The 61,287-nt window shown below is 32.4% G+C and overlaps 3 protein-coding genes across 4 annotated transcripts; 2 read left to right on the forward strand and 1 right to left on the reverse strand.

Annotated features, from left to right (window-relative positions):
* The first annotated feature begins 18,051 nt into the window (after nucleotides 1-18,051).
* LOC112276771 (spermidine copper dependent amine oxidase 2) lies at nucleotides 18,052-26,598 on the forward strand. The gene is made up of 13 exons (XM_024508437.3): nucleotides 18,052-18,817; nucleotides 20,259-20,371; nucleotides 20,801-21,109; nucleotides 21,249-21,361; nucleotides 21,605-21,758; nucleotides 21,954-22,130; nucleotides 22,365-22,580; nucleotides 22,812-23,048; nucleotides 24,668-24,853; nucleotides 24,957-25,097; nucleotides 25,311-25,579; nucleotides 25,907-25,988; nucleotides 26,135-26,598. Exons 1-13 carry the CDS (start codon nucleotides 18,544-18,546, stop codon nucleotides 26,261-26,263), a joined length of 2,400 nt encoding a protein of 799 aa, XP_024364205.1. The 5' UTR covers nucleotides 18,052-18,543; the 3' UTR covers nucleotides 26,264-26,598.
* A 1,528-nt stretch (nucleotides 26,599-28,126) lies between these two features.
* LOC112276773 (putative methylesterase 12, chloroplastic) lies at nucleotides 28,127-33,807 on the forward strand. 2 transcript variants are annotated; one of them, XM_024508441.3, is made up of 7 exons: nucleotides 28,127-28,423; nucleotides 28,874-29,699; nucleotides 30,812-31,217; nucleotides 31,551-31,799; nucleotides 32,165-32,308; nucleotides 32,586-32,720; nucleotides 32,881-33,807. In XM_024508441.3, exons 3-7 carry the CDS (start codon nucleotides 30,894-30,896, stop codon nucleotides 33,160-33,162), a joined length of 1,134 nt encoding a protein of 377 aa, XP_024364209.1. In that variant the 5' UTR covers nucleotides 28,127-28,423; nucleotides 28,874-29,699; nucleotides 30,812-30,893; the 3' UTR covers nucleotides 33,163-33,807. The 2 variants fall into 2 exon arrangements, with proteins under 2 accessions (XP_024364209.1, XP_073387200.1); XM_073531099.2 differs by lacking the exons at nucleotides 28,127-28,423; nucleotides 28,874-29,699 and adding an exon at nucleotides 30,238-30,344.
* A 553-nt stretch (nucleotides 33,808-34,360) lies between these two features.
* Nucleotides 34,361-36,913, reverse strand: LOC112276772 (uncharacterized). Its single transcript, XM_024508439.3, has 2 exons — nucleotides 36,858-36,913; nucleotides 34,361-36,434 (listed from the first exon to the last, which is right to left on the reverse strand). Exon 2 carries the CDS (start codon nucleotides 36,305-36,307, stop codon nucleotides 34,784-34,786), a length of 1,524 nt encoding a protein of 507 aa, XP_024364207.1. The 5' UTR covers nucleotides 36,308-36,434; nucleotides 36,858-36,913; the 3' UTR covers nucleotides 34,361-34,783.
* Nucleotides 36,914-61,287: the final 24,374 nt, after the last annotated feature.

Here is a 61,287-nt window from a genome sequence, read left to right on the forward strand (position 1 = left end):
AATGATTGCCTTACCCTGAATTTTTGAAATATATGTTTTATATGCATTACCAATAGAGCATGTTTCTAAAAGTATACATCCATATTGACGAAAAATCAACAATGATGAACTTAGACAATTATACTCTAAAAAATGAGACTCAAATTTAGGTGTGCACACATTGGTGTTGATGTTGAAGTAACCATGGTGGGTATATTTAAATTGGCAGAACACTTTATCAACCAAATGAAAACTACGATGAATATTTATTCACTTGGAAGCATTATATTTTTTTATACTGAAACTTCTACCCAAAAAACCATCGTCACAAGAAATTAAATGGTCAGGATGATAGAATCAATAATATGAATGTTATTATAAATCTAAATTGACTTTTAATACCATACAAATATTATAAGTTGTTGTGGAGCCAAATGTCAAGGAGATAAACAGCTCATCCTGGTAGTTTACCCACTATGGGCATAGTAAATAAAATTCTTAAGGAGATCAATTTAAAAATACATATTTTTTCCCAACATTGTAGATCCGTGCAAAGAAGTTAACTTAGAGATGTAGAGGGTGTTAACATATACTAAGTGTATTGAAATTACTTATCTAAGAATATTAATGAGTAAATATGATTATTGGTCTAGTACACCAAAAATCAATTTTCAAATGTAGTTTGAAAGAAATAAATTATCTTTTTATATACCTCCTTTTAATTTTATGTATGTATGTATGTATGTGTGTGTACTTTTTTAAAATTGTTATAAAAGAGTTTTTTATTTTATTTTTGAATAAATATACTGTTTTTAAATAACATTTATATAAATCTATGTGTATCACTAATACTTTTGGTACTCTTTAAAATATACGTTAGTGCTCAATTTTAAAATGGAGATGACTATATTTTAAAATGGAAACGGAAATGAGTTTAAACCAATGAATATATATATATATATATATATATGTGTGTGTGTGTGTGTGTGTGTCAAACTATACACTTTAACAAAAAAAATAAAAATAAAAAATAAAAAAATAAAAAAATCAATGCATTTACAGCATGATAACATAGTTCATAAATAAGTTTTATTAATGCAAAATATTATTTTAACAACTATTTGTACCACAAGTAACATTATGTTAGAGCAATATAAGAAGTAATGCTTTTATATGCAATAAATATAATATGTGCATAATCAAAGGATAACAGCTTTTGCTTTCAATTAACAAATAGAATACACTGCATTGTATTGTCAAAAAAAAAAAAAAAAAAAAAAGGCTATGTTGAAATCTAACCACCAAACAAACACTAATTTATTACGTACTCAAATACACAACTTAATTTACTAATAAAATAAAATAAAATAAACTGAAATAACAAAACAGAAATAAAGAAAGAAATAGTGCTTGCATTATATTGAAGTGTTACCACCAATATCAAATTGTGATTTACTACAATTTCCAACACTAATTTTTTGGAAAATACATACTTACTTGTTTCTTTTTTTCATTTTCTTTGTGTATGTGTGTGTGAAGGGCATAAGACCCAAGAAAGAAAACACACTTAAATCCGTGGGAGCCTAAATCCGAGCCCCGAGACGGAAAGACTTTTCTGGACGGTGATAGGCGCCTCCTCCTCGTCCTCCTCCCTCCTTAATTTGTTGTACCCTATCGACTACTACTACTTTTTACTTTCCAGTGTCTTTATCTTTTGTCTTTACCTAACGATATTTTTGCTTCTTTTCTTTTGCTTGTTTTTTTCCAGTAGAGTGGTGAAAAGGGAGATCATTGAGATATCTGTTGGTCGGCACTAAAAGACAAAACAGAAAATCCCAACTCATGTACCATCCTTCCAATGGCCCCAAAGTATCTTTTTCCTGGTCCCACATGGCACTTGACGTGGCCGGGCTGCGTGGCACTGGACGAGATGCCAGCTCAGCTCAGCTTTACTTTACTCGACTCTACTCCTCCTCCTTATTATGATGATGATTATTATTATTATTATCCTTTTGCACTAATATATATATATATATATATATGTGTGTGTGTGTGTATATATATAGATATATAGAGAAGGACGCCCCTTTGTCACCTTATGGGTGTCAAAATAAAAGCGACACAAACACATGGTTTAATTTGTTTGCTTATTGTTGTTCATGGAATGGATACAATATTTTAAACCATGCAATGATGAGTTTCATATCTTTGAAGAATAATTAGAAATAATAATATGAAACTATTAAAGAAGTAGTAGTGCATTAAAAAAAATATCATTAGAGTAATCATTCCTATTTTTTACTACTAGTGTATTAACATGCATTAAAGTGTCGTCTTTTATAATTAAAACAAAATAATAATAAAAAAAAACATTTGATTTTTTTCCATTTTGATACATAAATAGTTAATGTGAAATTTGATTTGATTTGATTTTATTTTTGTGGAAATTCTTTTCAGTCTCTTTTTTTCTTTTTTTGGAAACCATTCTTTGCAAATATTAATTAATACTGCAGTTGAAGGAAATAAATATAAGACAACAATTTTGATCAATGTAAGGATATGTTTTTCTATATGCTTATTTTATTTCTTAGTTAACCGTATTTAATGTAAAACTCATGCTTCCTTAGATTGCATTGAAATACCTTAAATTTTTTAAAATGACAAATTTAATACACAATTCCCATAGACTTTATGATTTTTATAAAATTAAAACACACCATGCAATATTTTGGATTCTATCATGTAGCTTGTTCTCTTCCTTTTTTATTCTTACTATTATTGGCAACTCGTTTCAATTTATTTTTCATTTCTGATATACTTTTAAGTTGAATATTATAAATTCAATCACCTTATAAGTTCCCATATACACAACAATATCTAGGAACACAATCTGGAAAAATGTGATCATAGTAGGATTTCTCTTTGCTAATCATATTAAGATTCTGTGTACACTGATAATAATTATAACTTGACGCATATAACATCATTCTACAAGGTGAAAGAAAAATGAACGATACATGGTTACTACACAGAAACCACAGATATATAGCACATTTATATATGTGAAATTCTATGCAAAAAAAAAAAAAAAAAAAAAAAAACACATGGTGAATATAGTTTGATGAGTTACACTTTTTAATTTAATTTTTAATTTTTGGATCAATAAGTGAAAAAAATACAAATTCTTTACTGATTTCACACCTAAAAGGCCTTTCCAAGATCTCGCTGACGTGGCTGGTCTTACTGACGTGGCAGGTCCCATCCAATGCTCATCATGCATGATCCATGACTGATCACATGATGCGTCAGCAAGGTCAGCTCTGAGACATACTTGCATCGAATGAATGAATACCATCCAGTCGACGAATGACTGAAGGTACTGAATGTCGTCAATGACGATGCTCTCTCTTCGCAAACCATACCGTTTGTGGGTTAGATTTCGATTCTTACTTTCTTTACATTTGAATGAAGAAAAAAATCTGCAGATTGCAATGAATGCAGTATAATTGAGATTTTATCACAGGTGCCTACAATTCTTCACGCAACAAGCGATTCGTTGTTCCGAAATTTCTATTGAGCTGTGAGCAAATAAACTCTCCGACGCAGGAAGTGTGTGCTTGTGGTTTTGGATGTCCGGAAATCTATTTCCTCCCTTCGAGGAATCCTATTCATGCCTCGAATCCACGACGGGAATTGGTAAGTCAATGTGGTCGGGGAAGGGGAGATTGGACCCCACCAGAGAACCCCCTATCTTCACCACTAGGCACAGTTGATGATTTATGGAGGTAGCTGTCCACCGCGACGATCGCAGACAGTTCAGTTTAGGGACAGCTTCCGAGAGGCTAGAGTCCGCAGTAGGGGTCTGGGATTGGCGAGCAAACGAAATCATGATTCGGGTGAACATGGAGCTAAAAAAACGGGGAGTTTCACATAACTTTGGACACGACAGTATCAGAAGGGGGAGAGAGCGAGGTAGGAGGTTGGCACGAGGTTCGAAGCTCCCCTACCGCTAACACAAGCTCTCCATGCCATGCAAAGGCTCCCCATATGGAGGGATGCGATACTATTCCTGGCCAAGACTCGAAACCTCGAACAGTTAGGGGCTGAGATCCGAGGTGTGGCTGGCTGGACCTCGCCAATCGCTTCCTCCCCATCGCAGCGCAAAGCCACAGCACAGGTTCAGACCCTTGCGACAGCCTTCAGAAGCTGTCACTGGCCAATTGCTTGAATGCGCAACTCAGTCATCAAGAATTATTTCAAGTTGTGGCAGGCAACAGGGAGGTGTCAGACTGACGATGAGCAGCCACCAATGTGGAGGCGGCCGGCACCAATGACCCCCAGGGCCTTTTTGCAGCGGCGTCTGGTGCGAGTTAATGCGCTGAGAGAGAGAGCAGCCCTCGTACACTGATGACGATACGTGGGGCCACGCTGTGATGCTCCTCGCGCGCTGCCATTCCTCGTTGTCGCGGTCCCGCTCCGACTTTACCCGCACAATTCTTACGGATGTTCTCCTCGCCATTCCTCCTCGTCTGTCTTCAGTTCTTCATTGGGTTCCATATATCGACTTCCCCATCGTTCCCGACGCTGTCTGTTTGTCTGTCTGTCTATTGATCTCTCTCTCTTTCTCTCTCCAATATTTGTCTGTTTGGGTCTGTCTCGGTTGAATTCCTAATTCCTTTCTCGCTCGCTTCTGACCCCGCATTTCCTCGCGTCGCGGGCGCGGACGTCGCAGGCGGTGAAGGTATAGCTGCGACTTTGTCATTTTGTGACCTTTTGCCTTCCCCCCACCCTTTTTTCCAAGTCATACTTCAATAACATGGTATTGTATGCACATGTAATTGATGTTGTAATTTTATTTTGGAATGTGATGATTGTAGTAGCTCAACTTTTTTATATAAAAATCAAGCTTGTTTGTCATCACATTGAGCTCTTGGGGACGCGTTTGTTTATTGTGGTGTAAAAAGCTTGTTTTCTAATTTTGTGTGGCGATTGAGAATAAATGTAATTAAAAAGATGACTTGAATCAATGAGATAATAAAGCTCGAAACTTTTGGAATATTTTATAATCAAAATAACATACTACTATATTAAGTAATAACAGTGATATATGTATATATATATATATATATATATATGTGTGTGTGTGTGTGTATTTTCGTTTAAATCTCAATATAGTTTCCAAGTCATTAACATTTTATTTATTTGTATTAAACTAAATATACACGTATATATATATGTATATATATAAATAGGCATTAAACATAAACAATCTTGTGATTTTTTTGAGGAAGCAATCTATTATCTTGGACAATCCTTTATTATTTTAAAAATTTGTCATCTTCTATTTCTTTTCCTTTTTTAAAATTAAAGTAGCATTAAAAACCAATATTCTTTCTAAAATATGGTAAAAAGTTAAATTTTAATATTAAGTACAAAAATTACAAACCCAGCTGTAAAGGTTACAAACCAATTCTGATTATTTATACAGATTATAAACCGATTCTATTTGTGAAGTTAAGAAATAAAATATTGTAAGGTAGAACTACCCATTGTAAAATTCATGAAATAACAAAGACCAAACACAAAATTTTAATCATCACCTCTAATATATATATATATATATATATATATATATTTAAATCTAGAAGTGAATGGAAATCGAAATTATAATGAAAAACTTTGAGTTTTGTACTAACCTTTTTATTGTGTTCGAATTATTATTGGCAATAAATAAATAAGAAGATATATATATATGATGCATACTTATTAAAGAGTCTTTAAGTTCTATATATGTACAATAGAAAAGTTTAAATATTGTGTTTGCTTTTTTTATAGTGTAAATATATTTATTTGTCTCATAAATGTTTTTAGTTTGTAAATTCTTCAATCATAATTTGGTGTTTAAAATATAATTAGTAAAATTAAAAAAACCCCTATTTGCACAAAAATTCATAATTCATTTTAAGCTATAGAATTTTGAATTGTGGCTTTAGAAAAAAATCAACGAATTTAAAAATGTAAATATGTAGTTTTTGTTATTTCATTGCCTGTTTTATATATCATAATACCAGTATAATATAAGAAATTATACTAAAATACACATTAAACTTTTTCAGGATGACAATCTTTATTTATGATATCATAAAAGAGGTAAAATATTGTGAAAAAAATGTTTTATAATGCTTATATTAATAGTATTGTACTTAAAATTAAAATAACTTAGATTTCTTTTTTATTATTGTTAAATTCTTATACCACATAGTATAATTATAGTATAAACTAATTAATTGCATAAAATAGATGTAATTTTTTTTATTAAAATTACATCTAATTACAAATTATTAGCATAATTTCTGCAATGACATTTATATATATATATATATATATTTAAATAGGAGAATATTAAAAAGATCCAAATTTTACTATATTTATCAATCCATCCTAGCCATAACAAAAATAAATAATAAAATAATAATGACATCTAGATTCATTTTTCTACTATTGGATCTTAAATTGATGAAAACCAACCACATTCATCATAATTACCATATTCTTCATCATGAGTAGGTAAATTTAGTAAAAACCTAGGTCTATTTAATATTTTCTTTTATTTATATATATATATATATATATATACATCTTAGTATTACTTAGCACAAAAATAGGATAAAAACTATATATATATAGTTAATATCATTTTAATTGATTCTTAAAATTACTATCAAAATTAGAAAGTTAAATTTCTTGTAATATTTATTTTGAAAAAATTAATCTCATATTGTTCTAACATTGATTGAAAACATGATTTTTATAAGTTTCAAAATATTACATTGAATTACTTCTAAAAGATGATGTTTCAAATCTTTATTTATTATTGTATGTGTAACTTTTTATTATCTTAAAATCTTTATGTGATTGATATTTTAAGGTCTACATGCTACTTATTGTGATGACTCATAGTATTAAGTGTTTTAATTTTATTTTTATAGTTTGATTAAATCTGCAAATATTTTTTATTTTAAAATTCTACATATATTTATATAAATTCCAAACACACACACACACACACATATATATATATATATATATATATATATTAATTTTGATTTTGTTATATTTATTTGTATAAAAGTTTTATATTTAAATACAATTTTTTTTTTATTACTATTGTATTTATTGTTTATACTTGTATATTCAAATTAAAGAGATGAATCATTGTCATGAACCATAGTAAATTTAGAAAAAATTTAAGAAGTGTCTCTAATATAAAATTTGAATTATTTGTTATTTGTTTTACAAATTCGTTATCACATATATTACTGTTATATGGATTTATAAGCTACTAAAAGTTTTTGATAGAATTCCGTGCCTCTCTATATTCTACAATCGTCTTTTATTAAAATTTGTATTTTTTAATGAATTTTTGTAGCTGATAATAGTATGTATAAAAATTAAATGTAGTGTAAGGAGATACAAAATGAATTTTGAAAAATTTATGTTGTTGTTGTTGTTGTTTTTTTTTTTTTTTTTTTTTTTTTTTTTTTTTTTTTTTACAAATAAATGATTTAGTCAATGTTATAAAATTAATTTTTTGACTAATTTTTTTATAATATTCCTTTAATTTTTATGTATGTTAATTTATTTTTTTCTATGTATTGAATAATAAATATTTTCAATATCTATTATATTATTAATGACTTAGTTAATTTTAGCAAGTTATTTTTTGAACATTTTTAATTATATATATATATATGCACATGTATGCATGTATGTATGTATTTATGTATTTATACACGTATGCTTTTTTATTAAATAAAAAAAATATTTTATCTAAATTTATTTTTAAAAAATTACTCAAAATAGGATTGTATAGTATGTAATTAGACTTCTTTATGATATACAGAATGATTAGTAATCCTAATAAAAGCTTGTATATTCTCTTTCTTGATTGTTAATAAGTTTATTTTTTAAATCTGTTGCTAAATTTTCAATCCGTGGTTTATTAGAAAATAATTTTTTACTTAAATATCTTCCACTCGTTTACATTAACTAACATAGTTAACATCTATATTTTGTATAAGTTCGTAAAGTAAAATTTGAAAAGTATTACGTATATTTTGAATGTATTTTATTTATTTATTTATTTATTTCTCTTTGACATATACTATCTTCTTAAAGTGCAAATAAATTTTACTTTTATGCAGCTAAAAAACAAATTGTAAAGCTAACCACTACTTAAATTTTGGTTAGCTTAAACATCCTTTTGTCATTGTTATTACTATTATCGTTTTTATGTTCTTTTAAATAACTGCCAGATAATTATCTAAGACAATCTTTTATGAAGATATATGTTAGATGTATTTTTGTAATGCACAATTTCAAACATCACCTTTGTATATTTCATTAATTTTCATGTCTCTATTTACCTCATTCTCATTATTTTTCTTATTTAATATGAAAGATAATCAAAATATGGACCAAAAATTGTATTAATGGGCGTTACTAGCATGTATGTAGACAAGATTTTGAGTACATTAATGTTAGAATGAAATATTATAATTTTTTAATTTAATTTTATATATAAATATTGCACTCAAATTTGTTGGTGCCTTATCATTTGTGACATGCAATATTTTTGTAGTTACTTTTGAAGATGTGATTTTCATTGGTGTAGTGGTGGCAAAGAAAGGGTATATTTTCATGTAAATACTACTTGTCATCTATTACAATGTACAATATTCTTGTGTATACATGACTGCTCTATTAACTTGTAAATATCAAATTAATAAGAAGGAAATCTGTCAAGAGTATCCTCATTAATTTGTATTTTCAGACAAGGCAAGTTATATAGATAAAATTATAATAGATAAATAATGTGAATAATTCAACAAAAGAGTTCAAATTTGTACTTTATCACCAATCAAGTTCTAAAAGGTTACATTCATTTCAAGGGAAGACTCAAGTGTGTGAAAGAACATATGAATGGGAAGTTAAGAAATATGATTGGTTTTACATTTTGAACTTATCTCAAGATGAAGTTGTGTTCTAACATACTATGCCACATACAATAAAAATTCATTTACTTAGTATTCATTTCAATACTATATATAAACACACATATACACACACACACATATATATATATATATATATATTTGTCTGTAAATATACAAATAAGAAACACATGATAAAGGTGATTCTTCTACCTAAGGATAGATCTAAAGACACCATATGTAAGTTTTTAATGTATTGCAATTATTTGACTGATGAAAGTGAGATTCTCCATCGTTTACCAGATTTTGAACCAATCCCTATAACAAGCATATGATTATTATGACTCTAATTTTTGCACAATCCACTGCTTCAAAAGTTTCAGACAATAAAGCAATAAGTAGGAACTTACACTGACTGTGTTCATTTTTTATTTTATTGCAAATTGTTTAACACCTTTTTGACCGTGGTTCTTTAAGACACTCCAAAAGTGGTTGCATTCCTTGGTCTTTAAAACTCTTTAATAATTTTCACAAACATGAGATCGAATTAGTAACAAAGTAGATCCATCAATTAATGTTGACTTGTAGAATCGATGTTGCAAAACTCTCATTTCGAACTCAAGATTGTCGATTTTATGCACTAGAATTTGTTAACTATTTATACAAACATTTTCCCATAAAAATAAAGAAAAAATAGAAAGAGAGAAAATGAAAATGGAGACAAACATCGAGATTTCATTAGATAAATACCATGGCAGAGGTACAACTATTATTGGGCAATGTCACCACTTTGACCACACAAGAAAGGATCAGCATGGCTGCCAATTGACAATGTGAATTATTGCATTTTGAAACACATAATAAAAAAAATATTAAAGATATAAAATAAAACAATCTTATTCAGAGCAAGTGTAGTTACAAAACAAGGTGAATTCACTTTTTGTTCACCTTTTGACAAAAGCTACACAACAAAACCAAAAATAACATCTCATTCATTGGTTTCATTCTTTTGGCACAAGAGGTGAATAGTTAATTTTTTTGCCCCAATTTTAGCTCTCTCCCATGAGTCCCAAGTTTGATCGTTGGCCTTCATTAGTTTCTGATTGTGAATAACAACATGCTCTTGGGTTAACAAATATTAATATATATATATATATATATATATGAATTTAAATGAATGGATGGATGAGAAATAAAGACAATTTTTTCATGTAAAGAGCAGATCCTTTTAAGTGCATAATGAATGGATATATTGTCTCCCTTTGCAAAACAATGTTTGGATGGCTCTCTAGTGTAGAACAAATGAATATGAACAATACATTGTGTGAAATTATACCTCAAAGTATTTAGTACACTTTTTGGTATAAAATACATTTTATGAATATTGTATTAAAAACATGTTATATATACATACATACATATATATATATATATATATGTATATTTGTTTGTTTGTTTATTTGTCATATGTAATTGATCAAGCTATATGATTAATAATTAATTTTATTATAGATTTAAGATAGAATTAATGGATTATTAAAATAAGTTGCTATTAAATTCATCAAGAATTTTGGATTTTTAGTTTTTGATAATGTTTTGGAGCAGCTTTACTTACAATATAGATGTATAGAAAATTTTAGCTATATTTTTACTTCTAAGGAAAGTCTCAAGGATTCTTATAATAGCTGGTGGATCTAAGTATTTATATTTCGTAAATGTAAAACGTGAGATTCTAATTTTTTTTTTTTTTTTTGATTGATGTTGCTTAAAACAATTTGCTTTAAATCCTATAAAATAATTTTCTCTTAAGTAAAATAATTTATATATTTGTATTTATAATATTAAGCCTAGTTTCTTTTTTTTTTCTACAGAAAAATAATTTAGAAATTATACATTGATATATAATTCCAAGTTGTATACATTTTTTCATATATTTATTCATTCAATTTTTACTAGTTTTTTAAATTTATTATTATATTTTTATAGCTTCCAATATTTATTGTTAAGAATAGAGTTGGTTTTTAAAACATGAAATCTAGATAATATGAAATTGAAATTCATTTAAGAAAAAAATTTAGACTTAATGTATTTATTAATGCCAATGAAAGTGTATCTCTTGTAAGATTTTTTGTTTAAATCTAAAGAACTAATTATTTTTAATAGTTATCAATTTTTTTAAATATTTGTAGAAAATATGGGTTTTAAATTATGTTTAAACATGGATAAGAAATATCAGTTTCAATTTTTTTATTTTTAAAGCAAAAAACTTTGTCTTAAACTGCAACTCACAACTTAAATATTTCCAATTGCATGTTAGATTGTGTAATATGAAAAAATAAAAATGACAACTTTTTCCAAGCTTGTTTACATAATAATAAATTATTGGATACATCATGATATTATACATAATCCACACTATAGATTCGTGAATTTATTTGTTAAATTATTGTATTAATATATTATTACTAATTTTAGTGACAAAATTATAAAAATAAAAAATAAAATTTTAGATGCTTTAAATCCTATGGTAATTAAGATAACATAATTTTTGTAAAAGTTTCTTTATTTTTATAATTTTAATAGCTAAGAATCTACCATAGTTCATAAAAAATAATAATAATTCAAAAATGGTTTTAGATAATAAAATTATGTACAAATATTTTATCTTGATATCATTTGAATAATACATAAAATTTGTATATACAAATCCAACACTACAATAAGAATCATAAAACGTGCCAATAGTTGTTAACCACCTTAATATATAATTCTTTTAACTTTTAGAATTTGAATATATAAATGGCCTTAGAAGGTGGTAGAAATAGTAAATTATATGTTTTTTGTTTATCTAAAGATCAAACTTAGTACTATTGTCAATGGAATTATATATATATATATATATATATATATATACTCACAGATAGATAGATAATGTAATTTTAAAATGTTAGCTTAAATTCAAACTGTACTTAATTTTATCTTCTTATTAAGTACAATCTTGAGCATCCTGGTTTATGTTGTAAAGTTTTTTTTTTTTTTTTTTTTTTTTTTTTTTTTTTCTATTTAGATTTAGAATATTTTATAATATCATAAGTGATCATATCTTTTAGTTGACTAAAAAAAACAATACTTACAAAGATTAATTGCATTAAAAATAGATTATTCTTTCAAAAAAAAAACAATAAAAACAAAAAAAACAAAGAAAAATACAAGAGATATCTACAATACTTGTTTTATATATAAAATCAAAATATTAGAAATAATCATTCTGTTTTTAGATATTTTAAAAAAGTCCAAGTTTCAAATTTTTCCTGAAATTAATCTATTTTATTATTATAATCTAATAGTATTATTGTTATTGTGACTTACATTAGGTAGCCATGATTGTAAATATTATGTTCGAACATTTAATATACATATATATATATATATATATATATAGAAGGTCTTAATCTCTTAAAATATATGTGAAAATACTGTTTAAAATTATGATAATAAAAGAAAATCAAGCACATGGTAGTTACAGTATAAAACAATCAATAATTATCTTATCGTTGGTAGATAATAAATTTATTAGACTTAGTCATCCATTTTTATTATTATAATTTAAAAATCTCTATAATTGTTTTAAATGTGTTTGTATTCCAACAAATAGATATTATACTTAACAACATAAAATCAAATATTTTTACATTGGATTCAGTTATCTTTTATTATTTATTTCTAAACATTTTAACAGTTTTTCTTCGTGTTATTAAATAAGATATTTTATTTAATCAAAACATTACAGCAATAAAACAATGACAATCAAAATATGTATGGCTTGAAATTAAATTGAAATCAATTGGTCTTAAACCCTCAATTATCAATAAATGTTAACACAAAACCCTCAATTATCAATAAATGTTAACACAAAAAGAAAATATAATTTAGGCTCTTTAAACATCTCCGTAGAATAAATAAAACAGATAAAATCATGCATACATATATCATTTTGAAAAATTTATTTCAAAAAATAAAAAAATAAAAAATAAAAAAACCTGAAACTTCAAATATGAGTCCTTGATCAATATTTAAAATCATTAATTTTCAAGATTATTCCTTAGTGTTACTGTTTGTCTATAACATTTAATAGTATATTAGATTCTAGTTATAAAACTAAAACCATAAAAAATTTCACATTCTTGAATAGGATATACTTAAAATAAATTTATGATGTATATATATATATATATATATATATGACTATTTTGTACTTTGAGAAACGAAATTAGAGGTATACAGGCTCGACAATCGGGATAATTAAAGAATAAGAATGCTTTTTGAGGAAATTATACAGAGGGTGATAATTTTAATGTTTTGAGATAGAAAACGAAGTTCAAATAACTCCTAAAAAACGTTGAAAAATTGCATAATCATAATAGAAACACTATTTTTTTTAACAGGAAAAAATTTCATTGAAATAAAAATACATAATATTTTGTGTATATATTATTATAAAACTAATAAGTATTTTTTTATAAAAATTAAAAGATAAATTAGATGAATTGATTTTATAGTTGTATGCCTACTAGTTTTTATTAAGTTCTAATTTCTAACTGAATGATATCCAAAAATAACTTACACATATTGATATTAGGGAGCACTTTCTTTAAAACATATTTTTGTGAATATTTTTTACTTTTATGTATATTTTTTGAAATAATTTAAATTAATAAAAATATTTTTATATTTTTTAACATTCATTTCAATGTTTATTGAATTATTTTAATTATTTGAAATAAAAAATCAAGATATTAATGAAATTCATACATAAATATATTTTGTTTTAATTAAATCAATTTTTATTTTGTTTTTTTTTAATTTGATTATTTTTTCTTATGTTACTTCTAAATTATATAGTGTCACATCAATCTATTAAAATATATTTTCTATTTTAAACTTAAAACAGTTTTTTATGAACGTAGAATTTGGTTTTAAATGTCAAAGTAGAAGACGATAATTTTCTTTCTTTTAGATTCTCGTTTATACTTAAAAGTTTGTTTAACCTATTATTTTTTAAATATTCATATATCTAATTAGATGCACCAAATGTAAATAGTTAAAATAAGAATGATCTATATATTTAAAAGAATATCAATGTAAGAATTAAAATCATTTCAAATAAAAAAATTGCACTAAATTCCTAGATATATATATATATATATATATAATCAATTTTAGAAGATATATAAAATTCTGATAAAAATAAGCATTCTAACTAGGTTTTCAAGGATAAAAAAAATAATTTAAAAAATGTTCTTAAGAACTTTTAGATAATCATAAATGACTTTAAGATTTTATTGAAGGTAAATCAGATTTTGAAGGTTTCTAAGGATCTCCAAAAAAACAAAAGAAAGACCAAAAATCTAAAATAATCCTAATATTTTAGATGTTTTTTGTAAATATAATTAGTTCCATGTCCATGAAAAATTACTACTAACTTATGTATATTTACAATCTATTTAATTAATTTCATTTTCATAAAAATATTTTTTTAAAGTAAAAATTTATATTTCTAATATTAAAATTATTTTTTTAAAATAAAAATTTAATATATTTTGTTAATGCTAGAATAATGACACTACAAAGTGTAATTATGTCATAAATTTAATAGTGCTACTTTTGCACCTAAAAATTACTATACTTTTACATATAGAATTCTAAAATTTATAAAACAATATATAAAGGTATTTGAATATTTTAGAATTATCAAAAAATATGAATAAATCATATTTGTAGATAAATTCTAGTTTTGAGCATATTCATCATATGTTGAATCAGTGATGAATTCTAGATAATTAAAGCATACAAACAAGTTTTATAAATTTCTAATGTATATATATATATATATATATATATATATATATATATAAAGTGTCTTATAAAGATTTGTAACTTTTAAAAAATACATTGATTACATCTTTCAAAACGCTTAAGAGTATTAATTAATTAAATATTTTTTTTTCTAATTTTTAAAAATTATGAGTACAATTTTTATCAATATAATTTAAAAACTCAATATGTGAAACAAATTTAATAAAAATAATGCAAAAACGCCTATTGTCGTGTTTTTTTTTAGAATGGATATATATATATATATATATATATATATATATTGTTTGTGATTAAATATAAAATTGTACTTTAATACGTAGTAATTTTTTCTTTTAATAAAATATGTGAGCAAGTACCAAGAATTAATAATAAATAAATAATCGTGTAGAGTTATTCATAGAATTCATATAATTGATAGTTATATACATTGAGAATGAAACTTACTTTCTAGATAACGTTTAAACTCACAGTTATTGATTCTCTTAATTTGATTTTTTTAATGTTTTTGTTCATAAAATTCAGATACGTGCGAAAACATTAATTGATCGCCTTGAAGAAATAGAAATGTTCTAAAATTGAAGCAAAGCACTGGTTTGATCATAAATTTGATCATAAATTCCAATTATGATATTAGAACAACCTTGCCATTTTCTTTTTAATATTTCTAATATATATATATATATATATATATATATTAAACCTCTAATTTTTCACAATTATTACAGATCAGCATTAAACTTCGATCTTAAACTATTTTTTTATTGGAAAATCAAGGTACTGTGTACAATATCAACTAATATATGTAGCCTACTGTTTCGTTTACAGAGAGTTTTTAATATGATTTATCAAATTTTAATGTATTAATCATTTTATATCTTTAATTATCATTGAAAATATTAACCTTTTTCCTTTTTGAAAAAACATCAAAAGAAAAATAAAAAATATAATTATTTTATAACACAGTATATTTATAAGTTTTGAAAGTATGATTTGTTAAAATTCTAACCTTCTTTATAGAGAGTCTAATTTTAATTTTATATTTATATTTATATTCTATTGTTATATATTTTAGGATTTAATTTTTCTTTCAAACAATACTTGACTTCATTCATTTATTTTATTAATATTTTATAGTAATTATGTTGTCACTACTTATCCTTTATTTTTTTTTCACTTCAAACCCATTTCCTTTTTCATTTGGAATTTTTTGTTGAAGGAGAATTTATCTTTTTAGGATTTCATTGAAAATAAAGTTAATAACTATTTGCAATATGTATATCTCATCATTTTATCTACTTAATTATCACTACCACTTTTCAATATAGAGTTTTGTATTTCTTCTATATACTACTTCACTGTGTGCACTCCCATTGTTAAACTAGCAAAAGTAAACAAATTCATTTATATTACTGATTGACATTGCTTGCATCTCAACAATTGATTTACTTAACATTATTGGCTATTCCTTTCTTTAATCTACTTATGTGACTTTGAATCATAAAATTTGTGTTTAGATTCTTATCAGTTTCTTCAAAATATACTGTAAACATTGAACTAGCACTAAAAGCTAATTTCCATGCAAAAAATAAAATAATAATTAAACTAAATTATTAATGCCAAACTGGAAATTGAGGTTGCTATACTAATTTTTTTGATGCTGGTATTAATTAAAAGCTTGTAATACCTTCTGGCAAAATTTATTTCATGTAGTATATTTTATATTTTATATTTTATTGATTATTCCTAGATTAGAAAAGTTGCAAGGAATAATTATACTTATGTGGTGAGTTGAATTGATTTGAAATTATCAAAAAATAATCTTACAATTTATCAAGATTTCTTAAGTTTACTGTTTTCAAACACATTTGTAAAACAAATAAAAGTAATAAATCATGTCATGTGCTATCATTGAATAAACTATGCTATAATGTCAAACAAATAATTGCTTGTAACTTCTTAATTTTTTGAAATCTGTTATGGAAGTCCTGGTTATTAGGCAATTCTTACTTGTAACAACAATTTTTTAGAATGTTATTATTTAGTGTGACCTTATGAAAATAAGATGATTTTTATGCCACTTCATAATTTGTACACATGTGTGAGAAATCTAACAAAATTTTGAAAATCTTAAACTCCAACTTCTATGCTAACTTCATTCTCCTTGTCATGCAAAAGTATATATATATTTTTCTTTCTGAGTAATATATGGTATTAAAGTTTGTTTAAATAAAGAAACCACTATATACAAGTAATGTATTATTGGTTTATCATGCACAAGGATAAATCAAAAAGAAAGAGACCCTTAATACATGTATTATTTTTTTTTTAATACGTTTTGAACTTTACATTAATCAAGGTTTATTGTGTAAGGCAGTTTATTGGTGTTTCGTTTCATAACTAAATCATTAATTAAAGATAAACATTTCTGAAAATCTTAGAGAGTTAATCATAATCATGTACAAGTATAATTTAGCTTAAAACAACTATAATTAATTTTCAATAATCACAAGCTTTTACATTCACTCGATTTCAAAACCAGTTCGAACTTGATATTTTTAGCCACAAAACAAAAATTACTTCTTTATTTACTTTGATATTTTAATGAAATAAATAGTCAACCTACATAAACAGTGCCAACATTTGTATAATAATTATGAAAGCTGAAGACCAAAAAAATTACCAGTAATATACTTACATACTAAGAATTGAAAAAAAAAAAAAAAAAAAAAAAAAAATTGAAGACGAAGACAAAGAAGATGAAGAAAGAAATTAAGAAATTAATTTTATATATAAAAAAATTGTTCCATGGAAGGGGGATTTATTTGAAAATTTTAATTCCAAATCCAGATATTGGGAGGAAGAAAACTAAAATTCAGGAAATGTGAAGAGATTTTTATTCTAGCTTTGATACAAATTTGATATAAGTGTATGTTTGTGGATAAATATAATATTTTTTCTGATGCCACGTCACAACATGAGAGAGAGAGAGCAAGGAACGCGTTCCCAAGTAGGGGAACGGGGTACGTACCCGGAGGCGTAGAATACGCACTGGTGCTAGTATAATAATCCATCCCAGATACCCATCGAGATGATCAAAGTCAAATGATTCTATTGGGATGTCGCCGAGGTCCTGAAATCTCGCGGCGTCGCCACTGCTCCTCTTGTATATGTTTCCCTGCCATTGCCACTGGCCCCTGATATTGTCAATTGTCATCGTCGTCATTTACTTCCCCCCTCCCTCCCTCTTGGTTCCCGGCGTGGCTTGCGTGCGGTTTTACTCGCTGCTTCTGCTGCTGGAATCAATTTTCTGTGAGTAGGCGCTGGTCATTGCGAAGTCCCTGCCGTGAGGTTCATTGCAGACTGGTTTGGAGTGTGAGAAATCGGAGTGGTTGACGAATAGTGTTCGTGGCTCAGTGGCACGACGTCTTGGAGTGAGCGAGAGGGTGGCGTAGCGGGAAGTTGTTGATATTGTTCTGGACACAAGAAGCTGTGAAAGTGGTGGAGGTGGTTGTTGGTGAAGATTCAGCAGAGCGGAATTCGGCAGTGAATTGCAATCGAGAAGAGACGATAGCTGCGAGAGCTTGTTTGTAACGACGAGAAACAGCCGGTTGGGGAGAGAAGAAGCGTGTATGTCTGATAGTGCGGGTCTAGGGAAGGAGTATCCAGGCATCGGGGTGCTAGAAAAGCCCTGTCAATGGCCTCACATACGAAGTCGCCGAAGATTTGCTGCGACTCGCCCGCCTCTCCTCTCGAGGATTTCGATTCGGACGCATCTTCAACCTCGTTTTCGTCTGAATCGTCTCTCTTAGGCACCAACATGGCTCGAAGTTTGGAGCCTCAGCCAGCCTCAGGAGAAGTTTTAGGGATGATGGAGGAACACATTGACCAACAAGACCATCACAGGAACATCAAGGTTCCTTACGGTTCCATAGATTCTGCAACCACGGTTGCTGGAAGCACCTTGAAAGGTTGCATTCCTCGCCCGACACAAACCCTCTCCCTATTTAACTTGCATGTCTATCCCTTGCAGCGCTCTCCCGTGTCTACTACCGTTTCTGAAAAGACTCGGCTGTTCAATTAATTTCTCGCTCCATGTGAGCTGCTACAGCAAAGATAGATCTGTTCACCCAAAGTCTAAATTCTAGCACGTTTTTCGGAGAGCGATAGTATACTTGCTGCTGAGGATGGATAGATCCGTGCACTATTTATATAATTACTAGAACAAGGTCTTTCACTGATCATTATGTTGAGCGTGCGTCCTTCACCGTTTTGGATGAATGGCCGTGGAAGCTCGTAAGGATCCGAATTTATTGACGTGTACGTCGCCAAGTAGTAGTGTTTAGAGAATTTCAACAATCATTAAGTTTAGGCATCGGAAAGCATACAAAAGTTATGGAGCGATGGCCTTGTAAACTAAAAAGAGTTGAAAACACTTGCCCGCTAGTTGAGCAGAATCTTGTAGATACCGAAAAGAATATCTGTAACAGCGTCCTCATCTCTTCCCAGACTGCTCAAGGTTTTACATTTTGCTGAGCGCGTAACAGTGGATTTGCACTGAGCATCTGGGCAGCAGTAGTTAAGCATCGTCTCGTTTAACAGCTTCCACATCTTCTGATGTGATATGCCGACGTTAATAGTTGGCTGAATCGATGAGATATGTGATGTATACCCGTATCGGCATATTCAGCGCATATTTCTTCGTTCACAACACCATGGAGTCGAAGTTTGAGACCATGAGTGCAATATGTGAGCTTTAAGGTTAATCTTCTCATCCGGATGTGCGGACCTAACCTCTTCTGTAGTTTCACTATTCATACAAGCTTTTGCCTAATACAAGCGCATCACCCGATCTCTCCTGTAGACAGTTGTTACAAGTGCTTCACTACGCTCATGTGTGGAAAACATGGTTGCTTCCTAGCTCTCCTAACCCTAAACGAAGCTTTAAGAATTCTAGAAATTTTACCCTCAAGGTAGGAATATCTTTTGTTGGGAAGAAAACGCGCAATGTCCGTCGTTGTGCATCCTCGAATGATCCGCAAGTGAACTGAGCAATGAAGATTGACGATGACCCGTACGTTTAACTGCGCACGAGGTTTTTAATCTCCTGGAAAGGGTTCATATAATTCATGAACATGAGATGTAGCACTCCGCGAGAATATATAATTAACACACTTATCATGATGCTTGTTTTGTTGTTCTCTGTCAGTCCAAAGAGGAAGCACTCTCGTAGCGACGCGAATCTCCGATGATTGCAGAATTGTTTGGGTGGCTTTCTGAAAGAGCCACAGTTGGTCGTTGTGTGAGGACTAATATAATGGAGTATGTAGTGCTACAGTAGGTGAAACATGAGACATTGTCTAAAGTTTGAAGCCGGTGCCTTATCTGTCCATATCATTAATAATTGCGCAGGAGCACCAATGCTTGTCTTGAGGTCTCAGTCAGCGCACCCTTTGGATCCTTTGAGTCCCACCGAGATTGCCGTTGCTATAGCCACTGTCAGGGCGGCAGGTGAAACACCAGAAGTAAGTGTACAAGATGTGCTCATTCCCTTCTTTTTCAGTTGAGAGCTTATCACTTATCTCTTAGTCGGAAATGTTTGTAACCTGAACTACTGAGTCGAAGAGTAGATTGGCATGTTTGTCTCCTCAGTTTTTTGTCAGTTCTTCCCTGCTGTGGACGTCGAGCATCACCGCTTTTCGTTTTGTATTGACACTACAACTGCCTGTATTGCCATGTCTGTAATTCGCCGTTTCATCAATTGTTGAACTTGTTTGGTGTCGGCTTTGTCCGATTAACTGTTAGCCAACTAAAGGTTGAACTTAAGGGAAGATATGCTTCACTAAAGTGCTACTTCTCAATCGGTGTACGATTGTTGACGCAATTTATTCTTCATGATCTTGTTTACGTTGGTTGAGGGTTCTATAACTTTTGCCAATGTTTATTATTTCCAGGTGCGGGATGGGATGCGATTTGTGGAGGTAGTGCTCAATGAACCAGATAAGAATGTGGTGGCTATGGCAGATGCTTATTTCTTCCCTCCATATCAGCCTATGCTGTTTAAACCCAAAGGAAAACCGACAATCTATCCGTCCTTACAGCTACCACATAGGCAGGCCAGACTCGTTGTTTACAACAAAAGAACAAATGTGACTAGCGTATGGGTGGTGGAACTTAGCGAAGTCCACGCCGCAGCTCGTGGAGGACATCATCGCGGGAAAGTCATGTCTTCTGACATAATTCCAGATGTTCAGCCTCCTATGGTAGGGGTGCTAAGTCTCTGTAGTAGTCGTTAGTTTTCTCATTTACTAGGTGGCACGAAGTTAATTCTTTGAGAAGTGCCTGTGGGGGCTTTTATCACTGTTCTGTAAGTGACTTTTACAATTCGTGCTGCGCTGTCAGGATGCTGTGGAGTATGCTGAATGTGAAGCAACTGTGAAAGAGCATCCGTCTTTCGTTGAAGCCATGAAGAAACGGGGTATCGAGGATATGGATCTTGTGATGGTGGATCCCTGGTGAGCCTTCTTGTCTTTATACTCATTTGATAACGAAGTACACTGAGGCTGGTAGAGTTGAGACTATATAAAAACAAAGTTTAATATGACGTGTAAGTTGCTTAGAATAGTGGTTGCATTGCATTTTTTATGTAACATGTAAGTCATGCAATGCCTTGTGTGCTGGTACAGTTGTACATATCATGGTTCTTGTAGACAAGCTCACATTTGGAGAAGTTAACCTAGAGTGGGCTTTGTGTGCAGGTGTGTCGGGTATTACAGTGAGGAAGACTCTCCCAGTCGAAGACTTGCAAGGCCGTTGATATTTTGTAGAACAGAGAGCGATTGTCCTCTAGAGAATGGATATGCACGACCAGTGGAGGGTATACACGTCCTGGTAGACATGCAAAAAATGGAGGTGATAACGTTTACCTTATCGTTCATGACGCGGAAATATTAAGATCCAGTATCGATCGTCTATTCATCTTTGATTATTGTGCGTGACAGATCTAACGTCCTTGGAGATATTATCTCTAATGACGGAAACATAGCTGTGTGAACTCACCTGAACCCTTTTCTTCTCCAACTTATTGGAAACGTCCTGAGATGGCAGGTGATAGAGTGTGAGGACAGGTATCTGGTTCCTTTACCACCACCAGATCCTCTGAGAAATTACACACCTGCTGCTTCTCGCGGAGGCGTCGATAGGAGTGACATAAAGCCATTGGTCATTTCTCAGCCCGAGGGGCCTAGTTTTCGTGTGAACGGGTATGCAGTGGAGTGGCAAAAGGTACATTTCGTGAACTTTCTGGATGATTGGTTAGCGATTAAGATCATGTGTCGTAGAAATGCTATGGAGAGAACATAACGTGCCGAAACTTTCAGATGAGGTTGTACAGGAGGTATTTGATTGTGTCTTAAGCTTAATGGTAAAAATGCTTCGACTTTTGTGTCGAAAACATAATATTAGTTTAACTAATAATAGTTATTATTTAAACTTTCTATCTGGGAATTTTGTTTACAGTGGAACTTTCGAATTGGTTTTACTCCAAGGGAAGGATTGGTTATTCATACCGTCGCCTATGACGATGGGAGTCGAGGAAGACGATCAGTCGCACATCGTCTGAGCTTCGTTGAAATGGTGGTTCCTTACGGTGATCCAAAGGATCCTCATTACAGGAAGAACGCGTTTGATGCAGGAGAAGATGGTCTTGGAAAGAACTGCCACTCATTAAGACGGGTCAGTACTTTGCTCTTCACTGTGACGAATTCTATCACGTTAAGTCTATCTATTTCTTAATCGCAACCATTGAGCTCCAGTCCAAGTTGAAATACTGTTATTTATCCTCATTTCGCTGAACAGAATACTTTAGTCAACTACACAATATTTTAAAGACTAGAACAGTTGACGTGAAGATTTTTTATGCAATGGATTTGTTGAGGAGTTGATTATCACTGAAAAGATGTGCAGGGATGTGATTGTCTGGGCCTGATCAAGTATTTTGATGCCCATTTTACCAATTTCCATGGAGGAGTTGAAACAATCGAAAACTGTGTCTGCATGCATGAAGAAGATCATGGTGTACTGTGGAAACATCAAGATTGGCGAACTGGTTCTACAGAAAGACGTCGGTCACGGCGATTAACAGTTTCTTTCTTCTGTACTGTCGCCAACTACGAGTACGGGTTTTACTGGCATTTCTATCAGGTTTACTGCTCTAACTGCTTACCTACTTGCATGTTGGACCCATAAATGACTTGTTAAAGGATTTCGGTGTTTTTTGCACATGTAACTTTTCATCAAGATGAAGAGTGTTTGGCGGATGTAACACAGTACTAAAAGTTTACTGCAATACGCTTTCTCTTTCATTTAGTCAGACTTGCTCGCAGAACTCTCCGAAGTAGCTCTAGCTGCAATCGTTTATCTTTAGTTCCCGATGGCAGGAGTCCATGCGATGAACCAATTCATGAGTTAGCGGAAGCCGTGGGGTAATAGTTTCTGTGGGTTAGAAATGTTGTCTTTGTCCAAATCTCTAACATGTGCCTTCAAAATCTTCATTTCTATGATAAGCCTCTTGTAGCTTCTCGGTGCTAAAGGAGTCTACAGGTGTGAGCTCATAATGGGTGCCAGATGCCTGAAGCTGCAAGAGGGCTGATTGTGGTAGTTGAAATGCAGTGTTTTTTCTGAATCTGTGACCTGTTGAGTAGTTGAGAACAGGATCTACAGCTCCAGGTAAGTTCTGAGTCTTACACATCCTCGTAGCCCAAGAAGGGAAACAAAAACTTAGTAGGGTATTACAGACTACTGCTGCTACCGCGCCTTAAGCCGTTATGGAATTAGATTCATTAAGGTATTAGATGCTGGCATGGTTTTTAACGTGACGGAAGGCGGCTGTGTCACTCTAGCACAGATGAATTTTATGAATAATGCTCGAGTTTGTCCTGGTAGCAGTATGTGCACAGTTTACTTCTTGTGTCTTAGCAATGTGAACTTGGATGAGTTCTAGTGTTGAGTAGTGGTGTAGTTGGGTAGCCCTTTGCTGTCAGTGGTGAATATCCCTCTCCAATGTGGCCGAAGGTCTATTACAGGAGCATAATGGGAGCGTGGGCCATAGTTCGGTGACTACCGTAGTTTTTGCGAGAGATTTAGAAAGAGGAAAATAGACGTGGTATACTTGATTATGAAACAATTAAATTGTGGTCTTTGGCATGAAGCCACCTGAGCTGTATCTGGGCCCTTGTTGCCTCCTCTAATGCGTGACGAGGATCAATAAAGAGGTTACTGGAATTGCAAGCTTCGACGAGCTGCGTGTTCTGCTCTTATTTGAGCGCTCCTTGCCCTCCATGGAAACAGTGCTGATGGGGATTGTTTAAAGTGCCTTCATTCTGCACATAACGCACACACGCATTATGCTGTGAATGGGCTCTCACAAACCTTGGGATTCAGTGTGTTTTTCTTGCAGTTTCAAGTGACTCTAGATGGATACATAATGTCTCTTTGCTTTTCTTGTTGTTTTGAAGTAGTTGCCAGAGACAATTAGCTTTGGTCTAAAACAAATATTTAATAATGAGCATTTTAATTCTTCCACCTAAGAAATGTGGGAGCATGTTACAATTCGAAGTTGCCCTTTCAAATTCATTGCAAGTTGATAACCATTTTAATATGCTTCTATTTGTATCTGACATGGCTTTGGAGGTATGTTCTGAAAGTTTTGTTCTGTTTAGTGCTTGGAGTCTCGTTGAAGACCTCGCAAATTATGCAAACTGTGACGACAGTATGCCGCGGGTTCCATATTCTGAACAGAAAATTATAATGTCTGTTTGCAGGATGGCAAGATTGAAGCTGAAGTGAAGCTGACTGGCGTCTTGAGCTTAGGTGCTCTAAAGGCGGGTGAGAACCGTCGACATGGGACTGTGATAGCACCTGGTCTCTATGCGCCGGTACACCAACATTTTTTCGTCGCCCGATTGGACATGGCTGTTGACTGTAAACCTGGCGAAGGACTTAATCAGGTACAAAACTAGGGGCTTTTCTTACATAAAGGTATCTAAAGTCATGTATTGGTGCGCAGGGAACCAGTCTCTTAGTACATAACTCAATTTCATCCTTGCACAGGTGGTGGAAGTGAATGTGAAGGTGGAGAAACCAGGACCTAAAAACCCACACAACAACGCATTCTTTGCTGAGGAAACTCTTCTGCGATCAGAACAACAGGCTCTGAGAGATTGCAACGCCCTAAGCGCGCGACATTGGATCGTAAGAAGCAGACCTTTAGTCTTCAGATTCTTCTTATCAAGCTCATTAATTTCTGCGAATGTTTTTCATCTGCTTATGTTTAAAATTTTAGTATCTTACCATCGGTTGTTGATCGGACACTACGACATGTCATAGTGACTACATTTGGACCCAAGTTTTACAGCATGAGTCTCTGCCGAGGAACTTACGAAACTAAAATGTTTGGCTTTGTAGGTAAGAAATACGAGAACATTCAATCGAACCGGACAGCTCACTGGCTACAAACTAGTTCCGGGCTCCAACTGTCTGCCGCTTGCTGGGCCAGATGCAAAGTTCTTGAGACGAGCTGCATTCCTCAAACACAATCTTTGGGTGACCCAATACAACCCCGATGAGTGTTTCCCAGGTGGAGAATTTCCCAATCAAAATCCCCGGGTCGGTGAAGGTCTTCCTACATGGGTGAAGCAGGATCGGAAATTGGAGGAGACAGATATTGTGCTTTGGTGAGTTCTTTCGATGTCTTGCTGCCCACAGTAGATTCTGGATTTCAATGTCACAAACACGTTTTCGACCATCTATGTGATGGAAGTGCTTCAGAAAGTATGAATAGATGGAAACTAGATTCTGTTTCTTTGATTTTTGAATCACTCTGGACCAAAATATTGAGCTTTTGCAATGTCTACCATAAACTCGATTAGTAACTGAATTAAACGAGTTCGTTCGTCACATGGGGATTGTTAGAGTTTGCGTTGTAGTCTTAATATGGTGAGGTATCTCAATGTTTGTTCATGCAATTGCTGTGGTATGCTCACACTTTCCTCGGAGTCCAGGTATGTATTTGGAGTTACTCACATTCCTAGACTTGAAGACTGGCCAGTAATGCCTGTGGAGCACATTGGATTCAGTTTGATGGTGAGTATGTCTGTCGTGTTTAAACCTTGCACTATGCACTGCAACAGTAAGACCTTGCTTATTGAACTGTTTTTAAAGAATCTTAGATACACATGCTCCATTCATCTGAAACAGTGGTATAATATGGTTGCGTTGTTTTGATACAGCCACATGGCTTCTTCAACTGCTCACCTGCCATTGACATTCCACCAAATGATGCGACTGATGAGAATGGTCACAAGGACACAATGAAGGGAGGCCAGTCTGAGATGATACCTCTTCTCTCTAAGTTATAGTTGTTCTTGTGAGTGGGAAGTAACTAGCTGAAGAATTGCTCCAGCAGTGTGCATTAAGTGGGTAACCATCATATAAAATCACGTCATTACAAACCTTGTTATCACCACTGAATATAGTGTCCTTTGGGGCTGATACTGATTAACTTGAAACTAGGATAAAGCATTGGTATTAACCTGTGTGGTGTCATACATCCATGCTGTGTAGGTATTGCCCCCCTCTCCTTGTACTATGCCCATATTGCATCTGCTGAGTTGGCACCTGCAACATTGTACAAAGGTGGTTTACCTGTAAACTTGCAATGTTTATGACCACAATATTCTTTGCCAACACTAAATTGTATTGAATGTAGAGTTTTCTGTACATTGCAAAGTTTGAAGAATATGTCAGACTGAGTTAAAGATCCTCCGAAGCAGTTATGAACTGTCTGATTTTCCACGTTTGAAGTGAGATAGAATATTTTTTATTCTGGATTTTGATTGAGGATACAATTCTACAGATTCCATAAGTGTAGCTATAGATGCTTCTTCTAACTTTCTCAATTTAAAGTGATCGTGTGACATTCTGAACAAGTAATGTTTACGTTGTTTTTCTTAGAAACAATATTTGATATCAACTACAGACAGATATTGATGCCAATAACGTGATTCGAAATGCTCTACCTCTATCCCGAAAGGTAAGAGTTATCCATATTAATGTTCATCTTTTAAATTTTTTAATTTTGCAATGAAGTTATAAAATGTGGGGTCTCAGAAAATAAATCATAGATTGATGATTCCATGGTGACATAATTGCCACTTTATTATGGACATTACTAAATATCTATAATATATCTTTGTAACGAATGCGTGGTAAAAACATAAAATATATTTTTTGCATATTTTTACCAACTTCGGAGACCATGAGTTGCAACTCTACTCATAATGAAATGTTAAATGCAACACTTTCATAAGAAAAATAATATAGATAAAAGCTTGAAACCTGAAGCCAAGTTTGTTATGAGCAGACTTAAGAGCTAATCTAATAAAAATATGCTCATTGTCAAATTCTTTTATACTCACTTCAATTAGAAAGATGTTTATATATTTATATTCGAAAGATAAAAACACTATCGAATAGTTTGCATTTGATCTTTTAGAGCCTTGCATATAATCTCCATAAAATCAAAGAATGTAAAAAGACGCCCAAAAAAGAAATATATTTAACATGGAAAACAAAATATTTTTATACTTACTCCTAAAATGATCAAATCAGAATTCAAAATCATACCGTGTGTTTCAAATTCCAAAAAAAAAATTATACAATAAATAAATAAATATTATTACCTTGTAAAGAAATTCTTACTACCTTGTGTTGCAGATTCAAATTTTAGGGACTATTAAATAGACCCAAGTTTTTATTAAATTGACCCACTCATCCAACCATCATGAAAAAAAATAATAACCTCTAGATTCATTTCCCAACTATTGAATCTGCAATCAATAAAAAAAACCAATCACATTTATCATGCCATATTCTTCATCAAGGATGGATCTATTTAACATTCTCCAAATTTTGTTTGTGACTTATCCTTTGAACAAATGACTCATTATCACAAAAGAAATTCGAAGCCAAGAATTCTATTACAAATAACCAAAACCAAACAATTCTTTTACCAAACGAATTGAAAAATCATTATAACAATCCCATGGACACCGAACTCCACACACAACCTGGGGCATGCGGTGTGAAAGAGGGGAGGGGGATATACATACGATGGATGAATATCGTCAGTGGATGACTATAGGGATGATAATTACCTTTATTAACTTAGACTAGTAGTAGGTATGTATCCCCAAGTAGATTGTGTGGGACAGCCTTTGCGCCCCCTGCTTTGCAATGCCCAACTGTAATGGCGCCAGAGGAAAGTGGAGCTGCGGCATCTTCCCCCCTGCATTCCGCCCTCCCTTTGCCAACTCCATTCTTCCTTCCTAGCTCTCTCTCTCTCTCTCTCTCTCTCCATGCTTAGATTCATTTCTTGCTTCTCTTTCTCCGAAATTCTTATTATTTAAGCTATGGAAGTCCATTCTTAAGAGCACGTGATCAGTTTAGTGTGATCGGTGAACAGTTTGGAGAAGTGCAGCAGCAGTAGCGAAGGAAAGCGCATATTGCTGAGAGTAAAGGTAAGTAGGCTCTGTCTGTGGCTCTGTGTAATTTGGTAGACGTTACTGTTGTTGAAATTTGTAGCGTTCGAAATGCGGGGATTGACGTTGGAGATGTGAGAGCGGGAGGTGTGTACTTGTGGTGAGGTCGAGCGTCGCTGTGGAAACTAAGCAGAAGTCATGAGGGCGTCGTCTCAGATACATGAGAAGGTATACGATAACAGTGTCCTTTGGAGTCCGAGTTAGGACGGCTGGTGCGTGGCATTCATGTGTGTGTACAAATCTGTGACTGCTACAAGAACTGTGATAAGCTGCTAGGTGCACGCGCCTCCACAGCGTCGACCGTAAGTAAAGGAGGAAGCGACTGTGACAGTAACGGATGTCTGACAGGACTCGACGTGAGTATTGATGTTTAGTTAAAAAGGACCACTCCTCACAGACAAGTGCTTTGATTGCTCGGCTGTGGCTCAGGGTTTTCCGTGGCAGAAGTTTCTGCGAGGTGTGATAGAGTGCCACAGGTGGAGTGAAGAGTGTGAGAGCTGACGGGGTTTTGGATGGAGTGAGGCATTTTGAAGCTTTTCCTCGGAGGTCGAATGTGCAGAGGAATCGGGTAGCGGGAGTAAGAGTGGCACAGATCATCGTGTGGAGCGAGTGTGCAGTGCATGCGTGCTGCATTGTGGAAGCCGACCGCAACAACCGTTTCATACAGGCTTACATCGTGATATGACCGTGGCGACTAATAAGGTGGTAACGAAACAGGATCTCTCTGGATTATCTCGTTCCCCCGACAGTATTTTCAAGTTAACACTCGCCGCATGAACAGTGTTCAGCAGCAAGTAGTGTCTGTAGGCATCACTGAGCTGTAGCAGCAGCTGAGAGACGTTAAGGGTCCCAGGCATTCACAACAAAACGGACGATGTGACTGTCGCTGTGATTAGTTTTATAACTTCTATTCCACTGTGGGAGAGGTAGGGTGGTCGAGTACGTTTGTTGAAGGTGAGAGAAGTACAAGAGCTTGCATACAATCAGTCTCACTCACGCTCGACTCTGGGTGCAATATTTCGAGGAGCGGTTTTGTGACATATTGTAGGGACCCATTGAAGAATGAAAATACGATGGCACGCCACCGCCAATAATTGACGACGGCTTTTCTTGATAGTCTTCGAAGGGCAAAGGTTGTGGAACTTTGCAGCTGATCAACACATTCAAAGACTCCCTTGTTTCAAGAAGATGCCTTATTTCTGCAGTTTCATGAGGATAACAACTAATAAGCGACATCTTTTCGGAGACGGTTTAGGTTTGTTCCTAGCCAAATTTTGCCCCTTGGACACTTAAAGTCTATCCAACCTTGAGTTATAACAGTAATCGTGATCTCTTTCCTCGTGAATTGCTTTGTATTCTAAACATCATACTTGGTTCGTCGTTTTCTTTCTTGTGTGAGGAGACAGGTAAAATACATTTCCTTATTGAGCGAAAGATAAAAGTGCTCAGCTACTTGCTATCAACCTTGAAGTTCCTTGAGTTGCTCATTCCTGGGTTTTACTCTGCTACAGAGATGCCACTTGATTCCTGGACTAGATTTCATGTTTGTTGTTGGCTTGCCTGTATACACTAGAGGAAATTTTGATCTAGTTCATGGAAGTCATGTGATGCTACAAAATCTCTTATCAAGCCCATACTAAAGTGGATGGCTTGCTCTATCGTACAGCTGACTCAGTTGTATTTGTTTTGGTGTATTGTTGCTGCATTCTGTTGTTTGTAATCGCTGAAGTCATCTCGTTGTGTAGAAACTAGCTCTATATTTTCTCTAATTTCAGTTGAGTGAAGATTCTACTTCGATGTTACACTTCTCTTGTATATATAATTTTATATCCGCGTCTTGGTTTCGATTATGGTATCGTCGGCATGTGAAAAGCAAGCGAGATTGTAACTCTACTTTCCAGTTATGATTACCACTGCTATCCACTTTTTCATTTGATTCGCTGGTGATGAGAAATGCTTCCCTTACTTTAGTCTGTCTAATTACAAATCTTGATAAATTATTAATGTTGACTTAAATCGGGCACGGTGATCATTAAGGATTTCTAAGTTGTCCCTCATCCTACTTGACACGTGTTTCTTAGAGTGATTATCACCTATTCGTGTATTCTTGGTCTTCTCTAAGTGGTCTTGTTGCGGTACCTGAATGCAATTGATCAGCTTTAGCTACTTGGTTTCTGCAATTCGCAGAATTGTGCTGTCGTCTTTGCTACATGATGGTGTGTGACTTTGAATCTGCTGGACTTGATATGTGTTCGCCGGAACATTCTGATGCAGAGTAACCAACTCTTGCTAAAGTATACTCGTTTTGCAACTGAAAATAATAGAACTTTCATTTTTGATTTGTTTTGTTTTGTTTTTTCATTGCAGCTAAAATAGACGATGGGACGTCTCTGATGATTATGGTTAAGTAAATCACTGCGTAGTGGTAGAATCTTTGATATCGGCAGGAATGGGGAATCAATTCACTCGCATTCGGTCTAAAAAGAAGCAGAGCATCGAGAAGTCTATCCAACCATCCCATACAGGAACTCTTGATGAGCAATCAATGAAGGACCAAGCAATGGCAATGGCTAAGCATGAGCTATACATAGCAAGTCTGAGTGCGCGGAGCAAAATGCTTCAAGAAACCATTATGGAGCCTTCAAGACACAGTTACTCTGGAAGGGCAAGCTATGGGAGGCTTGATTTTTCAAGAAGTTACAGTTCTCAAGATCGTAGAGACATTGATTCTTTGCTTGACCCCGTACCATCAATGCACCTCAGAAGGGTTCAGGTCAATTCAGCATCTTCTTCATTATCATCTTCTTCATTTCTCTCTCTCACTCTCTCGCTCTCTACACACACGCACGCACTGTACACACACCCACATGTTTGTATCTCTATCTCTCTCTCTCTCTCTCTCTCTCTCTCTCTCTGTTTATATATATATATATATATATATATATATAGACCTTTTTTCATTTAATCTTTTGGAATTTTAGGGATATCTGACTTACAATTTTAAAGTCTCACTCAAACTAGTCTCTAAGCTTTTAGTGAAAGGATTCCGAGTTCAACTCATACGATCGGAAGTCTAAATAACAATCGTTGGGTTTGCTGATTTCAGGAGAAATACATAGGTGTAAACCTGGAGAGTAGACATTTCGTTCTGGTGCATGGTGGAGGTCTAGGAGCCTGGTGTTGGTACAAATCGATAGCGCTGCTTGAGGACTCTGGGTTAAGAGCCACTGCCGTTGATTTGATGGGCTCAGGCATCGAACCAACAGATCCTAACCGGATAACAAGTCTCATGCAATATTCAAAACCTCTTCTGGAGGCCTTGAAATCAATTGAATCAACTCCTGGTCATGAAAAGGTGAAGCATGTATCAATGTTATGACGTCGATTTCATGGAGGTCGTAATTATTGTTGTTATTTCAGACATTCTTTATACTCTTGTAAATTGGTTCAAAGCTTCAGCCAGTAGTAGATATTTCAGTTTTCCTCATCTCAGCCTTCTCTATGTCAGCATGCTCAACACTGATGGAGTTTTTGGATCAATGGAAGTATACGAAGGAATTTGTTGCATGAGCTTTTCCATGATCCATCTTCTCTGGCTAACTTCGTTGTACGAATCGCAGACAATTACTGTGTGATCATACAATGCACGAATCATATGAAGCAAAAATCTCCACGTTTGAGTGTTATTTTCTAACTTAAGAGATATGTGGTTGTTTGAAGGTAATTCTGGTCGGCCATAGCGTAGGAGGTGCTTGCATTTCATATGCAATGGAGTGCTTTCCAAATTTAATTTCCAAAGCTATATTCATTGCGGCAACTATGGTCAGCAACAATCAGAGCGCATTTGATGTTCTTGCAAAGCATGTAAGCTTGTTTAAATCCTTGAAATTCGTATTCTGGAACTATGTACATTGATTATCGAAGGGGAAAAAATAAAAAATAAAAAAATGCTTATCATCTTATTAGCCACATTCAGCCGAGGTCAATATCGTGTCGTTAGGGGCCCGTCCAAAGACTAACGATAAGTGATGAGTTCGTCATATTTCTGGGTTGAAGTATCGTTTTACATGTATGTCTTCTACTTTCTTGAAAGGCCGAATTGAAGTAATAACCTGACGTCACCTTACCGTTCCTTGAGTAGATACAAAGTCCGGATGCTCTCATGACTAAGGCTCAGATTTTTATTTATGGGAATGGAAGAAGAAAACCTCCTACAGCTCTTACATTCGACAAGAGCTTAACAGGAGATCTCTTCTTCGCCATCAGCCCAGCGAAGGTTAGTCTTTATTTCTCAATATGTGTTTTGATTAAGGAACTTTCAGCTACACAAGTTGCTCGCCTTTGATACTAAAAGATCGTAAACCAAACCAATTCATAGATGCTTTGAACTCTGAAAACGGCTTGCGACTGACTTATCGGTGAGCATTATCTGACAGGATGTGGTTTTGGCAACTCATTCAATGAGACCAATGCCTTTTGCCCCTGCAATGGAGAAGCTCTGTTTGACACACTCGAATTACGGTAAAGTGAGGCGTTTCTACATCTCAACCACTGCAGATCAAGCCTTACCATTCCCAGCCCAACATGCAGTGGTTGAAGAAAATCCTCCCGAGCGTGTCTTCACCGTGAGAGGGAGTGACCATTGCCCTTTCTTCTCTAAACCCCAGTCCCTTCACAGGATCTTTCTTGAAATTGCCCAGATGAATGGGAAGCATTAGCGTTATCCGGCAACCGTACCTTTTACTAAGCTTCAGGGTACCCTAAGTCTCATCCCTTGTGTATCCAATCGTATTCCGCAGCACTTAGTTTGCGAAGTTGCGGAACCCAAGTGGCTAAGGCTGTAGCAGCCAGCGTTGAGTTCAGCTGTGGGCATCCTTCAGCATATCTTCCTCAGCTCCGCTGCAAGGCCCCTTTACCGTAATCAACTTGACCAGGAAAAATAGATTCATTTTCTTGTACATAAATAGTCAACAGAGGTGAGATCAACACTCCGTTGCAATGCACAACGCAGGTGCACATAATAATCTACACACATCTAGTTTGCAGGTTTCGAAATGGGTATTGTACATCGACCTATTTCTGGAGTGAGAAGCTGAGCTGGTACTTTGCAGTTGATAGGTACATCATTGCACAATTTTTCACTGTTTCAACGTACAAAACGCAAGAACTCGAAGCCCAATCTCGAGCTCTGCATGGTGAGAACGTGAATATTGTTCAACTAGAGAAGTGTCAAATGAGCAGAGGCTGCAGATGATGAGTCGGAATGTTATCTCTCATCTGCTAGTGGCTGCTAATGAAGTTATCATGTCTTCTAAGATTCTACTCTGGATCGGTGTCATACCAATAAACTACAAAATTGAACACGCGTATGCAGTTTGATACACAGATGCCTGCTAAAGTGTGCGATCTTCACTGCGAGACCATCATAGCGTCATTTATTCGGTTTACCTCGTATTAAATTATTCAGGATGAACTATTCAAAAACAGTTTCCTCATGATAACCTTGTCTGTTCTGAGCCCATAGTTACCACCTAGTCTGTGGTAGGCAGATGCTTAAAATTTGATGAAGGAAAAGTCCAGTGCATGTTCAATAGGTGATTCTGGCAAGTTTCCTTAGGTGTACCGTTTCACAAGCAACGTGGTTCTTGTCAAGTGAGAATTTCCTCAGCTGTTTCATGTTTCTAGTGAGGCTGTAAGCGACCCTCAATTGAAGGACTCATGCCGAAGTGGCTGTGTCGTGTGCTTGAGATGACTTCTTGGCTAATAGAAGCGTCCAAGTCATCATAATATAGGAATAGCTGAAAACAAATTCAGCTAAGCTTGAGTCGGGAGTCGTCTCTAAACTTGAGTGATCTCCACTAAAGGTAGACACGGTACAACCATTTCATCCAATTGGAAACATTCCTCGTGGGTAAGTTTACAAACCCGGTTGCACTGCAATTCGTAGTAGACAAATCTACTCACCAACCCTACCACTCTGCCTGGAGGAGATGTTAACCTGAATGGCTTACATCACATTAATCCAGGAAGTATCATTTCAGCCAAACAGGGGGGGGGGATTGCCCAAAGTGTGCTGCTGAATAACATACTGTAACCAATCGGTCAATTGGGGTCTGAGGAGGATGAAAGAACTTAGTGAGCACTTGATCGCTGGTGCCGAATAAGTTCATATCCTCCCACTCAATGAAGATTACCATTCGATACCGTTGACATCAACAACGAACCAAAGTGCGTTCGAATCCACCATGAGAATATTTTCTTCGGAGAATCTGACTGGCAGTACTGAAGCAAGTAGGTGCCGTACCTTCATAACGCTTAATGACCACGCGCTGGAGGATTTCATTCATTTTCCCAGCTACTTCGCAGAATGGAGATTTGGCCTTCTTTGAACATTACATCTTCATCGAGTTGTTGCAGTTTCCGCCGTAAAAGCTCTACCTCCAAACTCATATGTAGTGCCTCGCGGCTGATGCTCTCAACCTCCTTCTCGCGCTCGTTTAGAGCCTTCTCAGTGTCGGCCATACTTGTTCGTGCAAGCCCTTGCCAAGCTAACAACTGGTCTCGTTCCTTCGTTAACTCTTCGCAGCTCTGGATCATGGTACTATACTCCGATTGCCAGTGCTGCAAGTCGCCTTCCAGAGTTAAAGCGTATTCTTGAAGCACGTCGTAGTTTAGATTGCGCTCGTCCATTTCGGTAGCCCAGTCAACCATTTGTTGCTTAAATTGCTCCAGGGCGCGGATGGCCGCGTCCTTCTGTTTGTTGGCTGTTTTAACTTGGGCTTTTTGATGCTCGGTTTCCTGAATTTTGAACTGGAGAGAGCGTGCCAGGGTCTCGTTCTGGGCTGAAAGCCGCACAACACACGCGTTTTGTGCGCTTACTATGGTAGCCAAATCCAGTAATTTGGGCTCAAGAAGAGTGAAGTTTAGAGATCTTCTTGATTCCAATGCCATTTTCTTGAGATTGAGCATAGACTTCAACATCTGGTTGCTTGTGCTTAGGGCTTCCACACGCGTCTCCAGGTTCTGAACATCATTCTCTCTTGTTTGGACAAGTTGGCGCTCAACATAGAGCTCTTTTTTCAGGGTTTCATTTGCTGTCATCACCTCTGCCAGCTTTGTAGCGGACGCCACTATAATCTCATTCATAGCTTGCCTCTGTGTTATAGAGAACTTCAACTTAGCAGATAGCATTTTTACCTCCTCTTGAAGTTCTTGAACCTGCTCAACGCTGTCCTTACACTCGGCACATTGGTCATTGCGCCAGCACAAAAGCTTAGTCTCATTGAACGAGCTGGAATTATCGCAGTCTTGATGTTTATACTCTTGATGGTCGTCAAAATTATCAGTATACGTGTTTGCCTCCTGGCTCGAACACAGTAGTTGCAACTTCTCTACCAATTCTTGTAGCTCAAGTTTCTCCTCTTTGTGGCACACAACTTGTAGGTTGTTTGCATACAACGTTGTTGTGGGTTCTCGGGAGCTCTCCATCTCATTCCTCTGCAGTTCATGGATAAGTACCTCTGCATCTCTTACTTTATATGCTAAATCTTGCATACGATGCTCCACTTCTTTGACTCTTTCGTTCATGGCCTTCTCTTTCGAGTTCATAGTTGCTACTTGAGTTAAAAGCCTACCATTTTCAAGCTCCATCTTTTTCAATTTCTCCTCCATTAACTTCCCATCATCAAATCCAAATTTGACATATTCTCCGCACAAGAGATCTGAAATTTCCACAAGTCTGGCTTTCGCTCCGGCTCGAAAGAACCCTCTTTCCCCAAATTGCTTTGCCATGGCTTCTGATGCCTTGGGTTGCAGAAGTGCATCACAATCTTCATCAATATGAAGATTTGAGTTGATCGCCATTAGTGCTAGAACAGGTCGACTCACTAAACCTTCTTCGAAATGCCTTACTTGTTTCTGACGGTTCAGTCAGAGAATGGCAGCTGGATTTGCCAATACAGGTGAGATGCAAAACGCGCCCAACTGAAAACTGCGACAACCGTTTCTCAGTAAGCATGTGAAGCACATGAATACTGTATATGACATGGTTGACTTTGACGCTGTATATCGTTTTAAACGATTAAATGCCATTTGTTTAAGTTATACAATTGAGGTGTACTAAGACTAGATCATGATCTCAGCTGTTGACGAGTGAAAATTGTTCTGTAAGATAATAAATGAATTAACAGTTGTGATGCTTTGTACACACACTGTATAATGTACTTGCCCGTGGCAAGCTGAAGCATTATTCATGCAGTGGTCATCAGATTTCAACTTCTGAAGTAGAGTGAAGGAACCAACTCTTTCATAATCTGAGGACCACTGCATGAATAAACTGCATTCTAGATTATGAAAGACTCCTGCATGAAACCAACTCTTTCATAACAGAAGAGGTGGACAAGATTGCACTTACCTATTTCAGGAATGCGGAACCTCTCAGCATCAATTTCTCCAACATCTTTGAAACCTCTGCAAAATTCAACACAACGTCACCCGTCTTAAACTAGAAGTGATTCGTAAGCATGATAATTCCAATGCAGCCGCCACTGAGTAGTATCAGGGTCTCCAGTTGATTCCTGAAAGAAGGCTGCCACCTAAGAATGAAGGAGAAAGTCTTCAAGTGCCTTATACTAATGCCAGAAGGACATTCTTCGGGACAATCTAAAGAGGGCAACCACCAACTGGTTAACACTAGAGAAAATCAAGGTATCACATGAAGAAACTAAAAAGTTGCACCTAGGCCACTTTGTCGTGTAAATTGAATACTAGAATGCGGCCTCTACACAGTTTGACTTAGGATGGACAGTCCAAGGAGGTTTGTAGCTATTACACTGTCTAAAACTTTAAGCGCCTACTTAATCCTCTTAAATTAGACCTTGCGCCTGTGTTCTGTTCGGAAATGATCGGATTATACAAATCCGTTTCGAAAGGGATCCTGTGGCCATGATTAAAATCGGTTCACACTTCGACTTGCGCAGGAGTAAATCCTCAAGAGTTTGGCATGATAAAATCCTCTTGACCTATCGTTAACGGTAAGTTCCACATCGCTCCTATTCTTGCTAGTCCAAAAATATGGTCCGAGTTTGAAGAACCTCTTTCAGGACTTTCACAATCATGAGCTTCGGGAATTTGATGTCTATTTACAATTAACGGTCCAAATATTGTCTCCAAACGTTCCAGGGTGCTGCAATTGTAGATAGAGTCTAAATGAAAGTCTTGAATATTTGGTTTATGAAAAGGGGATGATTCATGTGGAATCAGAAGTTCCTACCCAGAACTATTGTCTAAGAAAATTTTGACGCGCAAAAACACGCTAGATATTTTATAGAATTTTGTTTGTCTCTCTTGCCAAGTGTGCACAAATTCGTGAAGAGAAACTCACAGAAAGTAAATAGCCACTACGACATAAGCTCAACTGCAATCCCTCAGTCGCCTGCAGCACCACCATTTCACTAATCCCGTCACCTCTGTTAGCTGCAGACAAACAAGAGTAGCACCTCCATGAGATTTTGCGAGGCAATAACGCACGGATCACTACATTAAAAACCTATTCAGTACATTGAAGAAGCCGAGATGTGATGACCTTTATTAAAGTCGAAACAGAACCGTCGAGAGCCATGTAGCTTCTTCGACACCACCGGACCTAACTCCAAGTCAAAATTCCACTACACAGCAAGCAACACTACAATCCATCAACCTCGCCAAAGGACCAAACAACTCGTCTGAAGATTTTCCTTGGAATTTAGTCTTCAGTGCATCAACTATCAATTCTTACACGACATCTTGAACTCACCTCTCCCAACTCTTGGTAAACTCTGATGACAAGGACCACCTCCTCCCGCCAGGTTTCAAAATTATGCGCCTTCCTACCTCCAGTGAACTGACGGTAACAAATCTTCCAAAATTTCGCCGCTATCGCACTGAGTGACTACGACCACTCGTGTACATTTCGATTAAGTTCAGTAAACGCTTGTCTTTCTTCGACTGAGTAAATAAATTTAAGTGGACACACCTAGGAGGAAAGTGGGGGGAGGAGAAAGCAGAGGGAATTCTGTTGACGCCGCAGTGCTCCCTCACAGCCGAAGTGCTACAATCCTACGCTGGGACCACGGATACCTTCACGCCTTGATAGAGCTACTGAAACTTCGGCTGACCTTCAAAAACGTAACACTACTTCAGATGCAGGAAACGAATCCTTGGCATGTATTCGCAATTGCGTGAACTGCAAGACCAGCACTTACTCGCGTTCCACCGTAATGAAACAGCGAAGAGCTTCAAAAATCTCAACACCAACTGTTACGTTCCGTTACAAACCACCATCAAAGTGGACGTCAAGGTCGAAACGCCTACGCTCAACCAAACTCTTCACAATCGCCCTACCTCTACGACTTCACTTCGATGCTCAGGTAATAGATAATTGAGGGCTTAAAGCAACAGTTGTCTCACCTCAACGGCTCAAGGGCAACTCTCGGGCAAGATGAAAACGCCACGGTTCAAGAAAGCGAATCAGTCTCTTCAACATGCTCGACACCGACGTGAGCAAAAGTAAAATTGCTTACAACTCTCTCAATACGACACAAAATCAACTCCACTATCAAAAAAGCAAAAAGATGAAACGAAATAAATAAATAAAAATAAAAATAAAATGATGCCAACCACAGCTACACTCCACGCACGCTCTCATTCCTTAGACAATTCCTAAGTCCTTGTGCGACAAATCCAATCAGTACGAATCATCGTCCTCCTCCTCCTCTAAAGAAATGCGAATGCAGCATGTAAAGCCAAAACTCTCATCACTGAGCGGAATTTGATTTTTTTTCGGTGTGCTAAGTATGCTGGTGACTTACTAGAGTCAAGCATCCGCGGAGTTATTTTTTTCTACCGAAATCACACACGGAGAGTGTCCCGACGACGTTTTCTCGAAACCCTGGCAATGCAATGCAATTTAATGGAATGCTATGCAGCTCTCTTTCTCGGACACCGGTCAGTTCAACAACGAAGAGAATCTCTCTACGTCGCGGCATCCTTCTTCTTCTTCTTCCTCGTCCTCTTTCCATGGTTTTCCCTTCCCATGGATCTTCTTTTGTAGTGTGTGCTACTTTTAAGCTGTAGTTGCATTCAATTGGTATTCAGTATTTCTATCATCCTATTTATTCATGAGCATGAAGTATATGGGAATGAATTAACATTTATATCAAATTTACTTACACTTTGTTACTTCAAGCATTATCTTTTTTTTATTCCGTAGATTATCTAAAATCACACTACTTTTCAAATACGTAATCGATACAACAGGTGTGTTTCATTTTTTTTAAATGAATTGTGTTTTTAGAACAAGATTTTGTTGTGGACTTTATCTGTTTAAACTTATGTTATTCTTACATGTATAGATAAATATAGATATATATATATATATATATTCATATTTTTTTGTCAATGTGTCCACTTGTAAGATAGAAAATAAATAAACATGGATATATGTATATATATATATATATATATATATATATATAATCTTAAAATAAGAGTGCTGTTCTTATGCTTTTCCTTAATTTTTGGCTTGAGAACATAAACAATGCCTCTAACCATTCTTTGCAAAAGACCAAATGTTGACAAAACTATTGATTGGCCTTTGCTTGACCATGGCACTCATCATCCATATTCCAAAAAGACATTACGCAAAGGAATCTTTGAAAGTAACCAAAGCAAATAATAATAATATTAAATAATAGACAAAAAAGCTGACCCATGAGCATTGCCACATCAGCACATGGGGTTTTAAAAATAACATGGTGAGGAGCTACATCATCTGGATCCCCATTATTGGAAAGTTTGAATAAGCAAGACATGGGGGCCACCCTTACTCCTTACTCTCTCCCCTACACAGTTCAATACATAAATTCAGTTTGTGAGCCCACGAATTATACAAATATATACACATCTACAACATATGTTCCCCATGAAGAAGTGGACTGATTGCTTTAAAAGGGGAGAGGGAGAGTCCTTGGCCATGGGGCATGATTTGGGCACATAACCAAGAACATTCTGATGCTGTATTATTGCCCCCCACATCTCTAAAGCCATCAGGGGAAGGGGGGGGGGGGCATCTTCATATAAAAAATGCCATATCATCCATTGAGAATCTAGGTGCATGGTCCCCCCCCCTACTGAACCCTAAATGTGGGAGTTTTGGTGCCTGAGGAACCAGGTTCCAAAGGTTGAGAGCCATCCCAGGGTCACGGTCATAGGGGGCTTTGTTATGGTGACGGGTTCAGGGGCTCTGAATGGGAACGTTTTAGCAAGGAGATGAAAATTGTATCATAGATGTGGTACCTTTGCTTTTGAAAACCTTTACTCTACAAAGATAGATGGGATATAGGGTTTTTGGATAGAAGATAGACTCTTATTCATAAGTTTTAAGAGTTGATCATAAAATATTGTATGTGTTGCTAGTGTTGCAAGTTATAGAGCCAATTTTTCATTGCTTGGTAATTTGTATGTCACTATATATATATATATATATATATATTTAAAATTAATTTTAAATAAAAAATAAACCATGAGAAATTCAGTGTTAAATTTCTTGTATGTTTGGTTACTATAAGAGGAGATAATCTGGTGGGAGAAACAGGAACCCATAATGCTTATGGTTGAATGGCATGATAAGAGATTATTTTATTTTAGTATGTTATTATTGTTATTACTATTTGGCTTTGAGTATAGCCAACTTTTATTTATTTATCTTCCAAAGATCATTCTTTGATAGGTTAAAGCAAAGGTAATAAAAATGCAAGAAGATTTTTAGACAAAGATTCTCTAAGAACAAAACAAGAATAGCAATAAAATAACTCTATGAATTTTTAGAATTTAAATGTACATGTATATATAGATATATCTATATATCTATTCCTTGAAGATATATATGAGAAATCTTTGAAGATAGCTACTCACAAAAAAACTTTTTATGATATAAGTTCATCAATTATATAGATTCTTGATTTGTTATAGAAGAATTTAAAAAAATATATATATATAAAAAAAAAAAGTATGGACAAGAAAAAAACACAAAATACATGATTTTTTTTTATTACACTATACATTATTTATAAAAAATAAAAAATAAAAACTCGTCTATTAGTTTAGTCAGTGTAACTATGAATATACATTTATAAATATTTATTATTTAGCATATAGAAAATATAAAGATATATTGGAAGAAAATGTAAATTAATCAATAATGATATTAAAATCTTAAATAAAAAAACATAGTGTAGTAATATAAAATAAAAAAATGGTTACCTTTGATAAGATGAACATATTTCAATATATATTTACATCTTTACATATGTAGGGTATTGTTAATACCACCATAGTTTTTGCTACTATCATCAGAACCTGCTATCCACTTAACATATTTGTTTAGATTTTTTTTTTTTTTTTTTTTTTTTTTTTGTTTCTATCAATTCTTTTTTGTTAATATTTCCAATATGTTGTTGTTTTTGTTTTTGTTTTTGTTTTTTTTTTTTTTTTTTCAAATTATAGAAAAAATAAAATTACCCTATACCATAATTTTGAGAAAAAATTACAAATCAAATAAAGCACATATTACCAATTGAGCAAATGGCTTTCAATAGCCACAATAACAAGTTTTCCACTACCCAACTTGTTTGCAATGCTAAGGTTCTCTAGGCTCTCCTCAAAAAACAAATACATATATATTAAGTGTATTCACACTTACACCCATACACAACCCTAGCAACTAACTCACTATGCATGCAATATGAATCAAGATGGATGAACCACTCTTCTTCAATACAGAAGTGGGACCAATGTTGGGTTGTTTTTTCCATTGTTCTAAGCACCCAATTGTTCTTAGAAAATAATAGCTTGGTATCCGTGCCAGGTGGATGTCTACATCAGACTACCCATCATCTACAGCCTCCTAATGCACATGCTTTCTTTTTTTTTTCTTTTTTTCTTTTTTTTTTTCCTTTTCAGGGCGTGGAGTTTAAAAGGAGACACATTATGATTACAAGTTCAATCCAAGTCATGGAACCAAAAGTAGTTCCCCAAAAAAGTTTCCCTTCAAAAACCACATGATGTGGTTTTTCTGCAATGTCCACTGTACATTGTAATACAAATCCTTTTTCATATTTATTTAATAAGAGGAAGAAGAAGGAGAATAGGATAACATGTAGTGAAGTTGAATTTATTCAGGAAATGGGACACCTGAGGTGAGAAGCATAATAGTCCCCTGTTGACAGTGAGGTGGTGGTGGAAGGTGGTCGTTGACCACGTCAGCAGATGACATGGCCAAACTGGGGAGCTGCCAACTGGACTGACTTGTGAATCCTGTATGCTGACTTGTCCAACTGAATATAAATATAAATATATATATATATATATATGTATATATATATACACAAAGATAGATATATTTGTTTATTAATAATAAATAGTGTCTCTTCTATGATGATGATGAGGCACTCAGTGTTCTCTTTACATTGCACAACAATATTGGCAATACTCCCTCTTCCCTTTGAGTGATGAAGATGAGGATGATGATGATGATGCTGCACAGTGGACCAAGAATTTTGATTCAACATTATCTTGGTGACAACACCATTCCTATGCTTAAATATATATATATATATATATATATGTAGAATGAAACTGTATGTGTAGTTTTTTAATTTATTTATTTTGATCACTACACATACTGCAAAGAAAAACTGGCAAAAGGAAGAACATTAATAAACTAAATAAAAACAAAACTTCTAAACAATGATTTTGTATTTATTTCTGAAGGAAAAAAAATACTAAAATTACATTCATAACAGAAAAATCAAAACAAATAAAAGAATCATACTTTCATGAAAATTCATTTAAAATAATTTGACATTCAAAAAACAATATTATGAAGTATAAAGTCCTTCCTATAGAAAAAATAAGAATAAAAAACTACTATTGCACAAAGATCAAGTTTATTATATAGATATTATATTACGTAGATATTATATATTAAATATAATATATTATTTAAATTAAATTAAAATATATGACTTATTTATTTTTTTAACTCTAATTGCTTGTTACTTGATTTTTTTCCATAATTTAACTTTATTACCCTTTTAATTTGACTCTAAACAAGTCAATCAATATACTTATACTGGCTTATAAAGTTATCTTCATATATATATTTAAAGTATAAAAGTTCTTTTAAATTTTACATTTAGTAGATTTTTATTGGATATATTTTAATTTCATTATTATGTAAAATTTGTTTCACTATATCTTTTATTAAATATAAATTCCACTATATTTATTTCACAATACCTTTTAAATCATAAATGAAAATATTTATTGCATTTTTCTTTTTTATCCTCAAAAAACTTCTTATTGATAAATGAAACTAAATGTTATTAATTAATTATATAACAGAAAAAAATCATTAAAAAATCAAACTATAATAAGATCAATACTTTTTATTTCTACTAAATAATCTAAAGATTTTAAATCAATATTTGTATAATTTCTTTTAAAAAATTATTTTATTAGCTTAAATACATTTTATTGTAAAAATAAAAAAATAAAAGTATCTTTATAAGAATATTTTTTTGAAATAATATTTTTTTGAAAAATTATAATTTGACTTAATTAATGCTATTAAAGAAATCATGACATCTATTTTGAAAATTCAACAATATAAACCATAATTGACTACCCTTTTTTTCCATAGAACTTTATATTCAAAGTTTTTAAAATTCACATAGAAGATTTATTAAATTAATTAATTTACTGATTTTATAGAAAATAATTATCAAAAATTTACTAGACCACAATCAACATATCGACATATAGACATACAATCAACATATAGACAAAACAATTTGTCATAATTAAACAAATTTTATGGTTTATGTACAAATTTTTTGTTTTTTAATTAAATAAGATTTTATTTGATTATATCTACAAACTATTACTTTCCTACTTCTTGGCCAACCATATCTTACAAGATAATATATGTCAAGCTCCAACAATTAGAATGACCAAACTAAAGAACTTAAATGAAACTTGTTCTATTATCTAATAATATTTTGATATATTCTCATATAGTGTTTTTACAAAAATTTAATTTAATAAATATATATACCTATTAAATTATTATAATTAAATATTTTTAATGTATATATGTAATATATGTATATGTATTAAAATATTATATTTTATCTAAAAATATGCTTTTTTAATATAATAATTTGAATGTCTAAATTACTTATTAGCATTGTTGAAAAAAAAATCAAGTATCTTTTAGGATTAAAAAATAACAATATTCCTTCATATGTTTTTATATTGAAAAAGAAAATACTATTTTACTTGAATTTTAAAACTTTGATACATATTCCAATGTGCTAAAATTTTATTGTACTATATCTATTTTTCACAGTAACAACTCTCAATTTAGTACCAAATTAAATCTCTTAAATTATATTATTCTTACTATTTTTAGTATTCTATGTTCAATTTCTAATGATTAGAATAAATTAAAAGAAAATATGAAATAAATTTCTTTAGTCCTTTTTTATGTATCATAACAAAATTACAAAAAAAGCACAAAATTTGTCTACTTTGTTCTAGTTTCTATACATTGGTACAAAAAATATATTTATATAGGTTTAATTTTTATCTAATTTGTACATTTAGTAAATTTCTATATATTGAATTATTTCGTCTTTATCTTTTACTTATAATTTTTATTTTATGTAATACAAATTTTAGTGATAATAGCTTACATACCTTATTATGGAATATTTATTGTAAACAAACAAACTTGATGCAACTTAAAAAACAAGTTGTCTAAAATTTAATTATAACTTTTTTAAAATAGTTTGATGAAAATAATCTTTTATTTATTCATATCTTCTAATACTTTTTCAAAGCTCTTTGTAGCTTTTATTGAACTATTTAGAGGATATAATATAATCTACTAACAAATTATAAAGATTTCTATTTAAATTACCATTCGTTTTATTGTTATACAATAAAAAAGATTTGGCATCAATAACAAAAAAATTTAAAAGATTAATGCTCAAATTTAATATTGTTTTTCAAAAAATAACATTCTACATATATAATTCTTTGATAGAAAATTTTTGAAAATTTTGCAATTCGACTATGAAAAATTGCTTAACATCTCTACATAATTAATATTTTTTTTAAAAAAATTGAACTATTTTTTTTGTAATTTAATTTATTATAATATATATTAAATAGAATAGAATAATCTTAACCTAAATAAATAAATAAATAAATATTGAGTAAATTGAGAAAAAAATATTTAATTTTTTTGTTATTTATTTGTAAAGATTATTCAAAAAATAATCTTAATGGAGCTATTTTGTAGAGAATAATCTTAATAAAAAAATATTTTTTAAAATTTCCAAATTGATCCAACTATAATTTAATTGATATTTATAATTAACATTATTTTTAAATGTCTTCAAAGAAAAATACATAAGAACATACATTAAGAGGTGGTTTTTAATTTTTTAATTTTATACAAAAACTCTAAACTATAAGTTTTTATTCGCTCTATTAGTAATTATTTTTGTTCAAAGTTAAGTTTTTAAAGATAGATTTAAATATCCAAAGCTTTGTTGGAATTTATTTTTGAAGATAGTGTCTTTGTCTGCAGCCATACTTAAATTATACAACATGAACAAAACATAAAAAATAAAATTAAACAAAACATAACAAAAAATAAACAAAACATAGTTTTTTTTTTTTTTTTTTTTTTTTTTTTCTTTCATTGGTATGTCATGTTCCAAGATGAAAGAAATGTTCATGACCTTAAATTTCAGAGTGGCCCATGACATAACTATTTCAATTCTGAACACCCCCTCTTCCTCCTTGTCACAACTCTCTCTTTTGTAGGCCCAAAGGCCCCACAAATACACAAAAAAGACTGAGAATTTTATAAAAGTGGTGGCCCAGCTCTAGTGGCTATGCCTTATCCCAACCAACCAACCAACCAACCAACAAACCCACCTGTTGTTGGCAGGGCATGATAGATACAAAAGGAGAAAAAGAAGAGCAAGTGCCATTCACTCATTTCTTATAGATATATATATATATATATATATATGTGTGTGTGTGTGTGTGTGATTTTGTGTTTGATCTTACAGCACGCACCCAAACTACGGATGTATGCAAGTATGGAAAAGGCAACAAGTTGAATCAGAAGGCAACAATCTCCTCTCATTGGAATTTCATCTCCTTCCTCAAGCTCAAAGCAAACCCATAGCACTTCCCCCAGTCAGCAATAAGCCCTAATGCGAAATCAACAAAAGCTTTATCCCTAACTTAAACTTTCTGTCTAGAAATGAGTAGCAGTCCCAGTTCTCCTCTATGATTGCATGCCCAGTTAGTCCCCAAAAGAGAAAGAAACCAAAATAAGAATAACACAAAAAAGGCATGCTCCCCTTTGGTTGTATCCATTTCATCCATTATTTATTCTCCCACCCCCCCCCCCTCCAGCTCTTGTCCACAACCCCAAATACATACATATGTGTATATATATATATACACTCTATCTTAATAAGTTGAACTTTAATATATGTATGTATGTATGTGTACATTATATGTGGAGAAATGGAGGGGGGACAGGGAGTATCAGTTTTATTATTACACTGCACAGGGTTGAGCTGGGTTTATGTATGTATGGGGTCCAGAAAAGGTAAGGTATGGAGGAGGAGAAGGAGGAGGTATATATATATATATATATATATATATATATCACACTCAGGAGGGGGGTTGGGATAGTGTGCCACTATTATCATCATGTTATCAGTGAGCCAAAGCAAAAAAGTAAAAGTAAAAAGAAGAGAGGCTTGGTCCACATTCAAGGAGAGCTCAATCATCTCTCTCTCCTGCTTATTATTAAGAAAAGAAAAAGAAAAGCACAGAAAGAAAAATGGGAACCTCATGGTCTCTCTTCCCCTTTGTTCTTATTGGTATTGTTGTTGTCCTATGTGGCAAAAGGTGGATGGAAGTGGGGGAGCCTACGTGGAGTTGGGTGTGCTGACTCACCATTCTATCTTTTGGACCAAAGTCTCTAGAACCTTCTGGATGGCTCTTAACCTTCAACTTAGTCATGTTTTAGTCATGTTTCTTGAATTTTATACATGGATTTATTCTATTTAATTAGATTTGTGCATCGTTTTGTGAAATATGAACAAGAATAGAATATCTGTTTTCAAAGAAATATATATATAGAAAGATTGTAGGTGTGTTTTACAAATAGATTACTAAAATGATTGTTTTTGTTGCAATTTATAAATAAGATTTGAAGCTTTGTGTCCTCAGTGTTGTCATTGACTTCAGAATATAGCTTTAAAATGTTGTTGTGACATAACAATGTCAACATTGAACACATATAGAAGAGATTGTAATAAAAAGAGAATTATGGTCTATTTGGTCTTGACGTAAAAAATGGTTATTATAGACTTCTTTAAAGACTTGCAAACTACAAGTACAAATTTAAAAACCACACTTATACCAGCACTTGGAATCTGTGAGATATTTGGTGGTATCCTATGCATTTTGTTCAGAACTTGGATATTATTAATTACTACCTACAAGCAAGGTACAACTTGGTGATACTTCTTAGATTAAATTTGTTGTGCTATTTTGAAATTGCAATCTTAACCTTGTCTTTGTTGCACTATCTCTTAGAATATTTTTAAACATGATTTAAGTTCTTTATATTATGCTTATAATATGTAAATATCATTAGATAGTTTATTGATTCTTTTATGCAATGTCTCTAAAGTTGCCTAGATAGTATTTAATTGTATTAAAATTTCTTTAGAAAGACTATTTTTTGAAACAAATATGTCATTTTGTTTGTTGTGTATTTGTTGCACTTATGGAGTTTATATCCTTTAGTATTTGACTCAAAGTTGAGTAATTTAAAGTTGAGTGATTTATTTTTATGTACCCATTGCTTATTTTTGGAGTACAATTTTTTGTCATTTGTTTTGAATTCATTATAGATAAAATTCCTATTGCATTTTTTACCAAGACAATTGTAAAGAGCCAATTTATGCACTTTAAAAATAAATGTTTTAAAGCATCAATATCTATCATTAACAACTCTTAGACCTTAAGAAGTAAAAGCTAAAAGAACTTCACTTCATCCAAGGCTATAAAATAGAAAAAAAATTCTTAATACTTAAAAAGATTTGTCTAATTATTTTTATTTATGTAATAAATGCACAACGTTGTACTCTAAAAATTCATGATTCTTATCGATCTTATAGTATATAAAGAAATAATTCATGTTATAACATGAATAAGTATTATAATTCTATTATAAGCACCATGAGAGATTCTTAAATTCTTGGTGCATCTAACTACAAAAATTAATGTATTTTATTTAGTAGAAATCTATATATGAGTAATATCCTACAATGTAGATAAAATGGCTTGGTTAACAAAAGAAACTATTTTAAAATGCTAATAAAAAAATTAAGCCATCCATAAAAAATTGTAAATTTTGGGTTTAAAATTGAAAAAAATTAAGTGGTGAAGAAATATTATGCTTTCCGCAATATATATAGACACACACACACACACACATATATATATATATATATATATATATATATGTAATGTGGGTCACAATATTTTTATTTATATATTCTTGATAAAAATTCACTCTTCTAAGATATTTGATAATTTTCTGAAACAAAATTTATGTTCTTTTGAGATTAGTTGAGATTCATGGGGTGTTGTTCTATTGAACTATGCCCAAGCATGTTTGAACACCAAAGTATGTTTTGCCTGATTGTTTAAGATTAATTATCTTAATATTTAGAATGTGAAGTAGATAGATGTTGTGAATAATACATGATCTAACAATTAACTTTTTTTTTTTTTTTTTTTTTTTTTTTTTGGAGCATGAATACTAATGTTCATTTAAGCCAATTGAAAATTAGATTTAAGGTTCACACTTTGTAGTAGTAATTTTTTTGGTTTTGTACATGTATGGGTCAATATGAATATAAAATCAGATTATTATGTTTTATTATTAGTTTTTACACAAATAATAATTCTATTTGTAATTTTTAATTAAGTTTTAGAATTTTTATTTTTATTTATTTTTATTTTATTATATAAGAATTGATACAAAAGAGTTCAAAATGTTTCACCTATTAATATTTAAGATTGGTTTGCAGCCATATGACCAAATAAATACATTTTATTTTTGTTGTGAATCTCATATTAGAAGTCATTAATTTATATAATTACAAAAATATAATAAAATTAGAGCATATAATAAATAAATACATAAAAGACCAAGTTATACTTTTAATTATTTTATAAAAAAATATCAATTTATATTTAGAATTATTATTAGATTTTAAGTTAGATAAATCAAGTAATCCAATTATGATATTGCAAACAGCTTGCATAGTATATCCTAGTTTTATTCTATATCTAACATAATAAGATAATTTTAAATCAATACTGTCTTTGAATAATTCTAAAACAAAGTCATTAATTTATTAATATTTGTTGTAATTTCTTTTTCTCATCTAAATCCATGGTACTAATTGATGGGTCAACTTCTTTATAAGCATAGTGTTTTTTTATTATGAAAAGTCTAAAATCCTACTTAATATAGTAATTATTAATTATTTCTTTTTGAGTTATCACGAATCAAAAGTTTATATGCTTTTCTATCATAGAAGTTATATCTTTTAATAGCTATTTAAAAAATTATAAACTTATTATTCCAGGTTTATTGTAGGTTTTTTAGTATTTTTTTAGATCTAAATTGTATTTATAATACTATTTAATAATCATTCTCAAATTCCCAAAAAATGACAAAATATTTTTGATGTTTTCTTAGTAACATAAAATTGTAATATTTTAATTACTTATTCATTTTAATTAAACTTTCAGTAAATAACTTCATATATTAGAATTTATTTTTAGAAGACCTATTACATTTAGAAGATAATTGGTATTTGGTTGTGATTGGTCTAAATTTAGAGTCTTGCAAACAATGGTAAATTGTTTTGTAATATTTAAAAGACTTACAAACAGTGATCAATTATACAGATGTGTATTACATATTAACAAAAAGTAAATTATAAACTATGTTAATTTAGAGAGAACTACAATAGTTACTAAAAACTTTAAAGTTATATTATCTTTATTTAAAATATATGTACTTGCAAAAAAATTAAAGCATAGTAGCAAAGTGTGTTGTATAAAGTTTTAATTTAAATAAAAATATTTAAAATAATTTAAATTTATTTAAAAATAGTAATATATGATAAAATAAATAAAATAATAGAAATAAACTTAAGAAAGTTTACTATGCATTTAATTCAAGTAAAGAGATATATTTTTCTAATATTGAAGTGGTTTTTAGTCATATACGGTATACAACATTATTTAAGTATTTTTACATTTACTAGGTATAATATGGAAGTATGTACATGTTTTGAGTTTTCATTCAACCTAGTCAAATTTAGAATCTGATATTGTTGACTTGATTATTTTAACATAAAACATTAAAAATCTATAAGCTTATAAAATAGCTTAAATTTTGATAAAAACATTTTTAAATATTATAGTTATTTTTTATGCATGATGTTACAAAGCCAATAAAAATGACCATTATTTCAAGTAGTAGAGAATTAAATACTACAAAATTATTAGTGTTCGTAAATTATAATACATGGAAACTTATGACATAAAAAATACAGAAAAAAAAAATTCAGAATTTTATTTATGATTTGGAATAGAACAAAAGTGTTTGCATATTTAAGGTGAATGATAAGTGATAAGAGAAGTTTCATCAATTTCTTAAAAAAAAGTTTGAAATTTGGAATTAAAATTATTATATCAAAATTTAAATATATAGTTTTATGTCTTATGAATTTAATTCCTCTTCAAAGAATAAAATTACTATAAAATAAAACTTTACACTTTACATACCAAAAAACATTAAAATTATAAGTCACAATATCCATACTATTATACCAAAAACAAAGAAAATATTATATACTTAGCACTTTGAGTGATATATTTAGAAAAAATTATAATAGATAATTATATATATACATAACTTATGATTTGTGCAACTTAAATAAAAGATTAGTTTTTGGTTTAAAGAAACAAGACAAGTTCAAAGTGTGATTAAATTTAAGGTTTTATTCTTATTAAAAATTAGAAAGAAAATCTTAAAAGGTCTATAAATATTAATAAAGTTAAAAAAAGAGATTAATGTTTTTAAGAAAAGACTCGAAATTAAGTAAGAAAATGAAAACCCTTTAAATAATGTTTTGATTGTTTGTATCTGATTATTGTTTGTCACGGATACAGAAATATAGACTCGAGATCTAACAAGAAGTTCAAGAAGAACTGGCAAGAACTAGATTAATCAGATGAATACATAAACAACACCAGAGAGGTGAGCTAGAGTTCTAAGAGATGTGATGTCGAGACTGAAGAACTCTTCAACCTCGATTCCAATATATACTCCTATTTAGGAAGCTTCTAAAGCAACTTCTACCAACTAGGAAGCTTCTAGAAGGTTCCAGAGACTTGTTTCTAGAAGGTTCTAGAAACTTGTCTCTAGAAGGTTCTAAGGACTATGTCCCTAACATCACCCCCTCCTTTAGCTTTGAGGTCTCTGAGAAGTAATATTGTTGTTAATCAGTACCAACGCAAGAAAATGAAGATCTGTCGCATAACGTCTGCTATGAACTCCAATTGTTGTTCACGAGGCAAGTGGTTCATCGGCCCTTGAAGCCAACGGTAGTGGCCCACTCCTTCATCTTTTGACCAAGCATGAACTTCCGTGTCCTCATTGTGAAATTGTCCTACAAACACGCCTTCTGGCTGACCATTGTAAGTAGGTTCTAACTCAAATACAATCACCAGTGATCGGTTACTCGATATCCTCCATTGTCGTCGTGGTGTAGGCGGTTCTTCATCTCGGGGTCGCCTTCGTGAGCTAGTCGGTTGAGATAATCTGACTGACATAGTATCTATCTCTTGGCTATCCATATCAGAAGACCAAACTATGGCTACCGAAAAAATTCTACTTTATCTTGGAAAAAATAACTACATCAATTGCGAATTTTGGTGGTGTTCTCCCCCTTTCTTATATTCTTGGGTGAGCAAGCTTTAAAAGGAAGCTATCGTCGAACCGGCTTAGGTTTATGAAGATGTTGTTGATGAAACTCTTGTGCCTTTTGCGTCACATTGGCAAGATTTTCAGCTGGCTCCCATGTTTGCTCATTAATGTCGTAGCCGCTTCAATGAACAAGATATTCCAACTTGCCCCACCTTCGCCATGAATCCAGTATCTTTTCAACCTTGTATTCTTCATGGTTCTTGATCTCAATACTAGGTGGTGGACATTGCACTCTTTCAAGAAAAGACGACTCTCGATAAGGCTCCAACAGAAAAACATGAAAGACTGGATGTACCTTCATAGAAGCCGATAATTCCAGATGGTATGCCACTGGATTGATTTGCTTCTGAATGATAAATGGTTCCAATCTTCGATAGTCCAACTTATCACATAGTTGCTTGGTCTTGATATTCCATGGTCGATGTGGAATCGGCAATGGCTGTAGGAGTCCATAAGGATGATGCCGAGGATTCTTGGATCTTGAACAGATGTCGGAAGAGAGGATAAAATCTTTCACATCCTTCCACATTTGGGGCCACCAAAAATCTCGAGAAATAAGCTCCAAGATCTTATTGAATCCAAAATGTCTCGCAGTTGGAAAATCGTGGCGAGATTGAAGAACTCGGAGTCGTGCTGGTCTTTTTGGGATATACAACCGCTCCTCAAAGTATAAAAGATCCCCCTCCACCTTGAACTTGTCGTCATTGGTACGCTGCTTAATATCAATGGCTACTGAATCTTCAATGGTCACGGCATGTACCTGATTCAGGAAGTCAGCATCAATTGGCACAATAGTAGTGCAAAGCCAAAATTGCTCTGGCTTCAACAACGTCGTACATTGTTGATCAAATGCTACTTCTCTAGCCTTTGGTACAGGATACGATCTCCTCGATAAGGCATCAGATAGTCTTTGCTGCTCTCTAGGTCGATAAGTGATAACAAAATCGAACCTAGATGGCGACATACTCCACCGAGCTTGACGTCGATTTAGAACTCGAGCCAACATGAAATACTCCAAATTCTTGTGATCTGTGTATACGGTCAGTGGGTATGCAGCTCCTTCAAGAAAATGATGCCATTCTTGGAAAGAATCCATTATAGCAAGAAGTTCCTTATCGTGGATCTCATAATTGATTTCAGCAGTAGGGAACTTTCGAGAATAGAATGCAACCGAATGGAGCTTCTTTTCTTCTCCCATTTGTAAAAGTACAGCTCCCAAAGCAAAATCCGAAGCATCAGTTTTTAAATAAAAGGCCTTTGTAAAGTTTAAATGTACCAAGATTGGAGCCGTAGTAAATGTGATCTTCAGGTCTTGAAATGCCTTCTCCGCTAGAGGTCCTCATTCCAGCTTATCCTTGCATGTCAATCGAGTGAGAGGAGTAGCAACTTGAGAGTAATTCTTGATGAAGATCCGATAGAAGTTGGCAAAACCAAGAAAGCATTGTACGTCTCTAAACGTCTTCAAAACCTCCCAGGACATGATTGCTTCTACCTTCTTGGGGTCCATCTTCAAGCCTTCCATAGTCGCAATGAACCCTAAAAACTCCATTTCTATTTAGTGAAATAAACACTTCTTTAACTTGGCATATAGTCCTCGCTCGCGTAGTTTCTCTAAGACCAAACGAACGTGCTTTTCATGCTCTTCCTCATTTTTGGAGAATATCAGAATATCATCCAAATAGATGACAACAAAATCATCAAGGTACTCTCGAAAAATGTCATTCATCATATGTTGAAAGACCGCTTGAGCATTGGTAAGACCAAAGGGCATGACATTATACTCAAAATGGCCATACCTTGTATGGAATGCTGTCTTCCACTCATCTCCTTCCTTGATTCGTATGAGGTTGTTAGCTCCCCTTAGATCAATTTTTGTAAAGATCCTTGCACGTCCAAGTTGTTCTAAGAGACCAGAAATCAAGGGTAATGGATAACGATTCTTCTTTGTTACCTTGTTAAGGCCTCGATAGTCCACGCACATCCGCAATGAGCCATCTTTCTTCTTCACAAATAAGATGGGTGCTCCAGTCGATGATTTTGAATGACGGATAAAGTTCTTGGCTAGATTCTCGTCGATGTACTTCCGCAACTCCGCCAACTTCATCTGCGATAGATTGTAGATTGGGCCAAAAGGCAGTTGTGCTCCTTCCTGCAAGTCTATGGCGCAATCATATGGTCTGTGTTCCGGTAGCATGTCGGCATTCTTCTTTTGAAACGCATCTTTAAAATCCTTATATTACTCCAGTATACTTGCTGTCAAGATCTTCTCCCCGGTAGTTGGAGCCACATAAATGACAAATGGTGTGCCTTCCTTAGATGATCTTATAAACGTTCTTGCTCCAATGAATAAGGATTTCTCTATTCGAGATTTTCTACTAGGCTTGCTCTTGGGTGGTTTTGTGGGAAAGGTCATCTTCCGCAACTTCCAATCTATGGATGGGTTATGCTTTTCCAACCAAGAAAGATCAAGAATAACATGATTTGATTGGATTCTAATAATATTGAAAATAATATGACTACTATGACCCTTAAACATCACTTCTATAGGTTCTGATTCATGGGTGACACTATCAGACAATAAAGGTCGTCCATCTATGACCTCAATGTGAACAGGTTTGGATTTTTGTACTAAAGGGATCTTATGATGCTTTACAAATTCTTCGTCTAAGAAACAAGCAGATGCTCCTGAATCTAATAATGCTAAGGTTCTCAGTTTCTGAGGGCCAATAAATAAAGGGATTGTAAAGCAAAGGGCTGGTTGAGCAGAAAGAAAGGAATCTGGTTGTTGTTGCGATATTTCACTGTCCAGCCGCACGGTTCCTATTGTGGCTGGGCATCCTCGTTTTCTTGAACAAATGCACTCCTAGTCTTGACAATACATCGATTTTGCTTCTTGGGGCAGTTTCCAACTTTGTGGCCTTCTTCACCGCAGTACAAGCATAGACCTTCTTCCATACGCTGCTTTTTTTCTTCTAGAGTAAGGGATTTGATATGTACTACATCAATTTACATGTCTTCTACCTTTGAATGTGAATTCATGCTGCTTGCCAACATAGTTGGGGCATGGCGAACCATATGTTGTCTTGAACATTGGTCTTGGCAGTGTTGGAATAGGCAGTTATCGCACTTCACAGCTTGGCTAATAGCTTCATTGAGCATTTGTGGATCAGGAAGAGTTAACAGCAAATCCTTCACATCGTCTCTTAAACTCCAATAGAATTGACTCATCAACGTTTCTTCATCTCAATTGATGTCGCATGCTAATTGCCTAAAGTCCGATGCATAGACTGATGTAGAGTGCATCCCTTATCGTAGTGATCGGATCTTTGTTGTAGCCCATCGAACCTTGTCGTGTTCACCAAATGCTTCCGCAAATGCCTTCAAAAAGGTTTCAAAGTTGTTTAGTATGGACGATCGTTTTTCAAACAAAAGAGCAAATCATAATAGAGCTTGCCTTGTAAGTAAGGTTCTAACAAGCCCAATACGAGATTCCTCCATTGGATAGCATTCTGGCTGTAAAATTATTATCAACCTGATCTGGTTGACAAATCCTCCAAATTTAGAACGCATACCATCGAACTTGTCCGAAAGGCTAACTCGGGGCTCCTTATATTGTAGAACCAGCGGTGCTTGTCGAACCTGAGGTAAAATTGCTTCTCCAAGTGTAGAAGTTTGAGGCTGGTGCAACCTAGATTGTGCCATCTCAAGTGCTCCATCATTATAAAGCCTTGCCACAACTCCTTCAATCTTTGCAGTTCTTTGCGATAACGTAGCGAGGGCATTCATGATAGCATCCAACTTGGACTCCAAACTTTCCGTCATACTAATGTCTTGGCCCCCGGCCATTCTAAGAGAAGGACAGAAATGACTATAAGAAGACAATATTGGTTTAGAGGAGGGTACTCCGCAACCTCTAAAATGCCTTAAGAGATTCAAGAAAAGGGGTAATCCACTCTCTCCAAGAAGAATAAGACTCCAATATTGGAACAAAAGAAGTATCAGTTTAGAGGAGGGTAATCCGCAGCCTCTAAAATGCTAGTACACTTCCAAGCAGAGGGATAATCCATACTCTAACGAGGAAGAAACTGGCTCTGATATCTGAGGTGAGTGAAGTCTCGACAAACTATCACGGACACAGAAATACAGACTCGAGATCTAACAAGAAGTTCAAGAAGAACTGGCAAGAACTAGATTAATCAGATGAATACAAAAACAACACGAGAGAGGTGAACTAGAGTTCCAAGAGATGTGTTGTCGAGACTGAAGAACTCTTCAGCCTCAATTCTAATATATACTCCTATTTAGGAAGCTTCTCAAGAAACTTCTACTAACTACGAAGCTTCTAGAAGGTTCCAAAGACTTGCTTCTAGAAGGTTCTAGAAACTTATTTCTAGAAGGTTGTAAGGACTATATCCCTAATATCTTCTAGCAACTAAGAAGCTTCTAGAAGGTTCTAGAAACTTGTCTCTAGAAGATTCTAAGGACTATGTCCCTAACATTGTTGTAGAAACTGTAGTCTCATGTTGCTTAAATAAAAGATTTGCTTGAAGAATTATTGAAAAAAATAATAATTCAAATAAAATTTGAAAGATTTTTTTAAAAATAAAAATATTAGTAATTACATTAAAAGATATGTTTATATATTGTATGCACTTGATTTTTTTTGCATATATAATTTTTTTATTATTATTTTTAACATATTAGAATTAAAAATCACAGGAAAATGGTCACAAAAAGAAAGTATTAGAGTCTTTTATTTTTTCATTTTTTTAAAAAAATCTAAATATTTTATGTATTTAAAATAATAGTGAATAAAATATTAAAGATTGTATAGAAGGATTTCTTTTAAAAGAAAATGATCATATCTTTGATAATAAAAATAGTCAACACAAGAATTAATTGTGTATATTAAAATTAATTTTTAAAGTCAAAGTCTATTTATAATTAGTTTAATATATTAGTAAATACTTAAATAAAAAGAAAAGATGAAAAAGATGCATGAAAAGCTAGAATACAAGAGACATACTTGCTAATGTGCTCATAAAATATTTTATTAAAGAAAATTATTTTTAAGAAAAAGAAATAAATTTAAAATAATATATTAACAAAAATCTAAAATTATCATATTTTAATATTATTATAAATAAGTTCTAACTATTAAAGATATAATATTTTCAATATTAAGGATGTAGCATAATTAACACTTAAAGGCTCCTACAAGATAGATTCCTTACGGTTAAAATACAACAACAATTAGAGGAGGCCAAGGTAAATTGTAGCTACAGATCAAAAGTTTAGCAATATTAATATAATACCAAGCCAAGAAATAGTTTATGTATTTCTTATCTACAAGTAAAGAATACAAAAAGTATAATCTCATCTTATTCTATATATTTATTGTATTTTTTGTGATGATAATTGTTTTCTTTGTATTACATACTAGTGTTTTAGTTCAATAGATTACATATATGCATTTAAAAAAAATAAAATTAATCATTTTCTAGAATATTATTTTTTTTAAATAATGGAAAAAAAATTTAGAAACTTATCTTTTGAAAGAAAATTGAATGATTCTTTGAAATCAATTCATATAAACAAGATTTAAAAATATATATTTTTTGAAGCCATCACTTTGAATTGAATGAATAAAACTCTAATATTCCTTTTGCACTATTACACTAGAATATTTACAAGTTTTTTTTTGAAAAATATAAATTACATTTAAAATAATTTTTTAAACAAAAAATAGTTTTAATATATTTTTAAAATAACATATCTAAACCAATATTAATTTATAACTCTTATTTTTTATTCTTAAGTTTGAAGAGTACATAAAGAAATATGTTATATTACTATATAATAATAAATGATGAAATAAAAAAAATACTAATATCATGATTTTATATTTAATTAGTTTTATTTCAAAATAAGATAATTAAAATAAATATATTAGAATATTATAATTAATTTTCTAATTTTTATGATTTTGAATTTTTAAATTATTTTTTAATCAATTGATTAATAAAAAATTGAATGACATTATTTTAATGTTGTGTGATGTTTTTGTAATAATATGTGATTATAAAATTATACATACATATTTAAAGAAAGCAACTCAATGACACAAAAATTCTTCAATTGTAATATATATAATTTTTTGTATAAATGAGTACAGTTAATCTAATATATTATTTTAAAATATGAAATAATATATTCTTTTAAAATTTTATTTTCTATTACATTTAAAAACAAGAAAATAAAAAACAAGGCCTTTTGTTTTTAAAAAAATTAATAAAAGATATTAACTAGTTAATCATAAAAATACATATATTATGACTATTTAAAAAAATATATTCGCAAAAATATATGAAATCTTAGAAAATTTTATTTCTAGTTTTGAGAAAATGGATATTACTGATTGAATGTAAAACTGCCTATATAGAAATTAATACTTAACAAAGATATTTTTAGACTAACTTGAATATAATATTTTAAAATAAAAATAAAATGAATCTATCAATAATAGTAAATTTTAGAAATGATCAGCTAAAAATAATTCTTAATAACTAATAATAATAGACCTCATAAATTTTATTTTATCAAATCTTTAAAGATACGATCTTTATTATTGTTTTGATGACAATACTAGTTATTTCTTCTTTTCAAATGTCTCTAAATATCAAACAATATTAAATATTAAAAAATTCAAAGAATTCTTAATTATATCAAATTTTTATCAATTAAATATTAATTCATATATCTATGAATAAAATAGATTTATTATATCTAAAAAAAACTATTTTATTCTATTGAATTGTTCTAACTACCTAAATTAAAGAAATCTAATCAAATATTTATTCATTATTTTTTACTATTTTCTACCATTAGGTTTGAAGCTAAAGGAGAATTGTGAGAAGAATTATTTGAAATTGTTAGCAACGTCAAATAATCCCATAGAATTAAAAATAAAATTTTAAATTAGCTAAATTCTTATTTTTTCGATTTTAAAATATGATTTCTTCATAATCAGAAAAATATTAAAATACTAAAAATTTAATTTAAAAAACTTATCAAACGAAATTAAATTTCATTATCAAAAGAAATTACTATTTTAGAGTTTTTAACATCATGTTCAAATCCAAAAATGTTTTTTGTACTATTAATTTTTCTTAAATTTATAATATCAGGTATTTATAAATTTATCTTTGCTAGTAGTGGTAGCTTTTATTCATTATTTTTTATTTTTTATAATCATTGATATTAGAAACAAGACCTTGTTTAAAAGTTTGTACAAATAAAAAACTTCAAATTTGATTTTTAGTATATAACAATAGAAATGTCAATATATATAAATATATGTAGATATAATAATTCTAGAGATAAATTAAAAAATAATCAACTTTTCAATAGATTATGTGAATAATATCAAATGAGTTATCAATTTAAATTTGATTACTTCTTAATTCTTTGATTTAATTAACCTATTTAAATTTAATACAAAATATTTGATAATTTATGAGACCATCATTATAAATAAATTCGAATTTCAAATAAATAGGATTTTAACCAATAGATTGTAAGCCACGAAGTATGTGCATGTATGTGTATATATATATATATATAAAAAGATAAAAATAATATTTTTTTTGAAAGACAATACCATTGTTTATTTATATTTAATAAACTATCCTAAGATGCAAAATCCTTCATCACGTTTACATACCAACATGCATCTAATAGAAAATTAAAATCTTGTTCTACTAACAACAAAGTTGATAAATATTAAAAAATTACCACCATTAGTTTTTGTTTTTCCAACATTTAGTCAAATATAACTTTTAATAAATAGACCAAGAATAAGAAATAATAAGTAGAACTTAAGACACAATAACGTGAATCACTTCCAATAGAGAACCAACAATAAAAATACAAATAAAACCACAAAATCTAATGCCTCCAATATCTTTACATGACCCAATCCAAATTCTACTTTCAACTCCCTCATCTTCCATTCAACAATTTAAACTATAAAGTTGGCAATTGTCAACATCCACCTCTTCAATAAAACACTTATTGATGTTTCCAAATCATGTACTGCAATGGAAAACAGGATTTTGTTTTTTTGGGAACAAACTTGGGTATTGGTGCCATTAAGAAGAGATAAGAGTTGGTCTCAACAACCCCCCAAAAAAGAGCAAATAATCTCACAATTCTTTGCTTGAGCATTCAATCTCAAGGGTTGCACTATGAAGCGGACTTTACGATGTTGGATATTCATCATCTTCCTTCGAATAGTTTGCTTGTTTGAGCAAATCATTACACACATTTGAGCAAATGATTCTTGCTTTACTTGAATCTAAGACGGCAAGTTCACGTTTTGATGAAGAGGGAGACTGTCGGTCGGAGGTGAAAAGTTATACGCTCAATCGTTCCTGTGTCGAGATCATGCACATGATGAACGAGTTGATCTGGAAGTTACCCAATTTGAAGTGAAGCCCTAAAAGTTTCCAAGTTCATGATTTTATGCAAAAACACAATCCACTACTGCAACTGTAGATCCGTCAGTTGTTGTGGCGTTTTCGATTTTATCAGAGCATGGCGCACTTCCATTCTCATACTGCACCGA

Source organism: Physcomitrium patens, chromosome 24 (assembly GCF_059467195.1).
Source record: "Physcomitrium patens ecotype Gransden chromosome 24, ASM5946719v1, whole genome shotgun sequence".
NCBI classification, from domain to species: Eukaryota; Viridiplantae; Streptophyta; class Bryopsida; order Funariales; family Funariaceae; genus Physcomitrium; species Physcomitrium patens.

Coding starts and splice junctions, on each gene's coding strand:
- LOC112276771 (XM_024508437.3), top strand. CDS start 18,544: ATGGCCTCACATACGAAGTCGCCGAAGATTTGCTGCGACTCGCCCGCC. Junction 21,110..21,248: donor CAGATGTTCAGCCTCCTATG/GTAGGGGTGCTA, acceptor CTGCGCTGTCAG/GATGCTGTGGAGTATGCTGA. Junction 21,362..21,604: donor CTTGTGATGGTGGATCCCTG/GTGAGCCTTCTT, acceptor CTTTGTGTGCAG/GTGTGTCGGGTATTACAGTG.
- LOC112276773 (XM_024508441.3), top strand. CDS start 30,894: ATGGGGAATCAATTCACTCGCATTCGGTCTAAAAAGAAGCAGAGCATC. Junction 32,309..32,585: donor TTGATGTTCTTGCAAAGCAT/GTAAGCTTGTTT, acceptor TTCCTTGAGTAG/ATACAAAGTCCGGATGCTCT. Junction 32,721..32,880: donor TCGCCATCAGCCCAGCGAAG/GTTAGTCTTTAT, acceptor ATTATCTGACAG/GATGTGGTTTTGGCAACTCA.
- LOC112276772 (XM_024508439.3), bottom strand. CDS start 36,307: ATGGCGATCAACTCAAATCTTCATATTGATGAAGATTGTGATGCACTT.